The 63,791-nt window shown below is 47.1% G+C and overlaps 2 protein-coding genes, 2 long non-coding RNA genes, 3 other non-coding genes and 1 pseudogene across 7 annotated transcripts; 3 read left to right on the plus strand and 5 right to left on the minus strand.

The window, feature by feature from the left end:
- Positions 1–6,412: 6,412 nt before the first annotated feature.
- LOC104584487 lies at positions 6,413–9,490 on the plus strand. Its single transcript, XR_732198.3, has 2 exons — positions 6,413–7,049; positions 7,142–9,490. It is a non-coding gene; the product is annotated as an uncharacterized LOC104584487 (long non-coding RNA).
- A 12,198-nt stretch (positions 9,491–21,688) lies between these two features.
- Positions 21,689–21,762, minus strand: TRNAI-GAU. The gene has a single exon. It is a non-coding gene; the product is annotated as a tRNA-Ile (tRNA).
- A 1,519-nt stretch (positions 21,763–23,281) lies between these two features.
- On the plus strand, positions 23,282–25,457 carry LOC100832808. The gene is made up of 2 exons (XM_003577302.4): positions 23,282–23,766; positions 24,223–25,457. The coding sequence occupies exons 1-2, from the start codon at positions 23,384–23,386 to the stop codon at positions 25,301–25,303; spliced, it is 1,464 nt and encodes a 487-aa protein (XP_003577350.1). The 5' UTR covers positions 23,282–23,383; the 3' UTR covers positions 25,304–25,457.
- A 136-nt stretch (positions 25,458–25,593) lies between these two features.
- On the minus strand, positions 25,594–26,660 carry LOC104581350. Its single transcript, XR_732199.3, has 4 exons — positions 26,483–26,660; positions 26,254–26,383; positions 26,030–26,137; positions 25,594–25,939 (listed from the first exon to the last, which is right to left on the minus strand). It is a non-coding gene; the product is annotated as an uncharacterized LOC104581350 (long non-coding RNA).
- A 9,856-nt stretch (positions 26,661–36,516) lies between these two features.
- Positions 36,517–37,589, plus strand: LOC112268869 (NAC domain-containing protein 83-like). Its single transcript, XM_024455068.1, has 2 exons — positions 36,517–36,879; positions 36,995–37,589. The coding sequence occupies exons 1-2, from the start codon at positions 36,648–36,650 to the stop codon at positions 37,375–37,377; spliced, it is 615 nt and encodes a 204-aa protein (XP_024310836.1). The 5' UTR covers positions 36,517–36,647; the 3' UTR covers positions 37,378–37,589.
- Positions 37,590–41,242: 3,653 nt separating this feature from the next.
- Positions 41,243–42,330, minus strand: LOC100823292 (annotated as a pseudogene).
- Positions 42,331–43,380: 1,050 nt separating this feature from the next.
- On the minus strand, positions 43,381–43,452 carry TRNAP-AGG. The gene has a single exon. It is a non-coding gene; the product is annotated as a tRNA-Pro (tRNA).
- Positions 43,453–43,777: 325 nt separating this feature from the next.
- TRNAP-AGG lies at positions 43,778–43,849 on the minus strand. Its single transcript has one exon. It is a non-coding gene; the product is annotated as a tRNA-Pro (tRNA).
- Positions 43,850–63,791: the final 19,942 nt, after the last annotated feature.

Raw genomic sequence — 63,791 nt, forward strand, 5'->3', positions numbered from 1 at the left:
AACTACTCCCTCCTGTCGTAATTACTTGTCGAAATATTACATGTATCTAGACGCTTTTTGCACATAGATATATCCGTATTTGGACAAATTTGAGACAAGTAATATCAATCGGAGGGAGTATCTAGATTCCAATCTTCCACAGAAATATGAAAATGAGAAACAAAAATTGTTGAGACAAATAAAACACACACGCATGTCCCTAAACAAACTCTTGCTTGCAGTGAGCAATAACTTGTCATAAGCAAGGAAGCAACAATCCATTTGATTGGTTGAGTTATTTTATGACGAGCTTAAAGTCGTCGTCGTCCGTCCACACTTGCGACTTGCGGTAATCCATTTGAGTTATTTTTTGACGAGCTGAAAGTCCTCGTCAAGGTCTTTTTGCACACTTGGGTAGATAGGTACGGACATACAACTCATCATTGATTACTATACATATTGTACTGCCTCCTCCGTTTCTAAATATAACAAGTTCTAATTTTTTCTTAAGTCAAGCTTCTTCACACGTTTGATCAAGTTTATAGAAAAGTTACCAACATCTAAAACTCCAATACCACTTATATTAAATCTTTTAGTGTACATATTTTCATAGTATACTCTTCTGATATTGTGGATTTTAATAATTTTTCTATACACTTAGTCAAATTAACTTGAAGAAAGTTTAGTTATGATAAAGCTGGAACTTTTTATATTTAGAAGAAGAGTGAGTACACTTCATCCGTTAGGTCGAACGCAACTAGTGGCCGGCCAGTCATTTTACTTATATACTCAAGACCATAATAACGTGCTACTCTCTTCATTCTAAACATAATTAAGAAGTTCTAACGTTTTCATGAGTCGAACTTATTAAAGTTTTATTTACTTTACGAAAAAATCTAACAACATCTGCAACTGTAAACTAGTCTTATTATATTCGTCAACTAGTATAATTATTTGATATTGATATTTGTATAGTTTCTATAAACCGGATAACACTGAGGTAGTAGTAATAAACAATAGAGAAAATGTTAATGAAGTCATAAGAAAAAAACGAATGGTGCCTCAGAAGAGGCAAGGAAGTCGGTAGAGATAATAATAATTTCGAGCCTTTGGATGCCGAGAGGACAAAGTACATTAGCTAGATGCACGCATGATATATACTATCAAACAGTTGATGAGTAGACCCGTACCTATGAATTCAAGGCCCCTTTGCAAAATCCAACAGGGGGCCCTAAAATTTGGGAGATGCTAAGTAAGCAAAATATTGTTTTGGCCAATGCTACTTTTTAGTCTTGCAGTTGTCACTTGGGAGACCAAGCCATCCGTGGTGGTGAGGAATCGATGGGCTTACTCCTTTTTCCCTTTGTGCCACTTGGGCTTTTTACTAACTCATCATTAAGCATGTCATTAGTGCTAATTAAGAAAGATTGGGGGCCCTAATTTTTATGGGGGCCTGAGCCCTAATTTTTTTTTGAAAATGGAAGCTTTTATTGATCTCAATGCTATATCGAGCGATACAATCACAGAGTATCACACCCCCGGCCTCTGCGCCGAAACGCACACAGCCAATAAGTACCGAACACACTTATTACAATGAAAGGAAAATAACGACTCAAGCAGCCTCAAGGCCGAGACTAGACCGCCACCCATGGTGGGTAAAAATGTCCCTGCCAACTTGCTCCAGCTGGTTGCACGCCATCAAAACCAAATGACGGTCCGCCGGCTTGAGAAGTATAGACCAAGTACGGAGCCAGTGCGTGCAAGAATACAAAACCTGCATTGGAGAAGTTAAATTCTTTCTATTAAAAACATTATCATTTTTGTACAGCCAAATAGCCCAACATAAAGCTGCAGCCCCGAACATAAGAAGCGCCCTCAATCTTTTGTTAACACCCCGTAACCAAGACCCAAACATATGAGCAACATCACGGGGAGGATAAAGATTAGAAACTATTTGGACCATTGACCACACAGATCGAGATACACGACACCAGAAAAAAAAATGTGTAATAGTCTCATCCTCAGCACAAAAACTACACTTTGGACTACACTTCCAGTTCCACTTTAATAGGTTGTCTTTAGTAAGAGTCACGCCCCGCCGCAAAAACCAAAGGAAAATTTTAATTTTTAGAGGAACCCTTAATCTCCATAAATGTTTGTTAGATATCGGTGTATCAGCATGGACCATGGCATGGTACATAGATTTGACCGAAAATAATCCGCTGGGGTGAAGATTCCAACAAAACTCATCATGTCCAGGAGATAGGTTCACAGTAGCAAGGCGAGTCAGGAGGTTGATCCAATCCACCAATTTAGGTTCGACAAGGCTTCGTCCGAAGGACACATTTGGTGGGAAGGAGGCGAGAACCTGTGCCAAGGTATCGTTTTTGTTACAAACAATAAGGAATAAAGAAGGTATTGGTCTCGAAGGGGGCGACCACCGAGCCAAGAATCCTCCCAGAATCTCACTTGAGAGCCATCCTTGATAGAGAATGAGCCAAAACGGAAAAAAAAATCGTTTGGCTCTCATCAGACCTCCCCAAAAGTGAGAATCCCCTGGTTTCCACACCACTTGAGACAATGCCTGCGAACCAATGTATTTGTTCCGTATTAGGTCCTGCCATATACCGTCCTCAGACAAAAGTTTGAACAACCATTTGCTTAGAAGAGCGGTATTTTTAGCACCAAAATCCTGAATACCTAGACCCCCTTGGTCTTTTGGTCTGCAGTAATGCTCCATTTTGCAAGTCTATATTTTTTTTGCTGACTATCATTCTGCCAGAAAAATCTGGACCGAAAATAATCAAGCCTCTTGAGAACTCCACGTGGAATCTCAAAGAAAGACATCATAAAAATAATCATACTACTAAGCACGGAATTGATGAGGACAAGCCTTCCTCCAATGGATAAATGTTTTCCTTTCCAACTCGCAAGTCTCTTCTCGAGCCTCTCCTCCACACCCTTCCATTCGGAATTTTTCAACTTCCGATAGTGAATCGGGATGCCAAGGTATCAGATGGGCAAAGACCCCATCACACAACCAAGCAACTCGGAATATTGCTGGGAAGAGTTCATCGCCTCGCCGAAGCAAAAGATTTCACTTTTGTGAAAGTTGATTTTCAGACCCGACAATTGCAAAAGTAGAAAGCACAAGTTTGAGGTTTCGAGCCTTCTCCAAGTCATGCTCCATAAATAGAATTGTATCATCTGCATATTGTAGAATAGATAAACCGCCATCAACAAGATGAGGTACCACTCCACCAATTAAACCTTCTTCTCGAGCTCTCTCAATCAGGACAACGAGCATATCAGCCACAATATTGAAAAGTGCCGGAGAAAGAGGATCCCCCTGGCGCAGACCTTTCCGAGTTTGGAAAAAATTGCCAGTATGATCGTTCACCTTGACCGCCACGCTCCCTCCCGAAATGAAGCTCTCAATCCAAGAACACCACTTGGAGGAGAAGCCCTTCATACAAAGAATCTGAAGCAGGAACGGCCATTTCACTTTATCATAGGCTTTCTCGAAATCAATCTTGAAGATGACTCTGCTTAGCTTTTTTCGATGGAATTCATGAATGGTCTCGTGAAGGACCACGACCCATCAAGAATATTACGGCCTTGCATAAACGCCGTTTGGGTAGGACAGACAACATGATCCACCACACTGTTCAAACGATTATTAACCACCTTAATGAAAATTTTAAAGACCACATTAAAAAGACAAATGGGCCTATATTGTTGGATACAATTAGCGTTTTTGACTTTTGGCAAAAGAATGATCTCGCCAAAGTTGAAGCTAAACAGAGGGAGCCTATCATTATGGAGATCATGGAACAAAGCCATCAGATCATCCTTGATACATCCCAAAAGACCTGATAAAATTCTGCAGGAAAACCGTCAGGACCAGGGGCCTTGTTGTGTTCCATCTGGAAGACTGCTTCCTTGACCTTCTTTTCCGTGAAAGGGGACATGAGGAACTCATTTTCGGCCTGAGAGACCTGGGGAGTATCACTTAATCTCGAGTCATCCATCGACACAAAGCTCGGTTCATATCCCCTTCATGTTGTAGGTTGAAAATATGTTTCTTACGATGACGGCCATTAGCCACCAAATGGAAGAACTTAGTATTGTCATCCCCTTTCAGCAAATATTCAACCTTAGAACGTTGGTGCCACTTTAGCTCTTCTTCACGCCGAAGTTGGGCCGCTGACTCATTTGATTTATTTTTTAGCTCAATCTCTTGATCAGTAAGGCCCCTGACTCCAGCTAGCTTGTCCAAATCATCAATAATTGTCGACAAGCGAGTTTTTTCACGTTTATTGACTCCAGCTATGTGAGTTGCCCAGCCACGAAGGTCACGGCGAACCGCTCCCAAATGATTATTAAACCGCTGAGCAGAATACTTCCCTTTGCAGGGCCTACGCCAAACTTCCGCGACTCACTCCACAAAACCCTCACGCGGGCGACGGTTTGCATGTAAGGCCGCAGAACCAGAGTCCATAAAAAGAGGTGCATGATCAGAAAGACGACCAAGCCGTGGAAGACCCTGCCCCTGCTACTATACGGCCCTGAGTAGTATATCTATTTTCATGTAAGTACATTAACTTTATTGACCGTACGGGGTATATAATTTGTCACGTGAGCTATACACAAAATTACAAATACATAGATCTACAATATCGATGAATAGTATACCTAGCTAGTATCCATCCATATATTTGTCTTCCAATTTTTGGTATAGCCTACAAATGAAAGTATTTTTCAATGAAATTTTCCAGATATGTAGTATGCATCAACGCATGCATAATGTATTTTTTTTAATTTCTTTTGAAAGTTTTGAAATTGTTCCGATACATCCGTAGTTCCGTACATCCGGAGGCTCGCGGCGTGTATGCGAGGCTCAGATGGTGGCTAGAGTTGGGCCACCTAGACGGCCCATTGATCAGGCGCGTGGTGGCTTGCTGCTGCCTAGGCCGAGCAGGCCCATCGTGGCAGGCATGGCCCAACACGCGTGGCGGGGTCAGCGCTGGATTTTTAATCTTTTTTTTTTTGAGGTCGAACACACCGCTGGATTTTTAATCTACAGTTGTAGATTAGTACTGAGTAGAATTTTTCCGTAAAGTTAATCAAATTTTAATATACAGTCATTTAGGCTTCATCCCAAGGCGGCACATAAATGACTGTTCCCTAATTTAGGACTTAATTAGGTTGAAGCCATGCAATGTAATTAGGCAACTAGCCATATGCTACATGATATACATCTGTACACGTACGTATGTGTTTCGCTAGCAAAATCGTTCTTTTATTTGACTCTCATCATCTCATGGTGATTTATACAGTGTTCTGCAGTCCTAAAGCCTTTTTTTTTCCGCATGAGACGAGGCACGAGCTTGATTGCTTGAACATCCAGGAACTCGGACTTCAGTTACAAGTACACCGTTTAGTCACTATAAAGCAAATTTGCTTTTAAATTACAATTTCCTGAGTAAACTGTCTATCAACCCTCTTGATTATTGATAAACTTTTATGCGATTGCAATGGCGTGCGCCGTTCGGGTCGGCGTAAGGTCGAAGCTAGCAGATCGGAATGAAGTCGGTTTAGCACCTTTTGCAGGACCGTGCTCGGCCGATCGATCTTCTTCGTCGGAGCTAGCCATCATCGATCAGCTCAAGTGTGCTCATCGCTGGCATTGCTGAGATAAAAATCAGACAAGGCCAACGAAGTCGCCACAGTCCTGGCAGTTAGTGAGTTTTATGTATGCTTTTAATTATATCTCTATTAAATCAATGCAAAAGGAAGATGTTTTGCTGAAGCCTTTTTCTACACCTGCTAATCTATCTGCATGCATTTGTGTCATATGGCGGGAGCTGGCAGCTGAAATAATGTTTTTTCTTACGACCAAGGCAGGTGCTCAGCCCCTTCATTTTAAGGAGAGAGATGCGCGTGGGCGTGAGCGCAGGGGATAACCCCCTAACTTGCCAGCGTAGCAGCCAGCTTGGCGGTCACCAGAGTACACCTGCCAAGCGTTGAGGTTCCAGCCACTGAAGAAACCAGGTGCAAAACAGCCAGGAGGGTCAGGACGAACAGTTTTGAAAGTTCAGGAAGGTATTTTGTCCGGTTTTAAAGTTTAGGGTGGTTTTTGGACTTCTCCATAAGATAAAGGGGATAAAATGGGCTTATTTGGCCAAAATAATCATGTAGACATGTGCTATCAGGCCAGTTATCTCATGCCAACAATCAATCACTGTTTTTCCTCATAACCAACAAGCAATCACTGTTTCTCCTAAATAAAAGTGAAACACTGTTTTCTCATGCCTGATTTTTTTTTGCAGGGATCATGCCCGATAATCAGCTACCGATGATAGGGACACCCGTTTTTATATGGCGTACATTCATACAGTGCCTGCATTCATAGATCTTCCATTACAGAATAAATCTTTACCCATATGAAAGGGCGAAGAAACCACCCGTGTAACCGATGCGCCACGTCGTTGGCGGTTTTTCCTCGGCTCAACCCTGGCGCGTTGGCGGGTTTTCGGGGGGCGCATCGCTCCATCTCTCTAGAATCTCCAACGCTCTGTTCCCCTTCTCCCGATTTTTCTAGGGTTTCCTCGCAGCGATCCGGGACGCTGCTTCCGATTGAGCGCGAGGTGGCCGCGTTTGGCATGCGTTGGCGCTGTGGATTTCTGGTTTCCGGTGGTCGGCTTCCTTCCCCGAACAAAATCAATTCACCGTCTAAAAAAATCCCCAATCCTCTCTCTCTCTCTCTCTGGAAGGCCACGGCGGACGATAGGGTTCGTGCCGCCTCCCGCCGCCCCCCGGCACTATTCTGCCTCCCGCCTCCCCCGGCCAACAACCCGAAGAAGGTTGCCGTCCAAGCATCCACCCGAGCCGACGGACGGGACGAGGACTTGAGCGCGAAGAGCTCTCGGGACACCATCGACCAGGCGGATCTCCGGCTGCCTCCCACCTCCGACCAGGCGGATCTACCCCTGGCAATCTCCATCTCGAGCGATGTATTTTCCTCCTAATTGTCCACTGCACATATGGTCGAACCTTTTTTATTGAAGGTATGAAGGTTGTTGCCGGTGGAGTATTTGTTTTATGACATTCAGCCCTGTTGCACTATGCAATACTAATTGTTCTTTTTATGATTTTGCAGTCTGTTTGTACATGGAATTTTGATTAGGCATAATTTTAGTTCTGATTCTGATTACATGAATGTCAGACGGGGTATTATTTTCCTAGATGACCCCCTTTAAATTTCTCTACTTTTTTTAATGGCCTTCCTTCACTGTATCTAGGAAAAAGAAGACCAGCTGCTTGCTACTTACGATTCCCAACAAAGCTAAACCACAGATGATAAGAAAAAAGAATTTCACAATGGATTATTTTTCCAGATCACCCCCTTCTAGCATTCTATATTTTTTATGGTTTGCCTTCAATATATCTAGGAAAAAAAGAAGAGCCTGAATATAGTTTGCTGCTTGCTATTTATCCCAAACAAGGTAACCTGAAATGATTAATAAGAATCTCCCTTGCCACTGGTATGTCAGGTATCATCTCTTTTGTTCCTTTATGCAAATTTCTCCTTTTAATTTTAACACTTGTGCTTTTCTGTATTACAGTAGACTACAGGCTAAGGGAAATGACATACGTGAGAGTTCCCTCCACAGGGTAAGGGAAATGACATAGACTACAGGCTTCAAAAATAGATACGAAGTACTTATTTTTCTCTGCCAGCCTCTTTGCTGTCTCGGGATTTCATGCTTACGAGATTTCAGGGTCCATTTCTGTATTACAGTAGAGGTGCAGGTAATGTCTTCTAGCATTCCATATTTATTCTTCTGGTGGAATTTTTACCCTGCTGGTTCCTCCAAATAGCGCATGCATATATATGGTTTCTACAGTAGAAAAGATGAAGTTGTTGTCCTTTCGATCATCTTTTGTATTTTCCAGTCATTATGTGCATATTAAAAGTTTATCTTCATTTTGTTTTTCTGAAATATCATGTACCAAATTACATAAGTGATCTATTGGTTTGACAAACTCCTTGCACTCACAAGTTAAACTCGCGGATTTATGATGTTACCCATTAAAGGATATACTCCAGGGAAACAATCCGTGAACTCCAGGCAAGTATCTGAGTAACATCATGGGTCTACAATTTGTGGTATGAACAGAAACCATGGACTCAAGTATTCATGAAAAGATAGGGTGCTTTCATATTCTGGTTTAGTATAGTCTTTGATTATTAGTTTCATAACTACTACCTCCGTTCCTAAATTCTTGTTGTGATTTTAGTTCAAATTTGTACTAAAACCACGACAAGAATTTAGGACCGGAGGGAGTAGCTGTAGGCTCTCTTTTTAATCGGTAATCTAGACACTATTTAGTTGGATAACTTACTGCCGAATAATAGTATTACCCAATCTATTAATATTTGTTGCGCACAGATGTCTTCAAACAAACTACCAAGTATGCATGTAATGACGTAATTGCTGCCGTGTTCTTTCTCGCAGTGTATCCTTTTGTTCTGGTCATGGATTCTCTATTGGATGTTAGAAAGCATATAAGTAAACCAATTGGTTGTTGTTGACAAAATCAGTGCTTGCATATATTACCTCAGAGGTACATATATATGTATGTAAACCATGATGTTACTCCGATTTACAATTTCAGTCAGTTCCATGCACAGAGCGCTTAAGCTGCAACAGATTCCCTTCCATTCAAATTTATGTGGATGATTTCTTTGGCTCGTGCTTCAAATAAGCATTCTGACTAAAGATAATTTGAAGAGAAGGGGCTGAGAAGGAGAGTAGCAATTTGCTTTTTTGCTCCAAAGAGGATCAAGAGCAATTGTTTTTCTCATGCTCTTTGGCCGGATATATTTGGATGGTTATTAAATGCACTTTTAGTTTTACTCAGAGTCCAGCTAATTTTAAATAACTCCTGGAAACATGGATCTTACCTTCCGTCGGGAAGGATAGAAATCTTGTTGTTTTAGGGATTGCAGCAGTCATTCGGGTCTTACGGAAGATTTGAAATAAAGCTTGCTTTGAGAATTTGCCTTATGACCCAACTGTTATACAATGTTTGATGTGTGTTCTATGATGGATCAGTGGTCGGGTCTTTAGAGAGGTGAAAGCATGGAGGCGCTCCTCCCAAGACTCGCGCAAGCTGTGGCGAGCAACGACCGAAGTGTTTAACAGGTCTCAAGGTTGGGCTCGACTTATAAGCTGGAGCATTAAGCAGCTCTGGAGAGTTGGATATCTGGGTGTTTTTTCTATTCTTTATGCTAGCTGGACAGAATCCTTACATGTAAATTTTGTGGTTTCTTTACATGAAATCGGGGAGTGTCCCTCTTAAGAAAAAGGAAACAGATAATTTAAAGGAAGGTCATGTCAAATTTGGGATATTACTCCATTCTTTTGATAACGGGCAGTGTTGCCGATTTCCTTTGGTAAGGATCTGAACGCAACTTCTCATTTTTGTTAATGTTTTGAATTGATATCATGTTTTTATGCCTGTTAATCAGTTCTATGATGTAGATATCCTCGCTTTAGCGCAAATCCAAAATTTACAGTAAAACAAACTCACGACAAACTCACAACAAAAATATTTGATAACAGGCCAGATAAAAAAATCTACATTTTCGCGCAAATCTGTCTAGTAATACAAGAGGTCAGGACAGTGAGATGTGAGCCTTAATCGCACGTTCGTATTTGAATGAGTTCAGATCTGATATGTACCAAGGGTATATTTTGTCTATCCGTGTAAACAGCTAAATTCTCCCACCGCAATCTGCCCCACAGAAAATACCAATGTATTATACCACAGGGCCATAGATGTAACAGATCTTCAGGGATGGCGAGAATCAAGTGATCAAACTACAAATAAACAAAATAGTCTGAGGCAATTGTGATGCTTAAAAATAGGTAAAAGTGTCGCGACAGCACGCAGGTAGACCATGGATTATCTAAAACAAACCATGTGTTTGGAATGGCTGGTTCCATCTCATTTATCTTACCAAGAAAAGTGTGTATTTTCGGTCCCTCAACTTGTCGAAAAGTACATTTTTTTTACATTTAGTCCCTCAATTGTCAAAACCGGACAACAATGGTCCCACCCCCATCTGAAGTGGTATTAGTGCTGATGTGTCTTGGTTTTGGATTCGAAATATCACACTGGCTTCGAGCTGAATTTTTGAACTGTTTTGCCCCTAAAGAAACGGCCGGCGCCCTCCATCCTGATGAAGAAAACATATCTCGCGTACGGATGTGACGGAGGCAGAGCCCAGATCTAGGGTGCCTAGCTAGGCAGAGCAGGAGCTACCAGAGCCGAAATACCGTAGGCCCCGTCGGGCAGGGGAGGACGGTGAGGGAGAGAATCACGACGACGGTGGACTCGACGCGTCCTTTGGCCATTGTGGCAGACTTTTGTTGAGGTCGTGCCGTCATTTGACACCGTGGCCGAGCAGGCACTACCAGAGCCAGACTGTTGGAGGCGCCGTTAGGCAGCGCGCAGAAGGAAGGCCAGGGACAAGAGCAGCACTACCAGAAAAATCCTCGGCTGTTAGAGCTATCCATCACTTCTTCTTCTTCTTCGTCGTCATCTTCTAGTTCCTCGGTCAAGCAGGGCGAGACCGAGGACGACGGTCTGTGCACGTCCGGCGGGTTTCCGCGGCGGCTTTCAGCCCTCAAGGCCTTGTCGAAGTCACAACTTCGTCACACACGTAACTAATTTCCTAGATATATAAAAGTCTATCGATATGGACATTGTCGAAGTCACAACTTCGTCACAGTCCCCTCCACAGCCTTGTTGATATTGTCTGCGGCATCGACATCTGCGGGATGCAAGCGGTACTCATGCATTGCGGGCCATGGGCACGCGCTGCGGCAAGACGACCACAAGTTCATCCTTCCTAGACGTTTTCCACACGCCGGCTCCGCCGGATTCCACCTCGAGGGACCTACGTATGCCCACACCTCGGCACTGACCGTCTGAAGAAGAACTTGTCTCCGTGCGTCTCGTCGCCTGCACACACACATACATGATGCTATCAGTCTATGACTAGCTAATTCGTTAGCATTGGTAGTGTCACGGAGAATTGGATTATCGTATTGTACTTGGGAGATCTGTTGGGTCGATGAGGGCAAGGTCAGCGACGGGGATTATGTCCCAGGGGAGCGGGAAGGACAGTGCCTTCTTGGGAAGGTAGTACACCGCCAGCTCCTCGTCGGTCGGCGGGAATCGGAACCCAATGGGAAGTCCCAACACTCTGCCACCAGACACCGCCGTCGCCATTGCCACGCATGGCAGATGACAACCTAAGACTAACAAAACACACGCCCTCTCAGATACATATACTAATTACAGCCGTCCGAAAATCGTTAATTTGTTTGCTGCTAACTTCATCACTGTCACTCAGATCTCAGATTGATAAATCCATGGATAGAGTCAAGGACTGAGGGAGAGCGAGAGAGAGTTGACTCATGAAAAGGTGGAAATGAGTCAACTCTCCCTCCCCCTCTTTGCCTCTCTCCATGGATTTGTCGATCTGACTTGTGACTGAGAGTGATCAAGCAAGTCAGTGACAAAGGATCTCCGGCCGACAACATCGGCTGCAATTCGCTTGTGTGAGAGGGTGTGTGCTCTGCTAGTCTTAGGTTATATTGTCCTGTGCGCCGGAATGTCGGTGCCGATGGCTGGTGGCGGAGTGTTGAGGCTGTCGAATGGGTTCCGGTTCCTGCCAACAGACGAAGAGCTGACAGTGCACTAACTGTGCAAGAAGGCGCTCTCCTGCCTGCTGCCCAACGACATCATCCTTGTCGCCGACCTTGTCCGCATCCATGCAACAGACCTCCCAGGTATGATAATGATACAATTCCGTCGACACTCGCAACACCGATGAACTAGTTATATATATATATATATGGATGGCATTATGTGTGTGTGGTGCAGGGAGACAAGTTTTTCTTCATCCGAACGGTGCCGAGGTGCTCGCAACACCAACGGACTAGTTATATAGATGGATGGCATTATGTGTGTGTGGTGCAGGGAGACAAGTTTTTCTTCATCCGGACGGTGCTGAGGTGCTCGCAACACCAACGAACTAGTTATATAGATGGATGGCATTATGTGTGTGTGGTGCAGGGAGACAAGTTTTTCTTCATCCGGACGGTGCTGAGGTGCTCGCAACACCAACGAACTAGTTATAGATGGATGGCATTATGTGTGTGTACAGCCGACGAGGCGTAGGTAGACAAGTTTTTCTTCAGCCGACCGGTGCCGAGGTGCGGGCGCAACATAACGGGCCGCATATGATGCATATATATGGAATTTGTTTTGTTTACGATTTAATATACAAATTTAGATTTTGATTTCAATTAAGTTTATTTATTTTATGGAATGTATTAGATCCGAGTCGTGGATATCATGGATATAGAATTTTTTTTGTCGTGAGATGAACGATGCATAGTAAAGCCACGGGGATAGACAAACACACCCAAAAAGAGAGATTCCGAGTGTTAACAACAAGTTCGTGAGTGTTAACACGGTGCCAGAGATCGGGTTCTTGGTTTTGGGATCCATGCCTGGAATTGGCGGCCCTTGGTGCCATCTGTAATAAGCAATGTTTACTTACTGTTGTAGCTAGTTTCGCGCGTAGAACTTGTGTGAGTTGTTGTTAGCGTTTAGCAGCAAGTGCGTTTAAGACATACGTGGGTGTTGTGGACCTCTGTTCCGTTATTTCGATAATGGAATCCGGCCGTAATGGTTGTATGGAAAAACTTTGAACCTGAAAGGCGGCCGCAAAGAATAATGCCAAAGCTTAATGCGAAGAAGGAGATCGAGGAAGGATAGTAAAAAGGCAATATCAAGCAGTTGCGGTTGACCCTGAAAGAAGCCGTAACTGTAAAGTCTGCCCAAATTAAGCAGACAGTTCGCACTACTTTTTTGATTTTCGACCTGAACATGGCATCTCCTTTTGTTTTCTTCTCAAAAGCATGGACGACTCTAATTGTTGTTTCTTTGAAGAGGCGAGTTACCCCGCTGTAGGTAACTGACGTTGCTAAAAATAAACTGCAGCCCCTCTGACTGGAAGGAATTTCCTAGACTCTCCTGCACGCCACCGAACAGTGTAGGAGAGTCAAAATCGGTAGCGTTGGTAGTGTGAGGGAGAATTGGATCATCGTATTGTACCTGGGAGGTCTGCCGGGTCGATGCGGGCAAGGTCGGCGACATGGATTATGTCCGAGGAGAGCAGGAAGGACAGTGCCTTCTTGCGAAGGTAGTGCACCGCCAGCTCCTCGTCGGCCGGCAGGAATGGGAACCCAATGGGAAGCCCCAACACTCCGCCACCAGACACCGGCGTCGCCATTGCCACGCACGGCACATGCCAACCTAAGACTAACAAAAAACATGCCCTCTGACATCTACCAATTACAGCTGGCTGGTCGCTGCTCACTTGGAAAAAAGTAGGGGGTATGGTTGCTGCTGGTTTTACACTCTAATCAGTGCTGGGTTGGGTGACATGTAGGATAATACAATGACTTGATTTCGTGCAGGAGATTTCCTTCTAGTCCGAGGGGGCTGCAGAACTTGTTTTTAGCAACGTGAAAACAAATGCTGCAACCCCGTTAGGCCAGAAGAAAATCTTCCGCACGCAATCAAGCCATTGTATTCTCCTACGTACATGTCACCAAACACACCACCGATTAGTTTAAAACTAGCAGCAACCGTACCCCTGCTTTCCATCCTTAAACTCCTCTGCTTTTCACGAGTCAACTCTCTCTCTCTCTCCTTGCCTCTCTCCGTGGATTCAGCTGTGGTTCGAATGCTTGAGAGGGCGTGTCCTCTGCTAGTTCTAGGTTGTGTTGTGCAGTGCGTGATCATGGCGATGCCGGAGGCTGGTCGCGAAGGGTTGGGGCTTCCGATTGGGTTCTGGTTCATGCCGAACGACGAGGAGCTGACAGTATACCTCCGCAAGAAGGCACTATCCTTCCCACTCCCCTCCCACATAATCCCCGTCGCCGATCTTTCCCGCATCCATCTATAAGATCTCCCAGGTACGACACGATGATCGACCTCAGTCCAGACTCGGAACGCCGAAAAATTAGTTATAGATGGAGGCAGCGAGGCCCATGAAGACAAGTTTTTCTTCAGTCGGCCGGTGCCAAGGCCCATGGGGTGGCACCTGGCACTGCTGGCGTGTGGAACTAGCCCGGGACAGAGGAGCTTGTGGTCGTCTCGCCGCGGCGCGTGCCCGTGGCCCTCAAGCAGCCGCTAATCTTCTTCTCTGCCGACGGCGCGCGCACCCGATGGGTGATGCACGAGTACCGCCTCCACCCTGCCCTGCTTGCGAGGGCAGCCAGCATCGGCAAGGATGTGGAGAACAGGGTGGTGTGCCGCGTGTTCTGGAAGGCCACACGCCGCGACGGAAACCTGCAGGACATGCGCAGACCGTTGTCCCCGGCCTCGTCCTGCGTGACAGAGGAATTGGGAGATGACGACGAAGAAAAGATGGCTACTTCTAACTAGCTAGTAGCTACCATCCGAGGATTTTTTAGTCCGTCGTCTCTTTTTTTTCTTACATCGTTCGCTCCGCCGCCGATGCGATTCTGGTAGTTCTAGGTTAGGAATAAGATCCCCGGTGCATGGGAACCCAACAAGAGATTGATTGATTGACGTTTGTAGAGCAAAACATGAAACATCAATTTGGCGATCTCTCCTCATACCTTTCGTGTGTATTACTCTGTGGATGTGCGATTGTGTGCTTGCTTCACAATGTGCTGCTGCCCCGGAGATGATCCTAGAGATGCCCCAATTACAAGAAATTTTTAACACTCGAGGTCTCTTCCTTTTGGGTCTTTTGGGTGTGTTTGTCTTATACCTGGGAATGGTTGGCCCGCCCGGGCCCGAAAGCCCGGCATGAGTTAAAAACTAGTATTTTTCTGAAAACTAAGTATAGAAAAATCATGTTTTATCCATGACAAAATATATCATATTTTATCCTAAAAATAATTATTTTAATATCTTTGTAGCTAAAAGGAACTTTTTCTGGGCCTTGGGCCAGCCCTAGCATGCACGTCCATCTCACAAACAAACGAAACTCCTAATTCTATATGTATGATATTCACAATACATGTCTAATATAATCCATAAGTGAGAGAAAAAACTTGAAAACTAAAGCGAAATTCATATCTTAAATCTAGGGAAAAACACATCACGTACCTTCCATTTTTAGATCTGGAAATTTCCATGAGAAAACAACACAAAAATAATCCAGAACCACCGGCAATTGGATACTTGTGGATTGGGATGTGAGTTGGTGTCGACTCGGTGGTCAATTGGTTTCTTCCAACACAAGACGATTCTCTTCATGAAAATAAGAAGAATTGAATTTTATACCTGATTGCCATGTTGGAGGAATGAGAGGTGTATGGCCGAGGTCGAAGAAGAGGAGTGGCGTCCCCATGCCCTTAAATTCAACCAGTCATGCCGGTGGTACAAGTTTGTGGAGCGGCTGGACCAAAATGCAATAATCATGATCCAAGAAACATGTTGGGGATATTGTCACTTCAAGTTAGCTCACATGCAAAACGAAAACCAAGCCAAGCTAATACATAAGGCAACAGCTAAGCATCATCTTAAATGGAACTACGGTATGCCCCGTCACAGCACATAAAAGCACCAAGAATACCATGGACGCATCAAGTCAGAGTTCTAACCATCATCGGAGGTAAATCATACTACTGGGGCAAGTAACAACCAAGATAGACATACCTTTTTGGGGGTAAATCATACTACTTGAGCAAGCTGGTCGATGGTGGTAGCGACGTAGAAGCAGGCAACATGGGCATCCAACAATAGCTTGTATAGTGGGTCGGTCGCGATGGCCACCTTCTCCCTCTCCCCGTCAATGCCCCTGCCGCCGAAGGAGAAGCTAGATTTCAGCGATGATGCGTGGGATGATGGATTCATCGTCGTGATCTGGAGGGAGGAGACGAGTGGCGGAAAAGAGGAGAAGGGGCGGATCTGGTGGATAGGGAGGGGGCGAGGAGGAGTTAGGGGTGGTGGTTGGATTGGGAGAAAGGAGCAGACCGCGGTAGAGAAAGAGGCTGGGAGGAGACCGCCGCAAGAAACGAAGGAGGGCGGCACAGATCGGGGAAGGAAGGGGGAGAAGAGAGGGGAATCCGAAGTGAGAGATCGAAGGGGGGGGGGGTTATACCACCCCCTCAAACCCTAGCCCTACTGGGCCAGCCCAATAAAAATCCAAAGGTTTTTTCAGTTTTTTTTTGTTTCGTGTTTATCATGTATCTTTTACAATGTGAACTAGATTATACTATTGCTGTAAAAAAAACTAGATTATACTATTTATCCCAAGTACTATTCAACTCGCAACGTCCCCCTCCCTATCAACTCACCGGTGGAGCTCCCGCAGAGGCGAAATCGCGGGTTACTCCGCGCCGCCTGTCTCGCCCTGATTTGATTCACGAATCACCTCCCCGTCACCGCCTATCTCGCCTGACGACCACCCCTCTCTTCCCCTCTCTTCTGCTGCACCTCTCGCTCTCCATCATGCGGCTGAAAACGCTGCGAGAGAACTCACCGCGAGGGCGGCGAGGCGCGAGTGTTGGGGGAGAACGGAGAAGGAAATGGGGACTTGGGAATGGGAGGCGGCTGACTCCTGAAGCACTGAAAGGACGAGGGTGTCCTAAACTAATCGGACGGTGCGCATGATTCAGGAGAAAATGAACGGGTTGGAAGCATGTGCGCCCGTGTCCTCCAAAAATTGCATAAGCACTTTCAAGCAATTAGGAAAAATAAATTGTAACATAGGAACTGGTAATCATTTTGATGATAATTTTCTGTCGAACTCAGGAGAAAGTTTGGCATCGAGCCCTTCGAGAACGGAGGGGCAGCTGCCATGCAGATGCTTAAATCCATCACTTGCGCCCAACTAAGCCGTGTTGCTCGGCCAACTCCAACGTAGTTTCCACCGTCCTCGCGTCAATGTGATTGCACATTCTGTCCTCGCAGATGAGCTTTAGCCTCTCGAGGTCGTACCTATCTGCTGCCACAAACAGATGCTGAGCCATTTTCATCTTTTCGCCGTCATCAATCTTGGGCAACGAGTTGGTGTAAAGAAAGTGGAGCATGGCTTCAAACACTCTCGCTTCCACGCCGTCTATTCGTACAGTGTACCATGGCACCGGTTCTCCTTCCTGGTCCGGTATGTTGAAGCCAAATGTGGCCTTTACATACTCCTTGCCGTGCTTACCGGGAAGACAGATACCTAATCGGCGGGAGCCGTGCTGTGGCCGTGGGGGTAGAAGGTCATACACCAGCGATGGCCTCCGACCGTGAACTTGACCGATTTGATGGACCTGCCTTTGCCGAGCCACTTTGTCAGGGAGAACCCGTCGATCTTGAGGACATGCAAGCCGATGATGACGGACGAAGATCCACTACTACAAAACGGTGCATATGTGACGAGACATCAGTGACGAGCCTTTCGTGCCCGTCACTGATGACCAACATCAGTGACGGTCGCGTCCACGCCCGTCACTGATGACGCCTTATCAGTTACGGGCGCCGTACGCCCGTCACTGATGACCAATCATCAGTAACAGGCCTGGGAGGCCCGTCACTCATGGTTCAATACGAAAAATAACAAAATTCAGAAAAGCACACATCAGTGGCGGGCTCAATATCTAGGCCTGCTACTGATGAGCCCTGGAGACCTTTGAAGATTGAAAAAAATCATAACTAATTCATAAAAAATCGAAAAATGTGATTCTTTTTGCTATAGTCTTAGTTTTTCTTGATTAACATGATGGTATAATAATATCATATGTTAACATTTGAAAAATGACTTGTGTAGTACAATTTTGTAGTTTCCCATAGTTGAGTGTATGGTTTAACCCAAATGATCAAAGTTTTGTCCATTTCCATGTCCTAATTCATGATAATGTATCCATTTTTTGCACATAGGTGTATATTACCATGCCAAAAAGTGTTGCCAAAGAAATGTATTGAAAAACGTATTCTTGATTATATCTTGTTATTTCCCATAGTTAAACTTTATGTTTTATTTAAGCCAAATGACCAAAGTGTGTCCATTTCTATGCCACAATTCATGGTAATGTGTCCATATTTTGCACAAAGGTGCGTATTTTCATGAAAAAAATATAAACAAAAATCCTTACAACTGTTAGGTTCAAAATACGTTTTTCCATTTTTGAAATACAAAAAAATCATATTTGAGGCCATTAATGACGGGTTTTATAGGTAGACCCGCCACTAATGTTGGTATGGGCCGCCAGACGACCCAATTGAGGCTACCCAATTGAGGCCCAACCAGCCCAACCACATATAAAAAGTTCCTAAACCTAACCTCCTCCAGGCTCTCCTAACTCCCTCTTCTCTTCCTCCCAGCCGCCGCCTCTCCCCTAACTCCCTCCTCTCTCCCTCCCACCGCTACTCCCTCCTTCTCCACTCTCTGTCTCCCCAGCACTCTCTCTCCCCAACGCTGCCGCCGGCCAACCTCTGCCATCTCCTCCCCTCCCTTCAACCTCTCTCTCACGCTCTCTTGTCTTTGTCTACTGCAGGTCAACGGACGCCCGCCCCTGGCTGCCATCGGTGCCAGATCCGGCCTTCCCCGGCGAGCTCGTCGCCGGATCCGGCGACCCCCGCCGGTATGTCTCTCCCCCCCTCCCCCTCCCTCCTTCTATTCCCGATCCCATCTCACCCCCGACCCCCCCTCTCCCTTCTCTCACTCACCCCCGTGCCGCCTCCAGAACCAATGGACAGCCGCCATCTCTGCCATGGCTGGCGGCCATCGGTGCCGGATCCAGCCTCCATCGAAGCTGCCGCCAGATCCATCCTCCTCAACCCTACAGACGCTGGTACATCCCCTCTCCCTCTCTCAGTTTGCTCTTCCTCTCTCCCTCTCTCAGTTTGCTCTTCCTCTCTCCCTCTCTCTCTCTCACAGTGGACCAAATCACCGCAGACATGGTGACGAGGCCGGCGCTGCCATCACTCGCGTCGCAGCGCTGATGAGGGCCGGCCATCGACTTCCTCACGGCGGCAGTGTCTAGTGGGCTCCTTTGTGATCTTTTTTTGCGATTTGTTGTATGGAATTCATGTATCAATTTGTGATTTGATGTAAATTACCGATTTGCGATTTGTGATATGTGAATTCATCTAATTTGATGTAAATTACCAATTTGTGATTTGCTGGCCCGTGGCCAGCTTTTTTTTAAATGACGAAAAAATCATCACTGTCTGGCGTCCCTACAGTGACTGCCATTGATGGAGTGCCTCCTTCAGTAACAAGTGCTGCACCTGCCACTGATGATGGCATCATCAGTAATGGGAAGTTAGTGACGGGCGGGACGCCCGTTAGTGATGCACTTTTTTGACCGTTACTAATGACCGTTTCTGTAGTAGTGAGAGGAGTTGGAAGACATGGCCGCCGTGGACCTAATTAATTGCAGCGACGATTGCTGTGTTGTATTTCTTCTTGGGATTTCTTACCAAATTTTCGTGTGCTGCAAAAGGTGCTCTCAGAATTAACAAGGGAGCAGACGTACGTGCGTGATGAGGACATCCCTAGTTCTTTATCATCAATCCAATTGATGTTGCTGCACAAGACAAGCCCAATGAAGTTAGACTTGGGCCAATAACAAGAGCACGTGCGAAGCTACTTGAACAACAGGTGAACTCACTCTTAATTGAATCTGATGTTTTAATTGATGAGAGCTTTATACTACCTAAGTCTATGCATTTATGTATGATCAAATTTGAAGATGTTTCAAGCCTTGCACGTGGAGGAGGAGAGTTGCAGCAAGATCCATTGCCATTGATTTCCAATATCAAGAAGAGCGCGAGGGAGGAGAGGGAGGCCGGTGCACCACATGAAGAGGAGGAAATCAACTAGCAATAGACGTCGTGGCTGATGCTAGGACAAGTCCTACGACACGTCAAACATGTCTAAGACATCATCGCACGTCGAGGAGCATGTGACACACATAGGGCTGCCTACGACATGGTTTATTTGCCTAAGTATGAGTTGGGCCTGCGTGCTCATAGTTTGGGTTGAACCCAACGTTTCGGGTCAGTTTGTATCAAATTTGGGTTGAACCAAGTTCGAGTCCGAGTCATATTAGGTTGCTGGACGTCCACCCTCCTATATAAGTTGAGGGACGCCCACGATTAGGGTTAGACCACATTCAGATTATTCAGAACCTTTCGTTGAACTGCTACAAGCATTCATCTGAAATTATATTCCTCTTTGATTCGATCGGGAATTTATCTTCACCACTTTGTTGCGATCTGGTGTTTTGCTACTGAAGATTCGAGTGCTATCTATTGTTCCATTGGGAATTGGTAGATTGCAAAACCGCTTCGTGGTCGGCGGCTACGTGCGCAAGCATGTGGTGTTGCGAATATCAACTAGGGTTGAGAATTGTTGCATTGGCAGCAAGGGACCAGCCAGAGATTCATTAGCGTCTCGCGAGTTATCATCTATCTACTACGAGCTCAACGAGAAAATCGGGCCACCCCTTATCAGTGCGGTGCCTGGACTTTGCCTTCCAAGTCTACCGCCGGAGATGGACTCGGCGTCATCAGATTTCCTTCTCTAACTCATGCATCTTTACATGGCATTGCTCTTGTAAACAAACTAGTGCTACGTCTCCTAATCTCATTCCAAATAGAGTAAAATGCACCACAGGTCCTATAACTATTGGAGGTGTGTCAAGTGAGTGCTAATTTTTTAAAAGTGCATATTTGGATCCTAATTCTTTGTAAGTTGTTCATCCATGGTCCTAAATTAGGCCAAGCCGCTGCTGACCTGCCAGGTGACAAGTTGACTGACACGCTGGCTAACTACCGGGTTGCTGGATATTGCAAATCAATGAGAAATCAGCAAAATTACCCGGTGATTTGGGCACTTGTAGAACACTCTGTCTAGGTTCATCTCTGATTGACACACGAGACGGAGGACATGCCTGATTTGGTAGCAGGGGTACATCGGCAATGGCAACGACGGGGGCGTCAGGCGAGCTTGTGTGGTCGGCTATGGGGCTGCGGTGGTGGAGAGGAACTTGTGGTCGACATCGACCCGGACATGGCGGCGGGCCGGTAGGAGAAGCTGGGGGCGGCGACACGAGCAACGGGAGGAATTTGCCAAGTGCAGTCTCCATCATTAATAAGGGGATGTCTGCAAATTCCCAGACCACCGAGAAACAGCGGGAAAACTCCCGCCCATCAACCCTTGGCTGACGTGGCAGTGGTCAACTTGCCACCTGGCCGGTCAGCTACGGCTCGGCCTCATTTAGGAACGGGGGTGAGCAACTTAAAAAGAATTAGGGTACAGATATGCACTTTTAAAAAATTAGGACTCACTTGACACACCTCCAATAATTATAGGATCTACGGTGCATTTTACTCTTCCAAATATAAGTTGGGTTTAAAAAGTAAAATAAATAAATGTTCCGTTCTAAAAAAAATCAATCACAAAGAATAATAATTGTGTGGTGTGTTTCCTTTCTTTATTCTGTACTACAACGCGACAACAATTTTTTTACAGGGAGTTCGTTTGAAAACAATTGAGTGCAAAATAGGGGATTAATTACTTATAAAAAAATATTGGTCGGTTTAAAAAAATTCGAGTGGAAAATAGGGGTACTTATAAAACAATTGCTCCTGTTGGGGCTTGAACCCAAGACCTTTGGCATATCAGACCAATACTGTAACCAACTGAGCTACAGGACCTTGTAATTAATTCTGTTAATTAGCGCATTAGAATAAAAATAAAAGGTTAGAGAAGTCATCGCAACTAAATTGGTTCATGAACTCACTTGTATGTAAGAAGACTTCATCACCCTCCTGAAAGCCCCTGCCGCCAACCCACCTAGGACCATGCAACTGAGTAGAGCATAAAGTGGTGGTTTTATGAACTCACTCAATTTATTTTGTTTCTCTCTGAATAATTTAGAGTAGAAATTAACTTTAGAGTTGAACTATTTCCAAATCAAACCTTTTTTGGAATCACCACTCACGCCGACGTTTCGGATACGAAGGAAACGCCATGGTCTATGGCATTACAGGCCTGGTCAGCAGCCGAGCACTGCGGCGAGCTGTCCGACGTGGCGATAGGCAAAACGACTCAAAATTAGATGGTGATGACTGTTTATTGTTTTAAAATTTTGAGCATACATGGAGGCAGAGGCGCCATTCACGAGGGCACTGGAGCCATTGTAGAGCCCAACGTGGCTGTCAGAGACGGCTCTCCTGCCGACGGCGAGGTCGGCGTCGACACCAATTTTTCACGCCGATGCCTTCTGCAACTAGCGTGTTAGTTTTACTCTCTTCTATTTTTCTTCGCTAACAACCTTGTTTGGCTTATTGAGCTCTGTTCATCAGAGCAACTCTATTAACATTGGTCATTTGGTCCTTATACACATATTCCTCGATTTCTAAAAATAAGACATATTTGGTTTCCTTTGACCACATTTTTTACTAAAGATGCTCCATCAAAGTTTGAGGTATGTGATACAAATTATAATCATAAACAAGTATTTTTTTTAAATGAATACAATGATATCAATTTTATTTCACAAAAATATATATTAATAGACTAACTCTTGGTCAAATAAATAAAGTCTTATTTTTAGATCGGGAGAGTGTTTTGTTATTTTTACAAAAAAAAAAGACCCTTGATTAAAATGAAGGAATCGAGAGAACATCCAGTAACCACCTTACAGTGGAAGCCCGTGAAAGCCACGTTTAAAAAGGTAAAAAAAAAACATTCAGAGGAGTGGAGTTCTGCGCACATTTAAAATTTTAATTTCAAACTCAACTTAATTTAGAAGGTATATGAAAAAACTTTCAGCTAGGAGTATCATCCAGAACTAAACACTGCAGCTCATTACTGAATCTGTTTTTACATATCTCTGGTTGAACTTTGAAATTTCACATATGCCGTTGGAAATGGCCTGATTAAGTTGGTGCCGTTGCTTCTGTCACGTGGAAAACAAGTAAATGAAAACCAAGCCCCGCCAATCTCTCAGCGTCGCTTTGTGCCGACAGCAAACGGATCGAGCTCTGCCAATCTCTGTCTCATCATTGCTTTCTGCGGACAGAGCAAAAACGAGAAACACGAGCAGCACGAAGCCCCGCCAAGACGTACAGTCAGAGCAAACGAGAAACACGACTAGGTGAGGCGGATGATAACAAGATTTTCCTGCCAGCGCAGCAGATAAGGTTTTAGAGCACTATATATCTTAAGCTTAAGCCGCACCCAAAAGCCACAACACACACAGCAATCAGTGCGTCAGCAAGACACAACACACACACAAAAAAAACAAAGGCCGGTACGTGTAGGTCGATCGAGATGTTCCCATTGACGGATTCCCCGAAATGCGTTGCTTTCAGGTCAAAGCGCACCGGCAACTACCTGCGTAGCGTTGCTTTCCGGAGCCAGGAGGGCAAGTTCTTCGCTGATCAGAGCAGCGCCGGCGACGGCGACAACGACGTCCTAGCAAGCCCGTACGCCAGATTCTACCTGGAGCCATCCAAGGAGCACGAAGGGCTCATCCATGTCAGGTGCTGCTACAACAACAAGTACTGGGTGGCCAAACATGACGGCGACGGCAGTGGATGTGGCCACTGGATCATTGGCATTGTCAATGAACCGGACGACGACCTGTCCAAGCCCTCCTGCACGCTTTTTCAGCCCGTCCCTCTCACGGACAAGGATAGCAATCTATCTATCAGGTACTTTACATCATTCCATATACATTGTCGTATTAATCACTTTTTAATTTTTGGGAATATTCCTGGACGCTTTCACCAACTAATTTTGTAAATCTTGGTCCTCAAACCTTCCCGCATGTTGTTTTTTTGTTGGTGAGAGCTACCAATCTAGTACTCCCTATGTTTCATAATTTTTGTCTCAAATTTGCTCAAATGTGGATATATCTATTTTTTAAAAACGTCTACATACATGTAATATTTCGACAAGAATTATGAGACGGAGGGAGTACCATCCAAAATAGATAGAGCATCATTCCTTTTGGAACCGATTTGGGAACTTTCGCTGTTATTGAGAAACGAAAAATACACATGTCTCCACCACGCTACATTAACAAAGGCATAATGTTACACGACCAGAACCAAACCATGGTGTTTACACATATATATATGAACGAATGAATTATTATATGACTGCAGGTTCCTGCCTCCCCAGCACCAGACACCAAGCTCTGAATCTGATATGGAGAAGGAGACACCCCAAGAAGCCTGCTACTTGCTTCTGGGAACTGGAGCTGATCAAGAAAAACCTGTCCATGAGTTCACCGTCCTTGATCTGTCGCAACAGCTGGTGTTGCCAAAATATGTTGCTTTCAAAGGCGACAATGACAAGTACCTCAGCGCGAGGGTCATCCAGAGATACAATTACCTGGAGTTTGCAGCAACTGACATCGCAGATCCAACTGTGCTCAACATCATTCACCCAAACTACGCGGATGGAAACATCCGCGTAAAATCTAACCATTTCGACAGGTTCTGGAGGCGGAGCCCGAACTGGATCTGGGCCGACTCCCCCGACACCCACAGCAGGAACCGCGACACGCTCTTCAGGGTGGTCCAACTGTCCGGCTACATCGGCCTCCAGAACCTGGGGAACTACAACTTCTGCAAAAGGCTAACCGCCGACAGGAAGAAGAACTGCCTCAACGCCGCCGTGAGTAGCATCACGGAGGAAGCCAAGATTCGGGTGGAGGAAGCCGTCCTTTCGCGGGAGATCTACAATGTGGAGTTCAATCTCTCCGAAGCCAAGATCTACGGAGAGAAAGCTCTCAGCATACCCAATGTGCATTCTGTCAACCGCACCAGCGAGCCGAACAAGAAGACCCTGACCCTGAAATACGAGGAAACGGAGAGCAAGACCTGGAGCTCGACTGTTAGCATGAAGATAGGCGTCATGGCCAAGTTCAGAGCCGGGATCCCAATCATAGCGAACGGGAAGATTGAGGTATCCACTGAATTCAGCGCAGAGTACGAGTGGGGAGCATCCATTGTGAAAACGACAACCCAGGAGGTCAACTACGAGGCTGTGGTGCCTCCGATGACCAAAGTGACGCTGAGAGCGGCTGTGACGCAGGGTTCAGTTGATGTCCCCTTCTCGTACACGCAGAGGGATGTTCTGGTCACAGGAGAAGTCGTTACCACAAGGATGGACGACGGCATGTTTTCTGGTATCAATAACTACAATTTCAACTACGAAACCACCGAAGAGAGCATCGTCTGATCGATGTGAAGAAGATGCATGCATTAGTTATCCCCTACCAAACAAATAAAGCCATTCCTGCTAGCTTTGGCCTTAGCCTGGCTTTGCTGTGTGGTGATCCATTGTGTACTGTTATTTTAGCCTATGTATGTCTTATTTGTGGTGATTGCGTGCACTGTATGCATGATCGATGTATGCTCCTGATACATGAATAATAACTAATGATGAACAAAAACAAGCTCGCTGTGTCGTGTGCAGAGATCCGATGGACATAAGCCATGGCTTGGATTGGAGAGTGAGCTCTGCTTCCATCTCTTACAGCAGCATGTAGATTTACTGGATGCATTATTAATTGTTTACATCCCAATGTCCTTGCAACTTGTATATTGCCATTCTGGTTCGTCGATGGCAGCATTCAGACGATAAAAGGAAAAAGATATGATGACCCGTGCTTACCGTCGTTCGTAAGATGAGACCGGAGGACTCTCTTGAACATCGACGGCGTGCGACTCTTCGCCACCAGCTTCACTGCATCGCTAGTGAGATGCGAGTGTGAGTGTGGGGGAAATCTGCACATCCAAACTGTCCATTTTCGTCCACATCTCCATCACCAGATCCAGCCGGCGACTTGTGGTATCACTTCTGTCTCCCTCCTCACTGCATAAAATGTTTTTGGTTCAGGTTCAGGGCAAACAAACATGAGTCCTGCGTGACTGGACACTTGATATAATACAACAAAATTTTCACCTGGACGTGCATCCGTCATCTGAATATCTGATTCACAGCACCCATTATTGAGCTCCTGGACAACTACCAAAAAACACAGGAGGCTGCCCATGGTTCTTACTCGGGAGCCTGCTGACGGGACACATGACGATTAGAAAGAAAGAAAAAAAATCTAGTGCGACACATCCGTCAAGAAGCAACGAGGAAGATCGTGTGCACATGTGCAGGCAGTTGGGTGAACTCACTCATATGTAGTGCCACTGCCATCAATTACAGGATGCTGGCCATTAGTAGAAAAATGCTGGTTCAGAAATCGATTTCATCTTCAGTCTTCTGATCTCCCTGTTCCAGATCTGCGTCATATATAAACCAGATCTGGCCCAAAATGGCGGCGATGGGGGAGATTGTTACGGTACGGCATGGGTATAGGACGACGGGATGTGGGGGAAGGGGCTAATAGGAGGAAGTGTGTACCTTCCGCACGCCGTCGGAGCAGATCCGGCGACGCTGGCCAGAAGCTCCATGAAGGACATCCCAGGATCCATGGCTGCTTGTGGGGACTGGAACCTTGTCGAGGCGCCCCGTGGAGTGGAAGGTGTAGCAGAAGCAGATGATGGCCGATTGGATCCTGCAGTCTTGACGAACTTTGTCGCCCGTCTTTCCCAGCGGCCTGTTAGCAGGAAACCCAGGCTTTTCCCTCATTGGTATAGTCCCTTCAAGAAAAAAGGTGTGAAATCTATTTTTTACCTCATGTTTTTTTTGCGACACAATTTGTCACATTTAGTGATTTCTACAAAATTACTCCATTTAAACAAACTTGTAACACAAATTTTCCCATCTATTTTTTTTCCATTTTCCCCCAATTATGATAGGCCATGAAATAGCTGCCAGACAGCATTTAACTTTATTTTTAAGAAACACGGTACAAACGTAAAGGCTGTAGATCCTCGAGCACAAGCTCAAGTCATGTTTTTGTGTCTTCATTTGATAACAATTTACATTATAAGAATAATCAATGAAAAAATTGATTATGTAAAATATATTGTTTAATTTGTTTAAGAATTCCATATTCAAATTTTATGTTTCTATCAAAAGTTGAAAGTACATTAATTCGTCCATTTGGATAAATGAGCATCCCTTATCTCGTGTTTTGAATCAGAAATTTATGTGTGTTTCTTGATCAGAAATTTATGTACATGTAATCTGTTCAGATTGACTCCAGTGATGATCCTATGTTAAGAAGAACAAGTAGATTAAGTAGGATACAGTTGTGATGTTATATAATTTTGTTATATTTATATAGGTCCATGTATTAAACTGCAGCTATAATTTATTGTCTATTCTAGGCAGCATCCCCTTGATTATATACACATGTACCTATGTATATGGCCAATAGAATGGAAATTTCTGAAGTGATAATTGACATTCATGTATATGTGTCATACGGCTGTCAAGGAATACAAGCGGAGCAGAGCGCGGTGGGCCGTGACAGCACACAGGCACTTTGCTGGTGATAATAATAATTGTCTAAACAATAAGCAGTGTGATCTCCAGATTTTGTTGCATGGAAGCCGAAGAAGTCAGGGAGCAAGATTAGCGATCAGCTCTTTTAAGATGTTTGGGACGCACTTCTGCAGATGCTCAAATTCACCGGTCAAGATTGTTGCTTGGAAATTGGCCACAGATGAGAGGAACTTGAAGCAGGCAGACTCGAGTCCATGACAGCAATGCTCTCTAGACAGTGCCAACATGGTGGCCGCCGTGCTTGTGCTGACGCGGCTGCACAGGTTCTCCTCACAAAGCAACCTTAACCTCTCGAGGTTATACCTATCCGCGGCCACAAGCAAATGCTGAGTCATCTCCATCGGCGCTTCCCCGTCGTCGTCGTCGTTCATCTCGAGCAACGAGTCGGTGTAGATGAAATGAAGCATGGCCTAAAACACCCTCGGGTCCATGTCATTGATCCGCACATGCGTCGCGGCATTTTCCTTCATGGGGCCAAAGAGCTCCGCCATGAACACCGACGACCGAGCGCCGAGGACACACCTATGCGCATCAAACGTTTCCCCGCTAACCTGGAAAGTGACATCGACACCCTTGCTCGCCGAGAGGAGACCCCCAAAGTGCTGGCTCATGTCCGAGGGCGGCACCAACACGAAGTGCGTGGATCTCGTCGGATGATCCTTCAAGGTGATATCACACCTGATCTTCAAACAGTCATCTTTGAGGCAGGTGGACTCCTCCACCCTCATCTGCGCGACGATCTCGGGCGGCTCCCTCGTCCCTGGCTCCATGCTGTTCTTCTCCGTCAAGACGGCATGCTTCGTCACGGACGAACCCTCATACTTACACACATAGCTTGTCAATCCCCCGACCTTCACAAGTTTGTCGTGCAATGAGTCCATGATCCACGATCCGCCGGAGTGGTGGATGAACCTAAACGAGTCATCCACCGGGACTCTGGCAGCGTCGGTGTCGACGAGCACCAGAGCCATGGATATCCAGCTGCCTGGGACTGGGAGGGTGCAAATAAAATTATTAGGGTAGTACCTGATTTGCCAGGCATGGGCTCCCAGGGTGAAAACGGGGGACGAGATGCTGCCGCCGCCCACGCCATCCTTGGTTTTGGAGTAGCCCTCGATCTTGAACACGTGCGACCCCGACGAGGACACGATGGACAGAAACGTCTTCTGCACGCCGCCGCCATGGGCAGATCCGGAAGAGCTAGACATCACCGCTAAACGTGGAGACGTTAATCCTTAACCCTTACGCACACGTACGAACGAAGGACACGATCTAGTTTTGTATGTAGGTGTTTTTTTTTTTTTGAGGGGTTTTTTTTTTTACCGATAAACCCCGATTTTATTAGCTCAACACAAGAGTTGGGATACAAGTGATTTCAAGGGTATTCGACAGCCACAAGCGGCGCCCCACTGGCAAGGTAGACGCAGCCTTACTGTTATTGGGCCGATTCATGGACCATCAGGGCTTGGACCAGTTTGAAGCAGTCTAGACAAAAAAAAAAGCAAGTTCGCTAAAAAAAATTATTCAAGTGACCCGAAAAAAAATAAAAAAATATTCAAGTGATCGGCTCAAAAAAATTCGAGTGCAAAATAAGGACTTGAAATGAACAAATAATAGTCCTGTTGGGGTTTGAACCCATTGACCTTTTGGCATATGAGACCAATGCTCTGAACCAACTGAGATAAGGCACCACGTGATTACTAATATTAATTATCGTATTAAACAAAAAGAAAATAAAAAGTTAATTAGAGAGTAAATTTCTTTGTCCTGTGCTACGACAACGAAGAGTAAATTTCACAAAACAACACCATCTGAGGCTAGGTTTTTGTTGGGGCACAATCCTAAAGGTCTGTAACAAAGAACCACAACTTCAGTGCTAATTACTTTCAGAAAACCCCAATTTCCTGATTAGCGAATTTGACAGCAAAGCTGATAGATCGGGCCCACATGTAAGGTCTAAAGTATTTTCACTGAACCCCTCGGCTTCTTTTTTTTTCCCTTAGACCCCTTATCTTCTTTTTTTCACCACACGAGTCTCTTCCGGGGCCGGTGAGGATGGGGGCGGCGGCGGTCTCCTCGCGCAGTGGGCGTGCGGCCTGACCCTCACCGACGTAGCAAGGGGAGAACGGCACACGGCCCGACCCGCGCCGACGGAGCAGGGGGAGAATGGCGCGCGGCCCGATCCGCACCGGCGGAGCAGGGCAGCAGGGAGCGCCCGGCGGCCTCGCCGGCGGGCTATGGCCTTCACTGCAGCGCCTCGCGGGATCTCCTTCCTTGACGCCGCCGCCCACCGCAGATTCTCCTCCAATGATGCCATCGCTCTCCGCGGGATCTCCTCCCCGACGCCGCCTCCTCCAGGGCCTCCTCTATCCATGCCGCGCCTCTACGCCCCGACGGCCGCCTCTGCTACACCCCGCCCCGACGGCCAACTCTATGGGCACGCCGGAGATGAGGAAGATGGCCATGGGAGGCTCCGGAGTATGACAAAAAAAATTCTTGAATATTTGCTCTACATATCAACCATAAATTGTACTCGGGTTCTATTTTTGGCTTAACAATTTGTGACCTAGGACAGAGACAATTGAAAAAATACTGGCAATTAAGAATTAGCACAAAAAAATTAGATAATGAAGGCAATGCGACCGATGAGGATACAAACAGCAGGATATATAATTTAGAATGTAGAATAAGTATCAAATTGTGTTGCTCCAAGTTTGGACTTTGGAGAGCTCAATCAAGGAGCAAGCACGGCAAGAAGGTCCTTGAGAACAGAGGGGCAACACTGGACCAGATGGTCCAAGCCATCACCCTTCAAGACTTTCTTGAGATTGCCAGGGGCTTTCAGAAAATGATAAAGCACGCCTTCTTGGCCCATGGCAATCAATGCTGCTCGGCCAACGCCAGCATGGACTCCACCGTGTCCGTCCTGATGTCGTTGCACAGCTTCTTCTCGCATACCAACTTGAGCCTCCGGAGGTCCGCCTCCACGAGCAAGTACTGAGCCATCGCCATGGCATCGTCGCCCTCGGTCATCTCCGGCAGCCAGTCGGAGTAGATGAAGTGGAGCATGGACTTGAAGACCGTCGCCATCTTGATTATTGAAGATATATTGTAGTGCGATGACGATTAACCAAACAAAAAGGCCAGAAAGCGAGCAATCTATTTCTAGAGTTACTGAGCGTGCATGCACCCCATCGAACCCTTGGCACGTGCCCATTCGATAACGATTAATTCTACCATAAGTTGCATGCAAAAATTAATTTAGCTTCTACAAGGACCTCTCTGTTCTGTTGGCAGAAAAAAGAACCACTCTGTTCTGTTCAGGGAAAAACACTCTGTTTTTTTTAGGGAAACAAGAAATCTTTATTCATAATATAGCATTCTTGCAACTTTGAGTCTCTTGAAAAATTGCCCGTGTTCGAAAGATTGAACCATCAACCACCTGACCCATATAGGATGGCACAAGACTCCCTTGCCGCCATGACGAAAAGCACCGAGTAGTATTCAGGGTACTTACTAATCGGGATGCACTGATCACACGAGCAGCCAACCACCGAGGAGACGAACGGATGCATAGCTTGGGAAACGGAACCCGGTGGTTAATTACCGCCGATGAGACGAAGAGAAATGCTGAATGCCAGACGCCCCAGATTCGATGGCTCCTCTATTGTCCGCCTCCGTCACGGTCCCATGGCCCACCGGCCAGACCTAGGTTTTTCAGTTTCTTCGCTTCTTGTTTTATGTACCAACGAATAGTGTTCAATTAATTGAAACATGATTTTTAATTTAAAAAATGTCCAAATCTTTTTTCTTTCCAAACGATTCCAGCTCAACAGCAACATAGTTTTTAAACCCACAGGTCACAACCTGCATCACACAGAATCCTTCCATCATGGCGATATCATCGGAGCTCAACGCAGCTTCATTTTTGTTGCCCGCCATCTTCATCCTTCTGATCAACAGCTTGCTCTTCCTTCACCTCTGTTGTCCTCCTTCGATCAGGTGCTTCATACCTCGAGAATAAACCTTGTGTAGTCCCAGAGCTTCGTGCTGTAGTGACGCCATGGTCGTGCCGTCAGCTAACGCCGTGGCCGAGCAGGCACTACCAGAGACAGACTGCCGAAGGAGCCGATAGGCAGCGCGTGGGAGGAAGGCCAGGGACAAAAGCAGCACTACCAGAAAATCCTTGGCCAGTTAGAGCTAGCCGTCTCTTCTTCTTCATCGTCATCTCCTGGTTCCTCGGTCAAACAGGACGAGGCCGAGGACAACGGTCCGCACACGTCTGGCGTGTTTCCGCCGCGGCTTTCAGCCCTCATGGCTTTCTTGAAGACAAGCAGTCCTCCACAGCCTTGTCGATGTTCGCTGCGACAGCGAGCACAATGGGGTGGAGGCGGTACTCGTGCACGGTGGCAGTGGCCGGGGGACCAGACACCCCCCCCCCCCCTCCCCATGATTTGGTATATATATAAACTGTGTATTTTCATACTCTAGCCCCCCTAACAACATATTTTTCTATTTTGGCCCCTGATATGTGTTTTTTCTGCCTCCGCCCCTGCTCATGCATTGTGGGCCATGGGTACGCCCCGCGGCAAGATGACCACAAGCTCCTCCTTCCCAGACGTCTTCTACACGACGGCAGCGCAGGGTACCATCCCGGCCCGCAGGACCTGCACCCGCACCTCGACCGACCGGCTCAAGAAGAACTTGTCTCCGTGCACCTTGTTGCCTTGTTGCCTGCACGCACACATACACGATGCCATCAATCAATGACTAATTCATTAGCGTTGCTAGTGTGACCGTGATATGGACATGATCACCATGGATACGACCATTAGAATCCTAATTGTTGGTGTATCTAATAACAATTATAATCAGGTGAATTCAATTACAAAATGTTTTCAATATGTTACTTGCAATGAGACGGAGCTACTATCTTGTGTAATCTTATTATGTAGGCATCTTATTGAATTTTACAAATCCAAAGTGAAGATGAAATGTGATAGCCTACAAAGGGAGATTCAAAGTGAAGCCTATCAAGTCTACTTTCCAACAAATCAAACGGCACATGATTCGGAGCTTGTTAGAGAAAGATATCACGAATTAAAATTGAATCCGATTCGGGTCCGAGCTGCCAGGAGACCCGAATTTGTTTTAATCACCCAGGCCGCATCCGGAGTCCAAATCAAGCAAACAAGTACTTGTTGGAAAGGTAATTACAAGACCTTTCCAACGGATCTGGCCCCATCAAGAGATTCGACTCGTGCTGACCGTGATGGACAAAACAAGCTGACGGATCTGTTTTTCTGTTTCCTAAAGAGTTGTAGTTTGTTAGGAAAGTTAGAAATAGAGTTGGATTTCGGCCTCCTTACTCAAGGTGGACGAAAATATCTCTCCCTCCTCCTTTATATACCCCATGAGCCCCCCCTAAGGAGCCTTGGGTTTTGATTAGATAAAGTTTAGCCATCTTTGCTACTTTCGTGTAATCGCGTGTGTCGGTTAGACCACCTGTTTTACCGTCGTCAAGACTCCAACTTATCGTCTCGTTGAGACATTGGTTTGATATAGTATACTCGCAATTTTAGATTGCATCCGCTATTTATCTTGTTCTTGCTTGTTCTTCGATTGCTTGCAGGAACAAAGACCTTCGTGGTCAGGTTGATCGTGCCCCCGCGTGATCAATAACCCTCTGGAATTGGTGTATCGATTGCTAAGGCACTGCCTCCTAGGCCGTAGTCGGATCGTCAACGTCACCTCCTACCCAAATCGAGAGTTATCAATCTCATCGAAAGATCGGGCCACCCCCACCCATATCAGACCGAGAATTGGATCATTGTATTGTACCTGGGAGGTCTGCTGGGTCGATGCGGGCAAAGGTCAGCAACAGGGATTATGTCTGAGGGGAGAAGGTAGTGCACCGCTAGCTCCCCATCAATCGGGAGGAATCCGAACCCAATGGGAAGCCCCAACACTCCGCCACTAGCCACCGGCATCGCCATTGCCACGCACGGCACATGCCAACCTCAGACTAACAAAACACACGCCCTGTCACATATGCCAATTACAGCCAGCCGAAAATGGTTAATTTGTTCGCTGCACACTTGATCACTGTCACTCACATCTCATATCGATAAATCCATGGATAGAGGCAAAGAGGAGGAGGGAGAGAGAGTTGAGTCGTGAAAAGGAGAGGAGTTCAAGGATGGAAAGCAGGGGGTACGGTTGCTGCTGGTTTTATACTAATCGGTGGTGTGTTCGGTGACGTGTACGTAGAAGAATACAATGGGTGATTGCGTGCAGGAGATTTCCTTCTGGTCCGAGAGGGCTGCAGCATTTGTTTTTAGCAACGTCGTGCAGGAGATTGACGTTGCTAAAAACAAATGCTGCAGCCCCCTCGAACCAGAAAGAAATCTCCTACATGCAATCAAGCCGTTGTATTCTCCTACGTACACGTTACCGAACAGACCACCGATTAGTATAAACCCAGCAGCAACCGTACCCCCTGCTTTCCATCCTTGAACTCCTCTCCTTTTCACGAGTCAACTCTCTCTCCCTCTCCTTGCCTCTCTCATTGGATTGGTCGATCTGACTTGTGACTGAGAGTGAGCAAGCGAGTCAGCGAACAAACAATCTCCGCCCGACAACACCGGCTGCAATTCGCAAGTGTGAGAGGGCATGTGTTCTGCTAGTCTTAGATTGTGATGTCCTGTGCGTCGGAATGGCGATGCCCGTGGCTGGTGCCAGAGTGTTGGGGCTGCCGAATGGGTTCGGGTTCCTGCCAACAGACGAGGAGCAGACAGTGCATTACCTGCGCAAGAAGGCACTCTCCTACCCGCTGCCCAATGGCGTCATCCCTGTTACCGACCTTGCCCGCGTCCATCCATCAGACCTCCCAGGTATGACACGATGATCCAATTCCGTCGGCGCTGCGAGCGCCGATGAACTAGTTATATAGATGGATGGCATTATGTCTTTGTGTGTGTGTTGGGGGGGCAGGTGGCGAGGCGCGGGGAGACAAGTTTTTCTTCAGCCGGCCGGTGCCAAGGTGCAGTCGCACGGTCCGCGGGCCGGCACCCGGTGCTTCTGGCGTGTGGAAGGCGTCCGACGCGCAGGATCCTTGTGGTCGTCTCCCACGGCGCATGCCAATGGCCCTTAAGCAGACGCTGGTCTTCTTCTCGGTCGACGGCGGCGACACACCCGGCGTCCCAAATATGATGGTGAGATGCCATAAATCTTTCTTGTCTTGTTGTGGCAGGAAGTATTTAAGTACTGCTTTTTGCTAGCTCGCTTCGATACGAAACCAAAAGTAAGTACAATGTCCCTAATGCTAAATGTGCAATGCAATGGCCGGAAATTGTTCCACAGCGGACGGATTCCTATTCCTCAGACCCTGCCGCCAGCTTCCCAACGAAGCCAAAGGAATCTCTTCTCTTTCGAGTCGTGTGACCAAGACGTCCGAGCAGCGGAGGCGAGACCTGATGCTGGGGTTCCACAGCGAGGCGTCCACCGCGGGCAACATAATGGGCCGCATGTCATGCATATATATAGAATTTGTTTTTGTTTTTTATTTAATATTCAAATTTTGATTTTGATTTCAATTAAATTTATTTATTTATTTTATTCTTTCTAGAATACTATTTATTTATTTTATGGAATGTATTAGATCCGAGTCATGAATATCATGGATATAGAGAACCAAGTATGACTTGGGTGCTCGGCTAGCCAGGTGTGCTAGTAGCTCACCAAAGTTCGATCCTCGAAGGTAGCACTTTGGTGTCTCACTTTGTAAATATATATATGTACTAGTATAGTGCCCGTGCGTTGTCACGGACTCTTAAACACAAACGCCTTACACTAACAAAGAGATCATAAAAAATTCTTGCTACTTCAGCTAATTAGCAAAGAAGAGAAAGAGTACCGATCCGGAGGCTTGAGGGGGCCACCGGAGGTGCGGGAGGCAGTGCACAACTGATTTGGCGGCGCGCGTGCGGATTTGAGGTCGGGCTCAGCATCTTGCGCGCATCAGGGACGGACGAAGCGATTTTTTCTTTCGGACTTGTGGTTCGGTGGGCTGAACAGGTCCCCCCAATTGGGCTGCACCTAGGTCGAAGCCCAAATCGCGCGACGGACGACGACTGTCGAAAGAAACACTATTCCCTTTATTGGGAGCGGATTTGGCGGCGCGTGCGGATTTGAGGTCGGGTTCACAATCTCGCGCGCGTCAGGGACGGGCGAAGCGATTTTTTCTTTCGGACTCGTGGTTCGGTGGGCTAGACAGACCGGTCCCCCAATTGGGCTGCGCGTAGGCCGAAGCCCAAATCGCGTGACGGACGACGACCGTCGAAGGAAACACTACCGGTCCCCCCAATTGGGTTGCGCTCAGGCCGAAGCCCAAATTCGCGCGACGGACGACGACCAACGAAGGAAACAATATCCCCTTTATTAATTATCAGGTGTAGGTATACTGTCGGACTGCAATCGTGCGGCTCTTACAGTTTAAGTCAAAAAAAGATATCATGGATATAGAATTTGTTTTGTCGTGACATGAACGATGCCAGGGGATCGACAAACACACCCAAAAAGAAAGAGATCTCGAGCGTTAACAACAAGTTCGTGAGTGTTAACACGGTGCCTGAAACCAGGTTCTTGCATGCAGTTGCCTTTGACCCTGAAAGACGGCTAAAGTATACTAAAAAGCCAAAGCTTAATGCGAAGGAGGAGATCGAGGATACTAAAAATGCAATGGCAAGCAGTTGCACTTGACCCTGAAAAGAAGCTGTAACTGTAAAGTCTGCCCAAATTAAGCAGACAGTTCGCAGTTCGCACTACTTTTTTGATTTTCGACCTGAACACGCATCTCCTTTTGTTTTCCGCTAGAAAGCATGGACGGCTCTGATTGTTCCTTTCCTTCTTTGAAGCAGGTAACTGAAGTTGCTAAAAATAAACTGCAGCCCCTCTGACTCTCCTACACGCCACCGAACAGACCCCCGATTGCTAAAAAACCAGCAGCAGACACCCGGCCCCTGCTTTCCATGCTTATCCTCTGCTTTTCACGCGAGTCAAAACTCTTTCTCTCTCTCTTCCCTTGCCTCTATCCGTCGATTCAGCTGTAATTCGAATGCTTGAGAGGGCGTGTGCACTGCTAGTTCTAGCTTGTGTTGTGCAGTGCGTGATCATGGCGATGCCCCAGGCTGGTAGCGAGGGGTTAGGGCTTCCGATTGGGTTCCGGTTCATGCCGAACGACGAGGAGCTGACAGTATACCTCCGCAAGAAGGCACTATCTTTGCCACTCCCGTCCGACATAATCCCCGTCGCCGATCTTGCAGGCATCCATCCAGCGGACCTCCCAGGTACGACACGATGATCCAATTCAGTCTACACTCGCAACGCTGACAAATTTGTTATTTTTTTAGAACTACCGACAAATTGGTTAGGTTGACATTATGTATCTGTGCTTACGTGCAGGCGGCGAGGCCCACGAAGAGAAGTTTTTCTTCAGCCGGCCGGTGCCAAGGTGCGGGCGCAGGGCCTGCAGGCAGGCGGCACCTGGCGCTGCTGGCGTGTGGAAGGCGTCCGGCACAGAGGAGCTTGTGGTTGTCTCGCCGCGACATGTGCCCGTGGCACTCAAGCAGACGCTGGTCTTCTTCTCTGCGGACGGCACGCGCACCCGGTGGGTGATGCACGAGTACCGCCTCCACCCTGCCATGCTCGCGACGGCAGCCCGCATCGGCAAGGCTGTGGACAACTGGGTGGTATGCCGCGTGTTCAAGAAGGGCACTCGGCGCGACGGAAACCTGCAGGACGTGTTTGGACCGTCGTCCCCGGCCTCGTCCTGCGTGACAGAATAATTGGGAGATGACGAAGAAGACGAAGAAGAGATGGCTAGTTCTAACTAGATACTGGCCGATGATTTTCTAATCAGTCTTCTCGTTTTTTTCGTAGATCGTTCGCTCTGCCGCCAATGCGGTTCTGGTACTAGGTTAGGAATAAGATCCCCAGTGCATGGGAACTCAACAAGAGATTGATCAACGTTTGTAGAGCAAAACATATGAAACATCAATTTGGCGATCTCTCATACCTTTCTTGTGTATTGCCCGTGAATGTGCGATCGTGTGCTTGCTTCTCAATTTGCTGCCGCTGCTTCTTCTTCTTTCAAGACAACGACACGGCGAATTATTAATCCAGAGAGAGAGAGAGAGGGAGGGAGAGAGAGATGCCCCAATTCCCCCTGGCCCTAGCATGCACGGCCATCTCACAAACAAACAAAATTCCTAATTCTATATGTATGATATTCACAATTCAGATCTAACATAATCTATCAGAGAAAAAACTTGAAAAGTAAAGCGAAATTCATATCTTAAATCAGGAAAAAAACATCAGGTACCTTCCACTTTTAGATCTGGAAATTTCCATGAGCAAACGCCAGAAAAATAATCCAGAACCATCAGCAATTGGATACCTGTGGATTGGAATGTGAGTTGCTGTCGACTCAGTGGTCAATTAGTTTCTTCCAACACAAGACGATTCTCTTCTTGAAAAATAGAAGAATTGAATTTTATACCTGATTTCCATGTTGGAGGAATGGATGTGAATGGCCGATGTCGAAGAAGAGGAGTGGCGTCCCCATGCCCTTAATAAATTGAATCAGTTGGTGTCGGGCGCTGGCGTGGGACGCGAGCGGGATCTCTAGGAACAGTGGTCGGTGGTAGAAGTTTGTGGAGTGGCCGGACCAAAATGCAATAATCATGACCCAAGAAACAACTTGGGGATATCCTCACTTCAAGTTAGCTCACATGCAAAACTGCAAGTTAACATAGAAGACAACAGCTAAACATCATCTTGAATGGACTAGATATGCCCCGTAACAGCACATAAAAGCACCTAGAATACCATGGACACATCAAGTCGAAGTTCTAACCTGGTAGGGAGGTAAATCATACTACTGGGGAAAGTAATACTCAAGATAAACATACCTTTTCGGGGGCTAATCATACTACTTGGGCTAGCCGCGATCTGATGTGGGGGAGGAAGCTGGTCTACAGGGTAGTGATGCGGAGGCAAGCAACGCGGGCCTCCCATAGTAGCTCGTATAGCGGGTGGGTCGTGATGGCCACCTTTTCCCTCTCCCGTCAACGCCCCTGCCGCCAGAGGAGAAGCTAGGGTTCAATGACAAGGCGGTGGGATGACAGATGGGATCCAGCGGTGGGATCGAGAGAGAGGAGAGGAGCGGAGGAAAGAGGAGAAGGGGCAGATCTGGTGGAGAGGAGGGGGCAAAGAGGAGTTAGGGGTGGCGGCTGAATCGGGGGTAGAGAGAGAGGATGGGAGGAGATCGCCACAAGAAGCGGAGGAGGGCGGCGCGGATCAGGGGAGGAAGAGAGGAAGGCAACGGCGGACTTGGAATTTGTGGGTTCGGAGGATGAAAGGGGAGAAGAGAGGGGAAGCCGAAGTGAGAGATGGAGGGGGTGGGGGGGTTATACCAGCACCTCAAACCCTAACCTTGCTAGGCCGGCCCAATAAAAATCCAAAGGTTTTTTATGTTTTTTTTCCTTTTTAGAACAAGGGTGTGGGTCATTTAAGAGGTCGTCAATTGCCTGGGCCACGATTATTGGTACAAGTTGTTGTTGTTTTTGAGCGGGTAAAACAACTTTATTTAACTCTCACTTGGTCAGGAATACAGGTGATATCAGGAACCTCTAACAACCAAACACGACGACCAAAGGAAAGCGGTGAAGCCGCTCTAGCTATGTTTCTCAAATTTAAAGATGACCTCCTCAAACAACTCCTTCCTTTCCAGAATTTCCCGGGTGATGGCACTATAGTGACATAAGTTCTTCTCCTCCAAACTTTTGATCACCAACATGCAGTCTGAAGAGACATAGAAGCGGGAGATATTCAAGTCCATAGCTAGCGACAAAGCTTCGTTACACGCCAGAGCCTCCAATGCAGTAGGATCAGAAAGTCCCGCAATCGTAACTGACGAAGCCCCCAGGAACTTCCCTGTAGCTGTCCGACAAATAGCAGCGAAAGAACCACCGGCCCCAGAGCGGGCGACCCCGGCATTGACATTGATTTTAAAGAAGTCCTCGGGTGGTGGAAGCCAACGCCCCGAGATAGGTCGCTGATCCGGACGCTGTGCGGCAGAGAGACGAACAACATCATCAGTGGCAACTTCCGTTAGAGAAAGATCCTCCAAGAATCGCTGAATAAATGCAAAAGTGGTCAACGGACTCTGAAACTTCTCTTCATGAATAGCTTTCCTTCGAGCCCACCATATTGCCCAGAGTGTAGTCAGGATAACAGCCATATCACATTTCAGAGTAGACTCCATGAGCATGAAGAGCCAGACCTTAGCATCCGGCATGGAATTCATTATAACAAGCTCAGTGAACTGCTCGTCAAGGAGAGCCCAAATGCATTTAGCCATGGTACAATCGATTAGCGCATGGCGCCAAGTGTCCTTGGCAGCATGGCAAATTTGGCAGATTGAAGACTGTGCCATGTTCCTGCGAAAACGGACGGCATCAGTTGGGATTGAATTCTTCGCCAACCTCCTGGTAAAGACTTTCAACTTCGCTGGCACATGCATCTTCCATAGAAGGTTCCACTTCTTCTGCAACCCCACCACATCGGATGCACCCGCACGGTGCTCAATCCAATCCTCTCTTCTGCTCCGCGTATGAGCTAGCATGCGATAGGCTGACCGGACAGAAAAGACCCCGGTCTTCTCAAAATGCCAGGCCCAGAAGTCAGACCGAGTAGTCGTTCCCAGAGGAATATTCATAATCACATCCACGTCCATTGGGAAGAAATGCTCATTCAGTTTAGCCACATCCCAGCATCTATCCGCATTTATAAGATCTGAGACGAGCTTTGGCGGGTTGGCAGACTTGCGTCCCACAGGCCGGAGAAGAGAGTCCCTCGGCAGCCAATTGTCCCACCAAATTCTTGTCTCCTTGCCAGACCCAATCCTCTTGATCAACCCCTGACGAAGCACTCTCATCCCTTCGTATATTGCCCTCCAACATGCGAGGGGCTACTCCCCAAATCAGCCTCCAACAGCTCACTGTCCGGGAAGTATTTTGCTTTGAGAACCCGAGCACTCAACGATGATGGATCGTGTAGAATTCTCCAAGCTTGACGAGCGAGGAGAGCTACATGTTGTTCCTCATTCTATAAAAAAAAAAGGCAGTCTATTTGGTCCAAGTTGGTCACCAATCTGGCCCAGTACTTCTCTACAACTCATGGGCCAGTATTTCAGCGTTTTTGATTTATCAGATATAACTGGGCCCATCATGTCCCCATCCCGAGGCCCGTACGGACGTCCGGGATACCGAGCCCCGAGACGACCAAGCGCTGAACGTCTTCGTCCTGGACGACAAGTTACCACATAAATACGTGTGTCACAAGCATAACTTTGTACTAAAGATACGATTCTTCCATACTAGAATGGTCCATATACGATACTTCCTCCGATCCATAGGAATAATTTTGTACTAAAATCCCGACACTTCGGATCGGAGGGAGTATATCATACGCCATGCAATGCAGTTAACCTCTGATTCTTTTACACGCACGCACCGTCGCACCCTTGACAGACTTCAAATAGTAGCACACTATTATCTCTGAAACATGGAAGTACAGTATGATAATAATAATTGTCTAAACAATAAGCAGTGTGATCTGCAGATTTTGTTGCATGGAAGCCGAAAGAAGTCAGGGAGCAAGATTAGCGATCAGCTCTTTTAAGATGTTTGGGACCCACTTCTGCAAATGCTCAAATTCATCGGTCAAGATGGTTGCTTGGAAATCGGCCACGGATGAGAGGAACTTGAAGCAGGCAGCCTCGAGTCCATGACAGCCATGCTCTCTAGACAGCGCCAACATGGTGGCCGCCGTGCTTGTGCTGACGCGGCTGCACAGGTTCTCCTCACAAAGCAACTTTAACCTCTCGAGGTTATACCTATCTGCAGCCACAAGCAAATGCTGAGTCATCTCTATCGTCGCTTCCCCGCTATCATCGCTCGTCTCGAGCAATGAGTCGGTGTAGATGAAGGGGAGCATGGCCTTAAACACACTCAGGTCCATGTCATGGCTCCGCACACGCGTCGCACCATTCTCCTTCATGGGGCCAAAGAGCTCCGCCAGGAACACCGACGACCGAGCGGCGAGCACGCACCTATGCGCACCAAACATCTCCCCGCTAACCTCGAACGTGAGGTCGACGCCCTTGCCCGCCGAGAGGAGATCCCCAAAGTGCTGGCTCATGTCGGACGGCGGCACCGAGCCACCGACACGAAGTGCGTGCCGTCCGGATGATGATCCTTCAAGGTGATATCACACCTGACCTTCAAACAGTCATCTTTCAGGCAGGCCCACTGGTCCAATCTCAGCTGCGCCATGATCTCGGGCTCCCCCAGCCCCAGCTCCAGGCCGTTCCCCACCAAGACGGCGTCCTTCGTCATGGACAACCCAGCGTTTTTTGCTCTTCTCTGCTCACACATGTAGCTCTGCAAGGAAACGTCTGTCCCGGCCTTCAGATTTTCGCCGTACGACGAGTCCAGCCACGATCCGCCGGAGTGTTTGAGCAGCCTGAACGAGGCATTCACGGGGACTCTGGCGCCGTCGGTAGCCACGAGCACCAGAGACACGGATGCCCAGCTTGGGGATGGGTAGTATTTGATTTGCCAGTCATGGCCTTCGACAACGAAAACAGGGGACGAGATGATGCCGCCGCCGAGGCCATCCTTGGTTCTGGAGTAGCCCTCGATCTTGAACACGCGCGACCCGGACGAGGAGACCATGGACAGAAACGTCTTCTGCACCGGCGGCGTGTCGCCGCCATCGCCTTGGGCAGATCCGGAAGAGCTATTAACCCTTAACCCTTGCGCACACATACGATCGATACGATCTGATGGGCTTTGTACGTAGGTGTCACCGTGTCAGGGACTCTCTCTGTTCTGAGAATTGTTATTGGGCCGGTTCATGGACCATCGACAGTGGGCGTGGCCCAGTTTGAAGCGGTCGAGACTTGGCCCAATCTGTGTCCTGCAAGTTCGTTCAAAAAATAAATGTTGCAAGCGATCGGCTCAAAGAAATTCCAGTGCAAATTAAGGACTTACTATAAAAAATAAAATGGTGGTCCCGTTGGGGTTTGAACCCAAGACCTTTGGCATGTTATTGGTAATATTAATTATCGTTTTAAAACAAAAACAAAATAAAAGGTTAATTAGATAACTCATCTATCACAACCAAATTGACGAGCATTAGTTCTTGGACCTAACAGCAAAACTTCTTTTTTTACTAGAACAGGGAAGGAATTTCTAGTGTATGGCGAAACCTGAAAAACAAATCCTTTTGAACTGGTAAGCGATCATAACAGACAACGGGTAATAGTTGACGCATCGCCTGTGTGTTGCCTGCCTGAGTGCATGCAGACTCCATTGTTTCGGGTAATCGAAGAACATTACTGTAAATCTCAATTTCCCATGTATCGCTCGCTTCTCTTGTACCGTCTATTCCAAACTTTTTATTTCCTGATCCATGCATGCCCTGGCCGCCGGAAATAGTGGACATGGAATTCCTTATGATCATCATCGTTCTGTGGATCGCTTGCCTCGATCACACTTCCCCAAATTCGATGGTGATAACTGATAACCCAAAATGGTGGAAAAAAAAAAGTGACTTGGATTTGTATAGATCACCTCAAATAAGTGACTTGAATTTGTAATATTTTAAAATGTATAGTTTGCAGCATGATTTTTGGCTTGATGATTGATTCTTTGAAATCAAGGCAATCAGAAGCCAAATTGATTGGTAATTGTGGCAGGTTCCATGGCATGCAGAAAACATGAGGGGCATTCCGAGAATTGAACTCGGGACCTCTCGCACCCTAAGCGAGAATCATACCACTAGACCAAATGCCCTTCGTTGCCACATTTTGAATCTGTATCTATTTGTCCTAAAGTAATTCAGGGAACTGCAATGCAGAGTAGCATCAGAGACTACTATGTGTCTATGTGAAGCAACATGCAGAAGTGTCCCCTCAGGTTGGGCCACACACACAATGCCAATTACACACGGGGACACGGCCATGCATATACATTGGCTCTGAAGTATGAATCTCATCAAACCTGTGGTCCAAAACCTCATCTCCAGGCCAGCCACTCAAAGCTTGGTCCAAAACCACATCTCTAGACCACCCAAAGCTCAAAATAGCTTTGCTATCCATTTGCAAAAGGATTTCCAACATGGGGATTCCGAGAATTGAACTCGGGACCTTTCGCTCCCTAAGCGAATATCTTACCACTAGACTAAATCCCCAGCTTTGCTAGCTCAATGCATACGCCTGCAGCTTTCAGAAAGAACACACTAGATTACAAATTTTCAGGGTTAGTTGTACTCAAATCTGTTTACAGTTACATCAGTGCTGAATGTTCTACTAAAGGATGGAAAAGAAACTGAACTTTAATTACTTCCTTCATGGCGCTCAGTAGATCACTATACTCATGAATGATACAATTGTTATTTACTTCTGTGTTCTGTCAAATCCAGTTCAGAACATCCATGGTGCAATTTGGCAAGGCAAAACGTATGCAAAGGAAGCACGGGGAATGCCAAGTATCACTAATACCGTACAACGTAGCCAAGTTTTGTTACATGCAAATGAAGGTGATGCTGAAGAAATTTGGCGATGCAGGGCAATTCTGCTCCTCGTTACTGTTCTGTTGGGATAGTTATATTATAAAGCAAACCCAAAAATATTGACAGCAAATGTTAGTTTCTTTACTCATGTAGATGTGGCAAATAGAATTGCATATTTGCATCCATGCAAGTCACCACTCAATTACATGTATGCTGCCTTGTGATAGTATAGCCTACTAGCCTGCAGCTTATCTTCAGAACCCAAATGTCGTCCTGGCGACATCAACATCTCAAGATCATCCAAGAGCTTTATGTTTTTTTCTAAAACGTATCCAAGAACACTATCGGTTGAGGATTCCAAGAATTGGCTTTAGCGACTGTTTTACTACTGGACTAATCCCCAAATGTGCGCTAAGTATTTCGGAAATTTCAAACATGAACACGTGGGATTAATTATTTCTTTTGTTGAGAACACATGGGATTAAATTAGCACGGTGGTATCCCAGGATAATGTTGTCTGGTCCATTTCATCAGGAGAGTGGACCTGGCCCAACCACGACTAACCTTGTAGGCCTATTCTAGATGGGCCGTGTATCAGTGTGAGCTCAGGACACGGTTGGAACTTGGTACGTTATGTTGTGATGGTTAAATTATAGCACAATGGAAGGATATTTGTTTAGTAGAGTTTGCGAGACCAAACATGCATTTTGAATTCAAGTGCTAAACCGAATATGGCAGAAAACTTAAGGGGCCAGGAATGCATTTTACTCTACTAAATGGTTCGGGTGTATTTTCAAACTATAAACTTACTAAATTACTCCCTCCGTTCCATAAAGATTGACGTGGCTTTAAACTAGCTCTAGTTCAAAACCGTGTCAATCTTTACGGAACAGAGGGAGTAATTTTGAACCTATAAATGGTTCATGAACCGAATAAGTTTATGAAGTGAGTACATCACCGGCGATTACTTTCAAAAAACACATCGCCGCTTGAGGTCGAATTATTCAACAAATGGGTACCCGTGGTTAGTTCTGAAAAGAAACTTTAAACACTACACTGGCCAACTTCATCTATACTATTCTATACATTAAAAGCATAAAACCGGTTCAAAGAAGCCATAAATTTATAAGACATTGTCATATGTTCCTTGCCTTCCATGACAAAACCTTTTGGTTGCACCATGTACACATCTTCATAGAAGTCACCATTAATGTAAAAGATCGGTGTAAAGGTATCATTGTAATCAATCCTTTCTCTTTGTGAGAAGCCTTTCGCTACGTGCCTTGACTTCAACCTTTTGATGTTATCTTCATAGTCATGCTTAGTTTGGTAGACCCATTACATCCTAAATTAATTCGTCCTCCATAGCTGCAAGCCATTCGGAGGAGTTTTCGCTCCTAATGGCTTCCTTATATGAGGTTGGATCTTCTACCTTTTCTATGTGTCATTTATGTCATAACATGTGGACAACATAGTTATCAAGGATGTCATCTCTTCTCTCTCATCATGACATTCTTATAGATGTTATTAATTATTCACATAAGGAGGTTGAGGATCGTTACTAGGTTGGTGCCGGATCTACCTTTGGTTGAGGCTCAAAGTTAGGTTGGTCATCATCATTTGCCTGAGGCTCGCCGTTAGGCGCTAGGGCTCATCATTTGTGCATGCGTTGTCATCAGCGTTATGTGCGATGAACACTTTGAGGCACAAGAATAAAGTTCTATTAGATCTTTGGGGTTGCAAAACAAATTCATTTCTCCACAGTTCTAAATTCCAGGGCTTGGTGATATCATCGTGGTTGGGCCGGTTTGGCTTGTTTCTACAAACTTGGTAGCATGATTCTGACAAGAAGAGTAGCCAATAAAATGCAAATAACTTACTGTCTTTTAGTCTAATTTCTTAAGTTGTGGTTTGAATGATTGAGCTTCAATATGGCAACGCCATAGGCATAAAAATCGTAAACTCAGTTTCTTCTTAGTAAGATTTATGGTGTGTTTGGATGTTTACAAAACCTAACCATCCCAAAAAAATTGCCATGGCCAATATTATGGCTTGCCCATGTTATCTACTAGCCAAAAAACTAGCAAATTAAGCTAAGTTTTTGTGGGGTTTGCTTGAGGTCAAACTAAATACACCCTCGGTGCATGGCCGTTTGTCTTAATGCCCTCCAAGTCATTACCTACCTCAATTTTTACTACTCCCTCTATCCAAAAACACAAGGACATGATGAAGGTAATTTGTTGCCGATATGCTAAAGTGTATGAGTTTTATCCCAAATAAATTTCAATTATTCACTACTCCAGAAAACCCCTCCAGTGGCGGTCAAAAAATTGGGTTGGTGGCGATGATCACGCCCGCCATCAACTCTGTGTCACTGGAACTTTTGGCACCAGTGACGGGTGAAATATCCGCCACTGCTGCTCCGAGATCACCAATGGCGGGTAAAATACCCGCCACCGAAGACCCACAAACCGCCACTGTAAATTCCTCCGGCACCAACCGAAAAGTGCGTGGAGTACATCAGTGGCGGGCGAGGAACCCGCCACTGCACATTTTCTAGTGGCGGTCTATGGCCACTGCCACTAGAACCTTTTCCAGTGGCAGTGGTGTCTAACCGCCACTGCTATGTGTTCGGTGGCGGTGGCTTTTAACCGCCACTGGTACTATTTTTTTCCGAAAAAAAATAAATGTATTATTTATAAAATTGAATATTCTTGTAGCACAGAAATAGTAGGAATACAGCACAGCACAGATAATACCAGGAATACAGCAGCACAATATACAACACCAAAGAAATAGAAATAGCAGCAAATATATTACAAAGTTCCACACGAGTTAAACATTCAAGTCACATGCATGTGTATACAAAGTGTTTGAAAGAATGAGTCACAAATAAAAATATTCCACACAATTTAGCCACTTTTGGCGACAATCCCGCCGCCGTAGTAATTCCCGCTCGATTTGAGAACCTCCTTGTTGAGGATTTTGCCGATGTCCTTCTGGATCTCGTACACGAGAATTTCATAATTGTGCCCTAACTTGGCGTTGGCCAGAAACAAATTTCTCATTTCTTCGAAGGTCTTCTTCCCCTTTGGCTGGAAGTCGTTGATGAACTACTGAATAGTGTGCGCGCAGTAGTAACCGCAATAGACGGATCCTTGAGGCTGTTGCTCGCGGGGGAAGTTGAAATTGTGCCTGAGGGGAGCGTTAGGATTGCGGCTGAAGCCAGTCATCCCGTACCATTTCACCGCGTCGTGATAGGCTGAGTCGATGACATATTTGATGGGCCCAAAGTCGCGTTGTGGTTCATTCCCCTTGCGTCTTAGTGGATCAAAATATGTGACCCCTCCCATATCGAGGCAGATGGCGATTGTCACCCAATGGCTGCTGTTTCACAAAAAGACGCACATTGTATTAGCCAAATAATATAACAAGCAAGTCTTCCGACGGAAAAAGATTTATGTATTCAGGCGAATTGAAAACAACTTACTGTAGATGGTACAATATCAATACGAAATGGCGGTCTCTGTGCTTCAAGATGAATTGAGTGAGGTATTCAATCGCCAACCTTCTACTTTCGGCCAACAATGGGTCTGGACCAAGCAAAGTGATGTTGAAGAGTAGGGGGTCGGCGACGGCCATCCCATATTGCTTCACTCGATAGGCCTCCCTCGTGTAGTGTAGACACCACAGTCTTAATATGGCGTTGTCGAGGCACTTGCGGTTGAAGAGGTGAAATAAGTCGAGGAAGTCAATGCCAAAGGTAACGTCGTTTTCCTTCTAGATTTCCCCCGTATTGGAGTCGAAGAAGCCATAATGCTTTGGCACTCGAACCCTGATTTCCAGATTCTGGAGGTCTGCGCCTGATGATGCCACATTCATGTATTTATCATGGAGCTCTTGCATCTCCCGTGGCAGGCGATACAGGTCCTGGGTCACCATCGGTTGTTCGGGTGGAACAACAAAAATTGGGAGAATCGCCTGTCCACGACCCATCAGGCAATCTATCTCCAACACGGGGGGGGGGGGGCATCTTCCCAAATCCCTTCTATCTGTGGCTCGGTCTTTGGTTGTCTTCCCGTAGAAGACGACTCTTTCGCCTCCTTGGAGGAGCCCTTGCTTGCCTTGCCGCCTGTCCCCCTTTTTTTTTCCTGCGTCTCAGGAAATCGGAACTGTCCGGTTTTTGGGGGACCTGCATCCCAGCAGGGGCACTTGGACGGCTCTCCAACGGGGCCGATTGTGTTGCGGCTCTCCGAGGGACGGGTCTTGGTGCGGATGGCTTCGGGGCTTCGGGTTTGGGCGGCGACAGAGGATTTTCGCCTGCATTGTCATCGCTGCACTCCACCGCAGGTGAGAAGTCTCGTTCCGCAGGCTCGTAGTCGAAAGGACCGGGTGAGGTGCCAAGCGGCGACGGAGTTGTCACGCGCCGGGCGGGTGGAGACGGACCGAGGCGGGGGGACGGAGATGGAGACGGCTCCGTAGCGAGGACCACCAACCTCCTAGGCCAGATGAGGTAGGAGTTGACGCAATCCCTTAGGGTCGTCGCCTCTTCGTGCGGAGGATAAGGGACCGGTTCGTCCTCAAAGCCCCTAAGCATGGAGTCCACCTGCACCCTGACCATGTCGTCTCGCAGGGTCACGTGGTGCACCACGGCCGTACGCGGCATCAGCAACTCCGATGCGGGTGGGGTTGGTTGGATGGGCGCTTCCGGGAAAACACCGTGATCGATGAAGTTGTCGACGTCACGCTGGCCCCTTGCAAGCCGCATCAGCTTCCTGAGCTCCTCCCTCGCCAACACCCGGATCTTCTCATCTAGGTCCGCTGAGCTCTGTTCTTTGCTGGACGCCCTTTTGCGTTTGCGGGAACCATGCTCTTTCGCCATCTGCCTGCGAAAGGGCCCGAAACCGACACCTCGCATATGGCCCCCGTGCTCATTTCGTTGCAGAGAGTAGCTGATGGCATCATCCCACTGTTGGTTGATAGATGAGTGGGAGCTATCCGACTCCCACTCTGCCATTGCACCCTGTATACAAAAAACAACATGCTCGGTGTTAATGTTATATGTGAGTATAAGAAGCCCAACCGATAAAAGAAGATGTCAGGACGAGGCCTTACGAGTGCAGCCTCTTGCTTCTCTGACATAGGCTCCAGGGCCGCCCACTGATTTGCAGTCATGGACGACCGCATCCATTTGCTGGAGCGCTCACTGCGAAGCAAAGTTGGGACCCTCGGCTGTATACCGGCTTGGTCCAATGCGGCGTCCTCCTTCGCTCACACCTTCTCCTTTCCGGGGTGTCCACGACTGCCGAGGCGGTGGTCGAAGGGCCTTTTCTCACGAAGCTCCTTGTACCATTTTTGGCTGGCCTTGAATTCATCTAAGCCGACCCACTCCTTGAACCTCTCCCAGTCCTCCTCCGAGATCCCCTTCCAGTGCTTGTTCACCTCTGTCTTTCAGTCTTTGCCAATGAGCTTCCGGCAGTTATACTGCCACGTGCTCTGGCCCTTCCTCATGACTTGGTGCATCCACCACTCCAACCGTCTCCTGATCTCATCATTGGCAGGCACGAACCGCTTCCATGCCGCCTCGTAACAGTCCTGCTTCACAGCTTCCGGGACGTTGCTCCATCTTTGATAGATCCGAGCGCGTACCCGTACGATGGCGTTGCATGTGTTGGAGAATCTTTTTGCGGCCTCCACCGGTTCCTCCGGGTAGTTTTCTTTGCTCAGCTTGGTGACGACCCACGACTCCGTCGGCACCTTGTTCGCCCCCCGCTTGGACTTCGACTGAGTAGTCGCCTCCGTAGCCTGAGACGTCGCACCCTAGGCTTCTTCCTCGTTAGCTGCTCCTTCAAGGAACAGCTGCTCCTTGCTCATGGCAATTTCCGAGCCCGATGAAGATGCCCCCGCTTCAACGCGAGCCTGAGCTTCCTATCCAACACTTATAAAAGTAATTTAAAAAACGGAAAAATTTGGCATGACCTATGCTGTAAAACAAGAAAAATTCGGCATGACCATTGCTGTAAAACAACAAATGAGTCTACCTGAATGTTATACCTGCATAAAAAAAACTCCCACCCACATATACCCCCTTGGCACGATGGCCGGACCCTTTTCAACGACCCGGCACGATGGCCGCGCCCACATTCCTCATATCAACTGACACGATGGTCGGGATCACATGCATGTATCATTAAACCATAAACAACAATAACATCGTTACTTAACCATAAACAACAATATTTAAACCCTAACTAAACATAAACAAGAACCCTAATTAAAAAAACAGCAAGATTCAACCCTAACTAACTATAGAACTAAACATAAACAACAATATTTAAACCCTAACTAAACATAAACAATAAGATTCAACCCTAATTAAGAAAACAGCAAGATTCAACCCTAATTAACTATAGAACTAAAGACAAACAACAATATTTAAACCCTAACTAAATATAAACAACAATATTTAACCCTAATTTAACCTAATTTAACCCTAATTGAACCTAATTTAACCCTAATTTGACTCACTGGGACAGGTGCTTTGTCAGCCGGCGGAGGAGTCGGGGCAGCGGGCATGGTGGTGGCAACGTCGGTCGCGGCGGGGTCGGCGGCCGCGGGGGTCGCGGCGACGGAGACGGTCGGGGTCGTGGACGGGGTTGGGGTGGCCGGGGCAGAGGCGGACGGGGCGGAGGCAGACGGGGTGGAGGGGGCCGGGGAGGAGGGGGCCGCAGCGGGGGAGGCTGGGGCGGAGGCGGCCGTCGCAGGCGGGGCGGAGGCGGCCCGGCCGCGCCCCCGGCGATGCGGGCCGGGCGGCGGCAAGGCGGGGCTGCCGGATCTGGCGGCCGGCGGGGCGAGGGGCTTCCCGCTCCTCGTCATCCGTTGCGACCCCCCGCTATCACCCTTCTGCGACTCCGACATGGTTGCGGCAGCGGCAGCTAGGGTTTCGGCGAGGGGCGCGAGGGAGGTGAGGAGAAGGGCGGCGGCGAGGGAGGCACGAGGGAGGGGAGGGGAGGCGAGGGAGAAGGGCGGCGGCGGCGGCGGCGCGAGATTTGGGCAGCGCTTCGCCGTCGGGGTGCTCCAGGAAGCGCTGCTGGTCGAGAAGACGCGTGCTTCGGATACGAAAAATTTCGCCAAGTCTCGTCCTGTAATATATATGGGGAGGATCTCCAGTGGCGGGTATTTCGCGGATACCCGCCACTGGAGACCTTCCTAGGGTTACAGGTGTAGGAGACCACCGGCGGGTATTTCCGGATACCCACCATTGGCGACCACTAGTGGCGGGTATGTGAAAACACCGCCACTGGTAATTGGAACATGAGTGAGGGTAACCACATCCCTGTTTGAAGCACCAGTGGCGGTTGTATTGCGAATACCCGCCACTGGTTATTATCTTGGCTCTAGTATTATATTCTTATTATATTCTGTGTCTCTCTGAAAATTATGTCACCTGTACTTTCAAGTGTATAATAATTATTTCTTGTCTCACTAAAGATTTCAATGCTAAATACATTGCTGAAATTCAAATATTTATGCTTTTGTAGTGTTTACTATGGTTAAAAATAGTTATAAATTACAAAATTGCTCAGAATGGTCTGATATTTGGCATGGAGGCTGCTCACACAACAATAGTCTGTATATGAAGTTTGGTGTCAAAATTCCAAATGAAGCCATAAGAATAACATATTGGGATCATCTAGGTAGATATCTCTGATACCTTCTAAGCCAACATCCAAATGGTAACATTATAACAACTTTGGGCTTGATTTTTTTCATGTGGATTCATTGGACTGAGAGGTGTTCCCATGCCAAGTTTCAGCTCATTTTGATGAAAATTGAATTTTATGGAATTAAATTAGCACCAAAGCCACACATAATCACAGAAATTTATATGAAATACTTGAATTAATGTCTAAAACTAGTATTGGGAACAAACAATATTACTATACACCCACAAGTACAACTGCTATATTTTTTGGGAACGCAGAAAATATAATAGGATTATAATAGTGGATTCTGAAATAATTATCAGTGGCGGGTTTCAGGAAAATAACCGCCACTGGTGAGTTGGAGAAGATTTGGAAAATCCCAAGTCCTGTAACACAAACCAGTAGCGGGTTTCAACAAAATCACCGCCACTGGTGGTGCTTCCGGTGGCGGGTTTACCTGTAATCACCGCCACGGGTTCCCCTTCTACGGGCTGCCGCACAACTTCCACCTCGCTAGTTTACGAGCGGTTCGACCAGCATAAATAGCTTCCTCCCCTTACCTTAGCAGATTCCGAATAAAAACAAATGTCGCTCTCTCCTCTACTCCCGTTCACCTGGCCTGTGGGCCCGGTACCCTCTGTGTGCACTGGTGGGCTCGGATTATAGCCTTGTGGGCCCGTGCTCTTCTGGCCTAGTAGGTAGTAGGAAGCTCCCGGTTCGCCTGGCTGGGCCCGAACCCGAAACAGCCTAGTTGATCGGGCGGGCTAAAAAACTTTTTTGCCTCCTTTTCTGGTAGCTCGCAACAGTGGCGGCTTTACCTGTAATCACCGCCACTGGTCCCCTTTCAGTGGCGGTTGTCCTGGTAATAACCGCCACTGGTCCCCTTCCAGTGGCGGTTTTCCTGGTAATAACCGCCACTGGTCCCCTTCCAGTGGCGGTTTTCCTGGTAATAACCGCCACTGGTCCCCTTCCAGTGGCAGTTTTCCTTGTAATAACCGCCACTGGTGTCCTTCTGCGGGCTCCGCGCGACGCGAGGTGGGAGTTTAGTCCCACCTCGCTAGTTTACAAGCGGTTCGACCAGCATATAAGGTTTTCCTCCCTTCTCCCATCAGCTTCCTATTAATCATCTCGCCTGTCTCTTGTGCTCCTCGCCTAGCCCGTGGGCCCGGTGCCTGTACTGTTCCTTGTGGGCTCGGATAACTGCCCCGTGGGCCCGTGTCCACTCTAGCCTAGTAGGTAGTAGGCTGCTCCCGGGTTCGCCTGGCTGGGCCCGAACCCGAATAGCCTAGTTGACCCGGGCGGGCTTAAAAACGTTTTTTTTCTCCTTTATAATGATGAAACAAGCAAATAAAATATGCATTCACAGTAGAAAAATATTGCGAACAAATTTACGGCATTTGTTTTTAAATTTGAACAAGTTAAGATTCGAACCTCGTTAGAATTCAAATTACATTGAAAATCATCAACGAGCATAGCGAACAAATTTACGGCATTTGTTTTCAAATTTGAACAAGTTAAGATTTGATCTTGTCTTTCTTCTTTGTTGTCTTCTCTTTCCTTTTATACGTTTGGACCTCATCGTGGCTGCTTCTGGCGTAGGCCCCGTCTTGTGTGGTTAATTTTGACTTCTTTCTTGTCTGGATCGTCCGTCTTGCCACCTCTTCTTCTTGCCTGGTCGTGGGATCGGGGAAACCTTCATAGTCTTGTTGTGAAGTTACTCCGTCGACCCCAACAATGCTCCTTTTACCTCTCCTCACGACTACGCGGTTTTTCGCTATCGGGTCTTCTACGAAGAAGACTTGTTTGCATTTGGAAGCAAACTTCCATGGTTCATGCAGTGCCGAGATTCTTTTGACGTTCACCTAATGACAGGGAATCTCTTTTGGCAGAATCATTGTCGTGAACCTATGATCTTCATGCCTAACATCGCGTGCCCATCTGATGCGAAACATGGCGATGGTGGTGAAGGTGTAGTCAAGCTCCCAGATCTCTTCGACCACGCCGTAGTACGCTTCAGTCTGGCCTTCGCTGTTGGTCCCTGCCTCAGCTACGAGCACTATACCGCTGTTTTGGTACGTACTCTTACAGTCTTGAGCCTTGGTGTAGTACGTATACCCATTCATTGCGTACGACTGGTATGTCACGACGTTGCGGTCGGGAAGCCGTGACAACTTCTGGACAATCTTCTCATCTTCATTCGCCACAGCCCTCGGATACCAAAGATCCTTCAGCCACATGGCAAATGTAGAATTGTGTTTTCGCTGGATCCAATCATCATTCCTGTTAGGGTTGAGGTTTCGAAGTTCTTCGATGTGCATGTCGATGAACGACTCGACCTCTGGCGTGAGTTGCAGCACCATTGTGTGTGCTCTTATAAAGTCGTCCATTCTTTGGCGGGCATGCACATCAAGCTCCTTCCGGCCAAGACCACCTTCACCTTCTAGCTTCCCCTTATGTCGTGATTCGGGGACCCCTATGGGTTTGCGGTCCGCCAACCAATCAGTGCAGAACTCAACGCACTCTTCTGCATGATAGCTTTCCATGATGCTTCCTTCAGGACGCCCTCTGTTACGAACATATCGCTTCAGCACCCCGTTGTATCGTTCGGGCCCAAACATTTTGTGCAGGAATGATGGCCCTAACAACAAGATCTCATCGGCGACGTGGACCATCATATGGACCATAATGTCGAAGAACGTTGGGGGAAAGAACATCTCACATTCGCACAATATCTGTATCATTGCGTCCCTCAGTTGCAGGCAACGGTCCACCGTGATGGACTTCTGGCCGATCGTGTCGAAGAAGTCACAGTGCTTCATGACCGTCCCTCTCACCCATGGCTCCATGCAGCCTCTTATTGCAACCGGAAGTAGCTGCGTGTGAATCACGTGGCAGTCATGAGACTTCATGCCAACCAGCTTGTGGCTCTTCATGTCAACGAGTTTCTTGATGCTGGATGAGTAGTTCGATGGAACTTTGATGCCATGGAGACACTCGCACATTCTATGCAGCTCGGCTTTGCTCAGACTGTAACACGTAGGTTTGCATCGCGTATATATCGTGTGTTCACCATCCTTGTTTTCCTGCGGCGCCTCTTTCTCTATCGGCCACAGCTTCTCCCTTATCCCCATCCACTGCAGGTCCTTCCGTGCCTTTGGTCCATCTTTTGACTTGTCCGCGTGGTGCATCATCAAGCCCAACAGGCTGTCGCACACGTTCTTCTCGACATGCATGACGTCTATGGTGTGACGGCTCTGTAAGAACCTCCAATAAGGCAGGTCCGAGAACACGGACCTCCTCTTGTACGTAAGGCCGCCACCATCTGGACCTGCAGCCGGCTGTGCTTTCCCCGCCACGACTTCGAGGTCCCTGACAATTTCGTATACTTCGTGTCCAGTCAGTTCCCTCGGTTTGTGCCGCCTCTCTGCCCTCCCGTTGAAGTTTTTCTTATCATCCCTCCACGGGTCCTTCATCTCCAGCCACTTACGGTGTCCCATGTACACAATCTTTTTTGATTCTGGCAGGAACAACCCGTCTGTCTCATCCCCGCACTTTGTGCACGCTTTGTACCCATGTGTTGACTGGCACGATGAGTTCCCGTTCGCCGGGTAGTCATGCACACATGTCAGGAGAGCTGCTCAAAGGGTGAACTCCTCCTTCTTATGAGCATCCCAAACCTTTCGACCCTTCTCCCAAAGCTCGTTGAGCTCATCCTTCAGCAGTTCCAGATACACGTTCAGATCAGCTCCAGGCTGCTTAGGGCCCTGTATGAGCATTGATAGATGGATGTACTTTCTCTTCATGACAAGCCACGGGGGGAGGTTGTATATGAACAGGATCACTGGCCATGTGCTGTGCTTGCTGCTCAAGTTTCCAAACGGATTGATCTCGTCCGTACTCATCCCGAACCTGATGTTCCTGGGCTCTGCGCCGAACTCGGGGAATTCGTCGTCCAGAGTCCTCCATTGAGCCGCATCTGCGGGGTGTCTGAGGACTCCATCATCGTTGCGGTACACGCCCTCAGGATCGATATCCGCCTGAGTCGCGTCGTGGTAGATGAACCACCTGGCCTCCTTCTCGTTCTGGAACCAACGCTCCAGCCTGGTGCCACACGGGAGATACCAGACCGTCTTTGTCGCCGCACCACGCTTCAATTCTTCCTCCTCGCCGCCGTCAGGATTGGGGTCTTTCTTCCTGTATCGGGATGTTTTGCATACTGGACAACTGTGCATGTCTTTGTAGTCGCCCTTATTTATGATGCAGTCCAGCGGACAAGCATGGTATCTAATGACCTCTAACCCGAGTGGGCATGTAACTTTCTTCGCCTCGTACGTGCTCTTAGCCAACTTGTTGCCCGGAGGAAGTACCGTACTAGGTAACTCAGAATCTCCGTGAATCCCGAGTCCACGATGTTGTATTTTGCCTTTATACGCAAAAGCTCGAGCATTACTTCTAGCACACTCTTATCCACGCCGGCATTTTCATATAACGGTGTTTTGGCATCCTCCCTTAGCTTCTCGAACTTACGGGACACCCTCTCATCCTCGGGGTCATCCAACTGATTCTGCAGATGCTGATCGTCCAGCATTTCAACCATCCTGCCAGTTGGAACGTCCTGTACTGGATCCAGGCCACGGTATGCTTTTTCACCAGGCTGGTCGTCAGACTTCATGTTTTCCATCTCCATGCCGCCATCGGCTTCAATGCCATCCTCCCCGTGAGAAGTCCACCTTGAATAACCTGACACAAATCCCCGCATGAGCAAGTGCATCTCCACACCCTCTGCCTCGTACAGCTTGCTGTTCCGACATCTCACACAGGGACAACACATCTTATCACCCCCTTTCCTATGCATTTCCACACCGGCATCGACAAAAGTCTTCAGCCGCTCTATCCACTCAACACGTAACCTGTCCTCGTACATACGAGCACGGCCCATCGAGCTACAACACAATTTTTTTTTAAAATAAACAAATCAGCTTGCTCGACAAAAATGGAAAATTTCGGCATGACCTTTGCTAAAAAAAATAGCATTTTGCACTACGAAATTCGATGCCTGCATCAAAAACAAATTACCCCCACCCACATCGGCACGACGGCCGGTATCACATCACATAAGAAATACACGGCACGAAGGCCGGTGTCAACACACATTTAATATGTTTGAACATGCATGTACACCGGTCCCGAGGTTAAGCTTAACCCTATGGCTAACCCCCAGGGGCTAAGCTCCCCCATACCAGCTATATAGAGAGAGAGCTAGAGAGAGAGCTGCAGAGAAAGAGAGCTAGAGAGAGAGATCTAGAGAGAGAGAGGGAGCTCATCCGAGCAAAATTAAAGCGAGAGAGAGAGGGAGGATCATCACTAGGGTGAGGGGGAGCTCCAGAGACAGTGGGGGTAGCCCGGGAGAGCCGTCGGAGAGAGATCGGGGCCGAATTTCCTGCCGGCGGCCAAGGCACCATTAATGACCATTTTGCAAAATTGGAGAAGAATAGGAGGAGGAAGAAGGGAGAGGAAGAGGGAGGAGAAGGGGGGAGAGCTACCTTCCGGCCGCTGCCATCAAATTTTGGCAGGGCTTCGCCGCCGGTGAGAAGCAGAGCCACAGCTGGTCCAAGACAAACGCGCGAGCTCGAACAGCTTCGCGCTCGTATAGGGGTTATATATAGGGAGGTCTCCAGTGGCGGTCAAATAGAATAACTGCCACTGGTGACCTGCAGCGGCGGGCGGAGACATAAACCGCCACTGGAGGTCTCACCAGTGGCGGGTAAGATTATACCCGCCACTGGTGATCTCCCACCAGCAGTTCCCCAACTTTAGTCCCACCTCGCTAGTTTACAGGAGTTCCGACCAGCATAAAAAGGGTTCCGCCGCACCACCTGCCGGTGGTTGCTACTCAGTGCTCAGTGCGTTCCCCGTTCTGGTTTAGTTCTAAACAAGTGATCGGACGGTGCTTAAGGGGTTCAGGGAAGAGCACTGAGACTGAGAAGCACCATCATGTATCGGGTGGTCTACCAGTGGCGGGTCTTTTTTACGGCCACCACTGGTCTCCAGTGGCGGACAAATAGAATAACCGCCACTGTTGAGAACTTTAGTCCCACCTCGCTTGTTTACAAACGATCTGACCAACATAAAAGGGATTCGGCCGCCCATCCTATCGGTGGCTAACCAGTCAATAGTGACTTCCCAGGCCGCTGGAGTACGAAACGCGATCAGTTTGGTGCTGCAACGGTCAAGGGAAGGTCACGGTTGGCTGAGAAGCTAGCCCATTACGTGCGGACTCACCAATGACGGTTTTTTCAGGTGCCCGCCATTGCTAACAAATGGGGCATCCGCGAGCAGCGCCAGCGTCAGTGGCGGTGATTTGTTTCGGTGAACAAAATCACCGCCACTGATGGTGTATCTCCAGTGGCGGTGATTATACTGGTGCTCTTGCGTATGCAATTTTGAGGTTTAGTCCCACCTCGGTTCTTTACGTACGGCCTTCCCAGCATAAAAAGACTTCAGCTGCACTTCTTATCGATCATTGATACCCAGTTGTCAGTGTCTTCCCGTTCCGTTGACGGAATATACTGACGACTGGGTATTGTGATCACCTATGGTGATCACTATCTGTAGCGGTTCTTTTGGACGCCCGCCATTGGTAGCTTTTAGGGTTTCCGTGGGCAGCGATAGTGACAGTGGTTATCACCGCCACTGATGATGGACCACCAGTGGCGGTGACCTTTTTCGGGACACTATTCACCGCCACCGGTGGTGAGGCACTAGTGGCTGTGATAATCACTGCCACTGGTGGCGCTCGTGGATGCCTCGAGAGGCCTCCAGTGACGGTGTGTTTTTTGGTCCGTTTCAGCCGCCACTGAAGGGGATCACGGATGGGGTTTTCTGTAGTAGTGATTAGACCAACTCCAATGTAACATTAAGTATATGTGTAATTAAGAATCAATCTGACAACAAGTAACAAGAACACGTGTGTGATGGAAACTCAAGATTATTGTTCTTATATTTTTTTCATATTAGGATTTGTTTATTTTCAGACGAATTACACATGGATTAATGAAATTGGATAGATTATTTGACTCTCTTTTTTAAGAAATAAGGCTTTTTAGCCCAGCTTATTAGCAAACTAAGAGATGTTCAGCTGAGGTTACCAATCAAACACCATCTGACCACCCACCATCATAGCAAAGTAGCAAAAGAGAGAAAACATAACAGTCTAAAAAGCACTTTAGGCTAAACCACTACTACGCGGGCGCCTGCACGCGCATCTTACTGGAGCAACCGCTGCAGCTTGCCAAGCATCTCTCAGAAATTATATTTTGAGCGCCATGATCAGCGGGCGATGGGCGGCATGGAGGGGTAGGGAATTTCCTCCTTTGGGTCCCACCTGCGTGGCCGGTAGCAGTAGCAGTAGCACGGGCGCACAGAAGCTCCCCATGACCCCATCCTGTCCGTGTCTGGATGCTGGAGTGCCGTCGATGACGCCATAGACTTGACGATAAAAAAATTCTGTAATTCTTTTCCCAAAGGAGAGAGGAATCACTCTATCGGAGTTCACGTGTTCCACTTCAGTGTGGGACCCATGTCGCGTCATTTCTTTTGTGTGCACAAAGCTTTGCATGCTGTGGTGGTCTTGTAGTCTTCATTCAATGTTTATCATCGCAATCAGAATAACAAAGTGAAGAACAAACTCCGGAATCTACTTTTGCTTTGCATTTTGCATCGTGGTATAGTTAATCAACGAGCGTGCGACACCAAGAATTTATGCAAACATCCCAAAGGATGATAAATTTAGCGCCCAGAAACACACGTAGTTGTCAGAGGAAGCACAACGCGGGCAACCAGCCAATCAAACCAGTTCTCTTGGATCGGTGACATGGTGTGCGTCCATAGGGCATCTTCAACAATGTGTTACTTAGGCCGTTACTAAAGGAGTAGTGAATATTTTATCCCATAAATAGTAATAACATCTTCAATAGATGCTTAGTGCTAAGATTGAAAAAGCAATAGATGAATGTGAGAGGGTGGGACTCACAAAGTAAGGCTTTAGTAACAAGAGATCTTTCCAATAAGTGTTTTGTTGTTACTTAAGTCTTGGTACAAGAGCCAAAACAGTTTCTCATATAGGTAATCACTACTTCACTTTTCATCACTTTTTCTCTTCACATCATCAAAAGTCCTACATGGCACACCCTTAGTACTTGCTGACATGTACTATTGGAGATGCCCTTATGCCCTCCACCTAACATTTGCACGGGGCCAGCATATGTTCACGTTCTCGCAAAAAATTTATCTCGCAAAAAAAATGAACGTAGTTCCGTCGCCTGGCTCTATCTTTTCATCAATAACTTATTTGTCTCTTACTCCCTCCGTCCAATAAAAAAAATGTGTCAACTTTGTCAAAATTTGAATGTATCTAGACATGACTTAGTATATAGATGCATTCAAATTTAGTGAAAATTGAGACATCTTCAGTTTAATTACTTACTGTACTAGCTTATCACACTGACATCTCGGGGCGGCGGTTCTCGGTATCCAGCTGTAAGGGCAACCCAGCGCGGCGAGCCATTTAGGCCAGACGTGTACATTTATGTTCTTGCGGACAAAACGCTTGACCAATAGGGTGACCCATCCCCCCCCCCCCCCCGAACCCATTTGTCTGTCCGGCTCAACGCATTCTAGCAAATCTGGGCCACGTTTGCGTCTACACGGACACGAAACGGATAGGCGCCGCGTCCGCCACGTCAGTCTATCGGTCAACCTGTTCGGCTTCCTGGCCTCATTCGTCAACGGCACATCGACCCCCCACCCCTTTCATATTAAATAGGGACCGTCGTCCCCATTTCCCCACCCCACTACAACACTCGCTCCTAGTCTCCAAAACCCTACGGTTCCCCGACTCCTTCCTCGACGAGAACCCGTGGCGTTGCCTCCTTCCGCCTACTCCACGAACGTGCGCGGCTGTCGCGGCCGTTGGATCCCCCATCCCAGCTTGGGAATTGCACCTGTGGGCCGGCGAGTTGGTGACCGTCGGACTCATGCATCCCCGAGGCGCACTACCGCCCGCCGGCTGGGCACATCCTCGCACGGAGCCCGAGATCAAGATCGAGGAGGTAGAGGAGATGGAGATCGAGGAGGAAATAAGCCTCGCGCCACCGGCGTCCGCCCACGATATCGAGCGCACCGTTTCGACAAGCAAGAGTAGGAGCGCCTCGTGCTCTACGCTTGCAAGCCTTGCCGAAGATCGGCGCCGAGGAGGCCACCCGCTAGGTGGAATTCGAAGTGGACGAGCTCGCGTGGGGCTTCGAACCTAAGAAGGAGCACCAAAGGAAGATCAGGGAGGGGCACGCGGAGGTACAACTCCAAACACTCATCCCGCTCTCCGACGAGCAGGCCGACTAAGACAGCGAGCAAGCACTTCTCGATCAGCTTAACAGCCTCTTCAGAAGTCATGTTCGCATGCCATTCGGCACACATAGTATTGGGATTTCCATATGATTCCTGAATCCAGTGGCGAGCATTCGGAATCCAAGTAGATGGCCTAGTACTAGTTTCTTTTCTTATGTAGTTGTTTCAATTCAATGTATTAGTTTGAATTATGAATGAAAATTATGAAGTTCTTAAATTAAAATGGGTCACCGCTTTGGTACCACCCGGTGACCCAAACGGACACAGACCGGACAAGGGCCTCTATTATGTCCGCCCTGTCACTCGAACGGACCCGTTTTGCGTTGGCCCGCTAGAGTCGTCCTAAGTGAAATGGCGCTCACTAGTTAGGCATGAGATGATAAGAAATATAAGCCTAAAAATGATCGTATGCTTACTTGTATACGCCGTGAGAGGTGATCTTAAGACCAGTTTTAATTTCTCTTGTTAAACCATGTACTCCCATTCGTCAAAGAATAAGTGTACGTGCGAGAATTTAAAAAAAACAAGAAGTGACATAGAAAATGCATCGTAAATGTACTAATTAACCACCATCTCTCTCCTATTTAATTCTACCGGCTCCAATGAGCTAAGTGCATGAAAAAAATATTATTGTGTTTGATTTCCGTTTAATGAGAGAGAAACAATTTTTTTTTCTTCCAAGTGCTTTGGAAATATAGAAGTACACCTTTTTGGGACAAATTTTAAAACCAAATGTACACTTATTTGTGGACGGAGGAAGCACGTTCAGTTGACTAGTTGACCATATGTATACGTTGTTATGAAACTTTAATTTAACTTGTAGATTTCTGTTATAGTCAAATCAGTTACAAACATTTGTGATGACCTTGGGATTATTTGATTCCAAGGCAATAGGTAGTCGTGGACCCATGTGGAAAGCTTTCACCTTAATGAGTTACTTTATCTTTTAATATTTTCTTGTTGTTTTCTCTCGCAAAAATGATATACAGAGGCAGAAAAATAATATAGGAAGGGCCAAAATAGAAGGATGATTTATTAGGAAGGGCCAAAGCATAAGAATATGATGCTCATATGATGAAATTGCAAAGATTATACAAGTACTTAAATAGAAATTCGAAATCATAGGGGGGGGGGGGCAGGGCTGGCCTAGTCCCTGCCTCCGCCCTTGGCTCAAATATGCCAAACCATCATATATAAAAATAGGCCGCCGCCGTCTCTGCGTCCCGGATGATATACCTACTGTCATTTAGATCGTCTATTGTAAACGAAAAACTTGTGCATACCCACACTTGAAATCCTCGCTCCGCCACTGCTGTAAGTGAGATTCAACACAAAATTAACACCTCGAAGGTGTAAAGTACGAAATATGAGGTAATTTGTGTCAAACTTTGATACACAAGGGGTACGAAATGAAAATTACTCTTGCATTTCTTCCGGTGCATCACTTAAAGATATATTGCCCATACTTAAGATGAGATTTAGTGATACTTGTGTCTATTTTGTGTAGCGTGGATAAAATTAGGAGCAACTCTAGCGTGGATACTCAATTTTGGGGATTTTGGAGAAAAAGGGGTCCAGCGGAGCCGCTATACCATTATACCATACTCAAACAATTTGTACAAAAAAGGGGTCGATCATGTGGTGGACGAAAAAATTACGCGTCCCATTCCAACAATTTATACAAAAAATTTATATCGACACAATTAATACAAAAAATTTAAATCGATACAATTTATACAAATCAACAAGAGTAGAGGTAGAGTCCAAAAATTAATAGGTAATTGAGATCTTAAAAATGGTGAACATCTTAAAAAGATTTATTTCCTGCGGATACGGAAACGGTCGCCACATTTATTTTTTTGAGGGAACGGTCGGCACATTTAAGTAAAGAAAATATTTAGACGACGAGTTTTTTTTTCCGTTTGGAAAACTGAACGTCGGTCAAACCATTTGCCCGCTCGAGAGGCTGGGGCACGAGTTCCGCGGGGCACCGTTTTCCTAGGCCCACCCACCCATCGTCTTTCTCCTCTGATTTTTCGCGCCCCAACCTTATCTTCTTCTTCCTCTGTTCGGTCTCCTCTCACCAGCTATAGCATATTTCTCCTCGTGCACGCACCAAATTTCCTCCCCTGTCGATCCCATCCAGACTTCCCAGCCTCACCGTCCTTCCACTGCGCCACCGAGGTCGCCATGGCCATCCTTAAACTGCTTCTGGGAACTCCCCGTTCGCCGCAAATAACAAATCAGAAGATTTCCTTCTTTCCCTGATCTTGCCTAGACGTTGCAACTCCGACCTTGGCCCTTTTTGTTATCGTGGAGTTCTTGATCTTTCTACTTTGGCAGGGTCTGAAGTTGATCAATTTGTGTTCAAGAATTTCTTGATTTGCTTTGCGTAATTGGTTCGGGCGAAATATTGGGTCTTGAATGATGTAGTCCTCCTTCTCGGATCCCCTTTTTCTTTCCATGGAGTTTTTGATAAGTTTTTACTTGTTTGAGCGTAGTACGCCGTT

Source organism: Brachypodium distachyon, chromosome 4 (assembly GCF_000005505.3).
Source record: "Brachypodium distachyon strain Bd21 chromosome 4, Brachypodium_distachyon_v3.0, whole genome shotgun sequence".
Taxonomy (NCBI): Eukaryota; Viridiplantae; Streptophyta; class Magnoliopsida; order Poales; family Poaceae; genus Brachypodium; species Brachypodium distachyon.

Coding starts and splice junctions, on each gene's coding strand:
- LOC100832808 (XM_003577302.4), top strand. CDS start 23,384: ATGTTCCCATTGACGGATTCCCCGAAATGCGTTGCTTTCAGGTCAAAG. Junction 23,767..24,222: donor GATAGCAATCTATCTATCAG/GTACTTTACATC, acceptor ATATGACTGCAG/GTTCCTGCCTCCCCAGCACC.
- LOC112268869 (XM_024455068.1), top strand. CDS start 36,648: ATGCTTGAGAGGGCGTGTGCACTGCTAGTTCTAGCTTGTGTTGTGCAG. Junction 36,880..36,994: donor CCATCCAGCGGACCTCCCAG/GTACGACACGAT, acceptor GCTTACGTGCAG/GCGGCGAGGCCCACGAAGAG.